This window comes from Cibotium barometz, chromosome 6 (genome assembly GCF_041138505.1).
Source record: "Cibotium barometz isolate CiBa-2024 chromosome 6, ASM4113850v1, whole genome shotgun sequence".
NCBI lineage: Eukaryota > Viridiplantae > Streptophyta > Polypodiopsida > Cyatheales > Cibotiaceae > Cibotium > Cibotium barometz.
The window spans coordinates 61,507,310-61,579,398 of record NC_141051.1 but is presented as its reverse complement, the minus strand read 5'-3'; the positions used below and the strand labels follow the sequence as shown (position 1 = coordinate 61,579,398).

The 72,089-nt window shown below is 44.0% G+C and overlaps 1 protein-coding gene and 1 pseudogene across 1 annotated transcript; both read right to left on the bottom strand.

The window, feature by feature from the left end:
• Window positions 1-34,803: 34,803 nt before the first annotated feature.
• On the bottom strand, window positions 34,804-50,591 carry LOC147637944 (uncharacterized; annotated as a pseudogene).
• A 1,095-nt stretch (window positions 50,592-51,686) lies between these two features.
• On the bottom strand, window positions 51,687-56,006 carry LOC147637943 (uncharacterized). Its single transcript, XM_086798969.1, has 2 exons — window positions 55,763-56,006; window positions 51,687-55,132 (listed from the first exon to the last, which is right to left on the bottom strand). The coding sequence occupies exon 2, from the start codon at window positions 54,734-54,736 to the stop codon at window positions 54,320-54,322; it is 417 nt and encodes a 138-aa protein (XP_086655095.1). The 5' UTR covers window positions 54,737-55,132; window positions 55,763-56,006; the 3' UTR covers window positions 51,687-54,319.
• Between the last annotated feature and the right edge of the window lie 16,083 nt (window positions 56,007-72,089).

Sequence of the window (72,089 nt, the reverse complement as noted above, 5' to 3'; positions counted from 1 at the left end):
ACTTCTATGAAGTGAATGAGTGTTCAATTCTCGAAAATGCAAACCAAAAAAAATTTGTGCCCAATTTTCTCTTGGTTTTTTCCTAATTTCTCCCCCTTAGAGATGATTTTTGAGGTTTACTTTTATGCATAGCTTAGGCTAGTCCCTGAAAAGATGCAAGGGAGAAGAGAGCTTGAGCTCTTGCAAGCACACACACACTCACACAAACCCTAGAAGAAGGCACACAAGGTGAGAGGCTGAAAATTCTTCTTCTTCTTCACACCATAAAAGAGTTCTACAAAGAAGATAAAGTGACTAACACACATAATAAAGTATATACAAGCGGTCCATAATGTGAACATGCTAAGAGGGGTAGGTAGAAGTGGACTAGTTGGTGTAGTCTAGCTGTAGAATCTCTAGTGAAGATATGTCGGTGTCAGCTACCAAACCTGCCAATGATATAAATGTCAAATGGTCATGCAGGCGCCTCGTGAGTGTCAGCTCATGTTGAGCTTGACATCTCAACACTCCCCCTCAAGATTAACTCTAGTTCATGAACTCCAAGCATATCTCAAAATTTGCAGAGCTTCTCAGCTCCCAAGGCATTCATGAAGATGTTAGCAACTTGATCATGTGTGCTAACGTAGGCCAAGTCGATGTCACTTGCTGCCAAGACTCTCTCCCTGATGAAGTGGTAATGCATCTCAATGTGTTTCATCCGTGCATAAAAAACTAGGTTCCTGGCCAACTGTATAAAATACTACTAAGATTGCTACAATATATGACAATCTTTCTCTCCACATGCAACCCCAAATCAGCACAGTAGCTTGCGTAACCAAGCTACCTCACATGCTGCCACCGCAGCTCCTCTTTACTCTACCTTTATAATCGACAAGGCTACCTAAGATGCCACCTGCCCGATCTACATCTGTGTATCCATATAACTCCAATGGTACACCTGCTGCATAAAACAATGCATAATCAACAGTGGCCCTCAAATACCAAAGTGTGCATCGCACACTATCAAGATGTGGTTTGTGTGGAACCTACATCATAAACTAGCTCTCTAAGCCAATAGTGTAGCTCAAATCTGGCCTACTGATCGTGACATAGATCAAACTGGGCTACAATCTTCATGTACATAGTTGGATCCTCGAACACATAACCTACATCTGCACTAAGCTTGCCATTTTGATCTAATGGCACTAAGATTGGCTTACAATCATCCATCCTATACTTGGACAACATGTCCACAATGCATACTGTCTCTGTGATAGCCAAATACCCTCAAGTGTGCGAATGACCTCAATTCCCAAAAAGTAGTGCAATTCTCCTAAATCCTTCATCTCAAACTTCCTTTTGAGAAGACTTTTCACATGCTCAATCTCTTCCAAGTTGTCACCCCCAACAATAAGATCATCTACATAAATGGTGATAATCACAATGCCCTTATCACTCTTGCGCACATATAAAGAGTGATCTGCATCTGCCATATGAAAACTAATAGTGACAAGATACTCAGCAATCTTTTCATGCCATGCTCATGGAGCTTACTTCAGCACATACAAGGCCTTATGAAGCTTACACACATACTATGGGTGATCTGTATCCTCAAAACCTAGTGGTTGATCCATATACACCTCTTCTTGCAAGTCACCATGCAAGAACACATTTTTGACATCCATCTGATGTAAAAACCAACCTTTAGCTGCAGCCCCCCCACTGCAATCACAACTCTCACAGTTGCCATCTTTGCAACTAGGGCAAATGTCTCCTCATAATCAATCCCATGTGTCTGCGCATATCCTTTGGCTACCAATCTAGCCTTGTACCTCCTTATGCTACCGTCACTGTTATGTGTCACCTTATACACCCACTTACAGCCAATAGCTTTTTTACCTTCAAAAAATGGCTCCAATTCCCAAGTCTCATTTCCATACAATGCATCCATCTCCTCATCCATAGCTTTCTCCCAACATACATTTCCAATAGCCTCATCAAAACATGTGGGTTCTACAACAACCTGCATAACTTTTGCCATATATGCATAGTGATGTGCCACAACCATCATAAGTCAACCTCTGCACATGATTTTTGACTCTTCCAGATCTTCGTAACTTTGCATTCATGGCTTCCATAGCCTTCTTCATACACGTGTCCTCATTGCTAGAATCCCAAGCTCCTCATCAAGGCTCATCTCCGAGCCACTAGAATCTCCATCAACAAGAGAATGCGCTGGGCAGAGCTGTCAGGCATACCAAGGGCTCAACCACTTTCTCTTTGCCTTTATGTGATGTAACAACTACATTTTTAGGACCGATATTATGATGCAGCCTACCACTCCATGGTCTATCAATAGATTCACTGGATGAGGACTCTCCTAGTCCCCTCAATGATTGTGATTACTAACCTGCATTCTGCGCAACCGATCATTTGCAAATTAAGAGGTTTAGATGAGTGTTTTTCCTATCCAAAGTTTCTAGTTTGAGTCTTTCAAACATGGACTTTTAATTTTTCTGTCTCAATGGGACTCAATTTAACATCATTGAATCAGTTTAACATCGTTTTTATGACTAATAATTTTTTTTAAAAGGCAAAAAACTTGCACTTTCATAGCGTGGACTTAGGGATCAAAACATGTAAAATATATAAAAATTCAAGGTTTTTTTTCTCAAGTTTCCCGAGTAATCATAAACCTAATGACTCACACACCTCTCACTATCTACTCTTTCTCACACAATAATCATAGACCGGAACATGAGCTAAGAATCGATCTAAGCTCTACTCTCAACTCTCTTTCTCTCTCACACATAACAAAGAGTAAAAAGCAAGTGGAAGACTAGAGAACTCGTTTAGCACAAAGTGAGATTGTTTACATTTATTATGAGATAATGCATTATATTCAATTAACATTATTCACACTTGCGTGGCACCCAAAAACTAGCTTCATATACAAGTAGTCTTATTCACACTTAGGTGCCGAAAACTCTTAACTATTTGAGTTTTGGGTGTGGCCAACTTTCTCATAGTTGCTACAATTCTCATAGTGTCTTTTCATGAGACTTATTCTTCACTTTTCACGTATGGTGGAGAGTGTTTAGTTAACCCAAAATGGGGTTAATGTTGCTCCATATTTGCTTGTTAGTATTGGTAGTGGTAACTCATAAATGGGTTAAATTTTCTTCCTTCTTATTATCGGTTGAATCATCATGATTGAGATGATGACATTTTTTTGAAGAGAATAGAGAAGTTGTTATGTAGTTGCTTCAAGTTTGAAGTGAATGTTCAATGGTCATTATTCCTTCAAAAGGATGGAAAAGGCTGGTTAATAAAAATGAGAAAGTTAGTGACATGCATGAATACCTACGTGGGTTTGGAGACCTCTACAAGTGATTGCATTTTTCTTATATTTTTGTGAGTTTACTTTTATTTTTGGCAATCACAACCAGGGTTATAATGTCTTATTTTGAGATTAATGAGAATCTAAGGCTTATTAACAATGGTGGAGAAGAGATGGAAGTCTAAAGGAACGTAGACACACTCAAACTTTTGGAGGACCATGCACTTTTTTTATCTTTTAACTACATTAAAGTGTTCCTACAAGAAGAGTTATAATGAAATGCTCTTACAAGATCAACATTCAAGTGCTCTTATAAGAAGATTTACAGTTAGGTGCATGAAAATGAGCTAATCAAACTCTTTTGTAGCTATTATTATAGTCGAAACCGTTGGAAAGTCATGAAAGTATAAGTCAAAATGTGAGGCTAATGAAAAACTTCTTCACCTTCCCCATTATTAAGGAGGTTAAGGATATCAATTAGAGTAAGGTTGAGTGGCATCATTGATGGAAACCTCCTAATTTATATCTTTCAATCCATTGTGCTATGGGTGGGACCATGCTTTCACCCACCATAATTAGCTAGTTTAAAAATAATAGTAGTAAGCTAAAATTTACCTTATAACTCCAATTCTCACATCATGAGTTCAGGGTTTTCATGTACACGATGCAATCCCTTTTTAAAAAAAATTTAAGTTTTCACTCTATTGTATAGAGTTCTCTCATTACACTCCCCTTAGGACCTTACCTTGAGAATCTCTAGATAAAGGATCCCTTTAGGGTTTTGAACTTACCCTAATCTTTGGCCTTATAAGTGGTGACCCATCTACTGACCATGCCCATTAGGCATAAATTTAAGATGTGTATTTTGTTATGGCACTCAAGATTTCCAAAAAGGCTTCACACTTCCGTTCAAACACTTGAATAGGACCAGTGGTTCCATGATATTTTCCTCCCACCACCACCATCATGTGTCTAGGTGGTTCCATGATATTTCCCTGCCACCACCACCATCATGTGTTTGGGTGGCCCCTTCAGGCCTTCTTGTCAAACTCCTCCTAAGTTTAGAGCATTGTGCAACTCCCCTTCCTAGATGGTTCAGTAGAACTAAGATTGAGCATATGGGGGCAAATGTTAGCTTCTGAACAGTGGAGTTCATCTGCAACTTAGGTTAGGATTGAATCAGTCACATTGTACAAATAAGGTTGACATATGTCACCCCAATGATTAGACTATAAGATTTGCCACGTGTCACACACTGCAAGATTTACCATTTGTTGTTAAGATATATTTGACATTGGATAAAATAAAATCCATTGTGGATCACATACCATTTCTAATATTTTTCATATAGTAATAATGGTATATGTGCACAATAGTACAGAGTTGAAAAGGATAGAACGATAGGTTTTTTATTTTCTAGGATTTGTAAGAAAACTTGAGTTTTTGTGCAAGGTTTTGGGGTTTTTAAGGATGAAGCAAGAGTGTATGCACCAAATTGTACAAACATTGAAAGTATTAACAATAAATTATATGGCTTTTTAAGTTTTTCAATAGTTAAGCTTTCCTAATCACTCCCTCAATGGAAAGAAACCAACCCATTAAGAGAAACTAACAACCATTAAGTGGTTTTGTGGTTCTCTTTTTGTTATTTTTTCTGTGATTAGGCCTCCTACAATGACTTCTAACAATCTAATTCAACAAAAACACAATTATCATACAAAAATTAAGCTAAACTACTCTATATTGAACCGTAAAAGAAAGCAAAGAAATGGCTAAAATACATTCCTCGTAGCTTTCAAATTCACATCGGTATCATTTCATCAAAATTCTGACCGCCGAAAGACGTGCCAAAAGTACCATCGTAATTTCGATGGTGATTTCGACACTCATCTCAACACAACCACCTCTAATGCCAAAAATAGAAGAGGACGATACGTATGAACCACCTTCTACTCCTACAACAAATGAGGCTCCACCCACCATTGATGAGACGAAGATGTAAATGGAGAGGTCTTTCTAGAAATAGATATATTTGGAGCCATGAATTTAGTTGAGGATTAGACACTATTATAGGCGGGTGTAATTGTGACATTTTTTTGACAAAAAATGAACGTGCAAAAAACTCTGAAAGTATTTTGATATGCATGGAGATATAAGCGTCAATATGAAACCATCAAAAATATTTATCAAAAAGTGCGAATAAATAAGCATCCAAATACACATCCCTAATGCAATCGAAATAACTTACGACAGTTGTTTCGATGCTTTTATCGACACAATTTTTGACACCAATATCGACACGTATTTTGACGCGTATACCGACAACTATTTTGATAGATGCAGGTTTTAAATGTTTTTGGTATAATGGTACATCCAAGTGCAGTCCTCCAAAGAATATTCATAACACAAAAACTCAAAAATGGCAAGTGAGGTAAAAACTATTTGATGGGTACAAAATGTCATTGGGAATTTTTTGGACCCAAAGAGGGCCTCTTTGATTAACTTTTAATTAGGAATGGAGCCTAGGCTTTGGTTTGCTAATGGGGCCTAATTACTACTCTTGTCCCCCTACCTCTTGGGCCCAAACTTAGAGGTCCCCCCACCTAGAATCGCACAAATGAAAAACCCTAAAATTTAAAAATTTTTATTTTTTTCCAAAAGTGTGTTTACAAACTTCCCCCCAACATACTCTAGGTTTGGAAAGCTCATTTTGAACCTCTTTCATCCTCTTCTAAGCTCTCCATTGCTGCAAAAACTCCATACCTCTCAAGCTCTCCCTCCTTGTCAAGCTCCCTCTCCCTCTTTCTTCCTTTTCTAAGCTCTCCATTGCTGCAGAAACTCCATCCCTCTCAAGCTCTCCCTCCTTCTCAAGCTCCCTCCCTCTCAATATCCCTCTCTCTCTCTCTCTCTCAAGCTCCCTCCCTCTCCATTGTTGCAGAAACTCTATCCCTCTTTAGTCTACTCTAGGTTCAGGAAGCCTATTCTCAAACTCTAACCCTCTTTTAAGCTTTCCATTGCTGCATTGAAAACCCTGAACTTTCTCTCCTCTCCACTCTTCTGTTGTAAAACAAGCTTTTCTTTTCCCTTCTTCTCTTTTCTTACCACCATGGCATCTTCCAATAATGTGAGAAGACCTAGGGGAGAAGGTGGAAGAGCTTGTGTTGCATAACACAAGAGATGAGAATGGAGTGTGGGCTCCAACAAGATTCAGGGTTGGGACTTGGGTCTACATGCAGCCAAGCTCTAAGGGACCACATCGAGTGCGTCAACTGGGGAATATGCTACATCCTTTTGGAAGGGGCGGCTACAAGGCTTCAAGCATACTAAGAAGGAAGGACTAGTTGCCATAGTGCAACATGTGTATACCCTTGGAGACCTGTACATTCAAGGCCAACGACCAAGGTTTCCTTCAAATTGTCAGTGTAACATAAACACAGCTTTAACAACATGCTAATATTGGATTTTTTGTTTCAAATTTTCTTATGATTCTCCATTTTCTTATGTCTCTCTGCAGATATTTTTCCCTCTAATTATGTTGAGGAACAACCACTCCAAAGCCTCACTGGAGTTTTCTATGCTATGCATGCATCTATTGGAGAGGCAATGTTTGTATCTCAAAGCCCAAGTGATCTTGTACAGAACAATATCTTTTTCTTTTCTCACTCATATTTTGTAGATAAAAAACCAGGTTTATGTGGCAAGCTAGAAGAGATCCCCAACCCCCCTCTTAACAATCCCGAATGGCCCAAACCTGATGCTTAGACCATCTTATACTTAAAGTTTAAGATGGTAAGTGATATCAAGACATCACTCAAGTTTTCAAAGGCATCTAGGTCAGTAGGGCTAAATTGGTTTTGTCCTTTACATGTTTTTGTGCACATGTTCAATTCCATGCCAATGCACCAAACAAAAATAATGTATATTTGTAAGGAGGTACGGTCTGACCTCATTCAAGGATTACTAGGAGAGGGTTGGGAGGTTACTGAGGGGTCACATCAAGGTGATGTGTACAAGTGCAATGTCGCACTACCAAAGATGGATGCAAAAGCACGGGACATGGATCCCACTTCAAGCCTCAAAAGAAGAAATTATGCCTATTGAGGTAGCTGTGATGATGCAAAATGGATGGATTGAGCGAGTGGCAGCAAGCAAGCATTGGAGCCTAACAGACGTGCATCGATACTTTAGCATCATGGACTTTCACAATGTGGAAGAGTCAAGTTTCAAGTTGATGAGAAGAAAGGTATATCTGATTCCACTGCATGTCTAGAGTTAACCCTTACACTTTCTGGTTATTGTGCCACTTTCTATATTTTTACAGATTGGGAAGCATAAGGAGGGGACAACCATGGTCTCAGAATCATGGCAAATGGGGGACCTTGAATTTTCAGCAAGGTCCACTGCATGTCTAGAGTTAACCCTTACACTTTCTGGTTATTGTGCCACTTTCTATATTTTTACAGATTGGGAAGCATAAGGAGGGGACAACCATGGTCTCAGAATCATGGCAAATGGGGGACCTTGAATTTTCAGCAAGGTCCATAGCCCTACCAACACATAGTAGACATGTGGAAGAGCTTGAAGATGAACTGAGTATATGGGAAAATAGCCTCTGTTTTGATGCACATGAGGGGCAAGAGTTTTAGGATCGAGGTGAAGGCAATGACAAGCTTTCAAGTCAATAAGGAGATGGAGATCAACATGAAGTAAATGTCACAAGAGGGGCAAAAAATGAAGACATTATAACAATTTTAGATTAGATGACATGCTTGTAATTTTATAGCAGGCTCTTTTTTAACCAATCTTTATTTAATTGAAATCTTAATATTTTTACAAACTATAATTTTCTTGTCTCTAGCGGTCTAGTGTGAAAAGGCCAAACTTTAAATTTTAACTATATATAGCCAAAGGTGCCTTCTTTCTCATTTTCACACGATAGAAACCAAGCACGAGCTCACACTATGTCTTTGCATTCACATGGCTACCCACTTTGACAACTTCTGTGAGTTCCTCTCCACCACCCCGTAAGCGGGCAAGAGCGAGCTCTTTGTCATGTTCCCTCGTGAAGTCAACTTTGAAAAGTCACTCGCCCTTGCGTCCCAACATTATGAGACACAGATTGCATACATGGAGCAATACTTGGCTCCCCACTTCATCTTCTTTCCCCATTGTCCCAATGATCGATGGGTGCCTGTTGAGCTGCTTAAGTACATTCAACAATATGCCCGCCCCTACATCCAGTGCCTTGAACGCTTTATCGACATCTGCATCCCCGCAAGAGCTTACTGTACCTTCAATAAGCAGGAGGTGAAGAGGTTGGGGAAGGGCAATTTAGGAACTAGGCTCCTCTCGTGGCTCGCCACTTTTGCGTTCCTCGTCAACCGCCGATGAGGATTTGGATGAGGAGGTAGCGATGCATGCATTGTAGTTGGCAGGGTATTTGAGGGATGACAAGGAAGTGAAGGCAGTAGGAACGAGTGCTGGTGTAGAAGAGCAGCTTGCATCAGAGCACTTTCTAGAGGGTGCACAATATATAGCTAAACAGCCCACTGTAGTAGAAGATGCGGGGCCATCTTCCCCACACGAGGAGAGCAAGGTGTTGCCAGAGCTTGAGATCAATCTCTTGAGCACCATTGTGGTGGAAGGTGAAGAATACTTATTTCTTCATGACCTTGAAAAGACAGCTTGCTTGAGAATGGATGAATGCTTGGGCATTATATGAATGCGATGTGAGGTGGACCTTGATACGTCCAACCTCCGTCCTCACCTAGTAGATAGTGCTATATTACCCTTATCGTCTCACAGAGACAGTTGCTTTGGTCAAGGAAACTGTGGTTGAGACCGCGGAGCAATCCCTAGTTCCAGAGGAGGAATTCACAACCTTACAAGACAAGCTAGAGGCTGAAAAGGATACCCTTGCTGCTGCTAGAGTAATGGAGGAGACCAAAGCACCCAAAAAGGATGAGGCTAAGTCCTCGATTTACCTCTCCACCCCCACCAGCACTTTGGCAAAAGAAGACATTCATTAGGACCTCAATGGAGTCTTCTTGGGCCCTTTTATTTTGCAGTTTAAGGAGTCAAACCTTTTCTCTTAAGAAGAAACGTTTTCTAATTAGAAGCTTCAAAATGGCTACTTTATTCGAATTTGAATTTTGGAGAGAAAATGGAATTTAAAATCTAGCGGATAAAACCATATCATGTAACATATCTATGGAAAGCTCTTGATGCGTAGATCACGGATCTATAATGTCCGCTCAAATCGGAGCTTGTATGTAGAAGTTATGGAGATCCGAAAATTGTAAAATTGCCTCCCCCCTTTTTGGGAAAAAAAGTCCACCCTTTGACCACTCTTACACCTCTCTTACAAACCCAACATTTCACTCCACATGGCAACCCCCCATTTGGCTATTCTTTAATCACCTTGATTAGGCTTGGGCAAATTAAAGGGCCCAAGAAGACCCCATTCACTTCCTAATGGAGCAAGAGGTAATAATCAACCTTTTACAACCTAGAAACATTTGTAATTATGTATAAGAAAATATTTTGATTTTTCTTTTGATTGCAGAGGGTGGTTGAAATTGACGCATTTGCTGGGAGAGGCGATGGCAGCAGCAGAGAGACCAGGCCAAGGTCCATGGACATGATGCTGCATTGGCGCACTATCTTGGTCGACTTCCTGTGGATGGCATCGCCATTATCCACAGGGACTACACCCCTCAATCTGCCTTCACTCTCTTCTTTTTACTCTCTTCTTTTTGAAAGCCCTCTCTAAGGTGCTCTGTGTAGCCCTCTATGGCACAGAGCACTAAATGTATAGTTTTGATTTAAAAATCCCTTGCCTTCGATGTTTTTGGTTCTGGATTTAGGGGTAAGCTTCTTGCTCATATAAGTATAGCCAAAAGCATAGGCATAGAGGATTCTCAATAAATAGCCCAATCACTCCTTGAGCTCACTCTGCCCAATAACAAGAGAAGGAAGCTCAATATTGTAAGAAAGCTTTTGTAAAGATGACGTATCATTTCTTATTATGAATACAATACAATTTTTGTAAACTTATTTTCATAAAGTATATCATTGTTTTTTCTAGTTTGTACCATCAATGTTTTTGTGAATGCATCAAAAATGACCCTAGGAGTCTGGGGAAGTAGTGCCAGAATAGTGCAAATTTCAAGCCTGCACCGCTGCTGTAGAGCCCAAATTCGCACTGTTTTGGCACAGCTTCCCCAGCCCTTCAAGAGCAATTATGATGCATTAGATGATAAATAATGTATTTTTACACATGATTAAAGGTATTTTTATCTTGTAAATTATTGTTTCTCATAATCAATGTACTCAAATTGATTATAAATGCATCAAAAATGATTCTGAGTGGCTGGGGGAGCAGCGCCAGCACAATGCGAATTTAGAGTCTGCACCGCTGATGTAGGTTAGCGATAAAGAAGGGGCACCTTTACTTTCCTTGATAGTTCCAAGAAAGTACATGGTTAAGAACATGGACGTCTACATAGCTCCATTAGTTGACAAGATATGCATGTTATGGGATGATATCCAAGTTTATGATGTGACTAAGCAGTTTGGAGAAAGGGTTGCAACATTGCGAGTAATACTTATGTGGACCATCCATGATTAGACGGGCTATGGAGAGTGCTCTGGTAAGTTAATTATTCTACGATTTCTTGATTAGGGATAATTTCAAGATTTTTATTATTTGCATATCTCATCACAATGATTAGAATGTTTGACAGGGCTTTCAATATCTAGTTATAATGCATGCCCTATATGTGGGCCTGGATTAGAGGCCCAGTACTCGACATCTTTGAGGAAGGTTGTCCACGAGGGCCACAAAAACCATCTCCCCAAAAACCATGAGTTGCGAGAAACATTTCTAGGGAGGCCTTCTCGTGTCCTTAAGCCAATTGATTGGAGGAGGGCATCAGAAGTGAATCCAAGTTATTCACCCCCTAGAATGAAGTGACTATCCATCTTCCATCTACTCCTATATTGGAGTGATCTTTAGTCAATCATCTTCTTGACTCTGCACATTTTCAAGAACATAGCCGATTTGGAAAACCATCACGGGTGCTAAAGAGAGCAAGGTACAAAGGGAAGATCTACAAGAGGTGGATAGCATTATGGGCATGAAGCAGACTTGATGGAAAGGTGATTCTTCCTAGAACATCTTGGGTCTTAACTAAAGAAGAGTAGCAACTTGTAAAGAATTGCATCAATGAGTTTCATACTCCCACTGGTTGTATGCATTGCTTGAAGGGAGCATTCACAAAGGATGAAGAGCTTAGTGGCTTGAAGTCTCATGACTAGCAAAAAATCTTATAGTTTATGCTGCCAATAGCCAATAAGGATTGCCTCACCAAGGACATAAGAGCGAAAATATACAAGATTAGTGCAGCGGTACAGTGAATATCAAAGAAGGAGATTAGAAGAAATATATTTGAAGCAGCTCGTCTAAACTCCATTATTGAAGCAATTACAATGTGGTGGAGAAATTCTTTCCAATAAGTTTCCTGACCATTCAATTGCACCTATTAGTTCATGTGGTTAACGAAGTTGCTATGGCAGGTGTTGTTCATAGCCGATGGATGTTTTTCCTGGAGAGATTTATGAAGACACTGAAAGGTTTTGTTCGTCAAAAGCACGCCGTGAGGGTAGTATGGCAATGGGATGGCTTGTTCAAGAATCTCTTGTAAACATAACAAAATTTCTTAGTACGTCAGACCTAGATAAGCCACGCTGTTAGGGACACAACAAGAGGATTATCGGCTCGTATGTACACACACACTTACAAACATGTAGGTACAGGGAGTGTGCATGTGTGTGTGTAGAAGTGCACACACACACACACACACACACACACAGTTGCACTCATATATACATGTGTACACACATAGAAGTGCACACACACACACACACACACACACACACACACACACACACACAGTTGCACGCATATATACATGTGTACACACATAGAGACAAAGATGCACATGTGCACACACAGACACACATGTACAGACATGTGTGCACACACTTCATGTGCATGCATAGCTGACACACACACATGTATGCACACAAAATTAACACACAATCACATACGCATGTATGCAAACACACAATGGCACACACATGCACATGCAAGGGGGTGTGTGTGTGTGTGTGTGTGTGAGGGAGAGAGAGAGAGAGAGAGAGAGAGTCTTTCTATGTGTGCGTGAGAGAGTGTGAGATGGGGTGCAAGAAGAGCAAGAGTGCATGTGCATGTGCATGTGTATGTGTGAGATCTGTGTGTGTGCATGAGAGAGAGAGGGATGAGAAAGAGAGAGTGTGTGTGTGTGTGTGTGTGTGCATGTTGTATCTATGTGTGTGACAAAGAGAGAGAGAGAGAGAGAGAGAAGAGAGAGAGAGGGTATGTGCATGAGAGATTGAGTGTGTTTTTGAGAGAGACACACACACACATATATATATATATGTATGCACGTGTGTGTGAGACACACACACACATATATATGCATGCATGTGTGTGTGAGACACACACACACACACACACACACATGTACACATGCATATATGGACATGTATACATGGACATAGGTGCAGACACTTGCACATACAAACACATGTGCAAACATGACATACACAAACACACACATAGATAGAAGTACACACATGCTCACATGGACAACCACACGCTCACGCATATATGCACACATGGACACACACATACACTTGTTACAAATGCACGCATGTAATCCCATGCTTATATGCACACATGACACACACACATAGATATATGCTCCACACGCTTGTGCACGTAAGTGCATGGACACACAGCTTGCCACGTGGCAGATTCTCATCTAGCCACATGTTTGCTCCCCTTGCTACGTTTAGCCTTTGAGCTTGCTGATCTTGATCACACTCTAGTTGGTTTGGGCCTTCACGCTCCAGTCACAAGTGTTGATCAACATGCTCTCTCGATCACGCTCCAACTAGGAAGGCGCCCCAGTCATGTCGATTAGCACATGCTCTAGTTAGGTAGACGAGAGATGAAACCCTAATTGCATTGGCAAGGCCCTATGTGCAGTTGGGAAGCCTACATCTCTCTCTCTCTCTCTCTCTCTCTCTCTCTCTCTCTCTCGCTCTCGCTAGGAAGGCAAAACAGTCACGTCAATCAAGTCCTTCCCTTTGTCTCTGATATAGGGTTTCCTCAAACGTTGCTTGCATCCTCTGTTTTTGATTTAGGGTTTCTACAAACCCTCGACTTTAGCAGAGCTTCATGTCAACATTCCATGATTTTTACATTAGAATAATAGAACTTTTGCATTATCGGGTGCTAACATGTTTGGGAATTCCAACCGTTTCTAATGTGTTTTTTTGTTTGTTGTTGTTGGGTTTGCGGAGGCTAGGACTACCAAAGTAGGAGCTTCGCAATCTGTGCATTGGCTTCTCTGCTTGTGTGCACGAGCCTTGCCTGCCTTTTCTCACCCCTAGCCCCTTCACGCCGTCTATCGTCTCTCCCATCATCCCTTCGCATCTCCTCGACTACGAATATAACTTTTATATGCATTATGATATCATACAAGAAGAAGGTTGCCGTACAAATCAAACAAACCGGAATTCCACCGTTTCACTTTCGTGGTTTTGCCATTATTGATTCCTGAGACAAAATTGTCGTATCGATGAATACTAGGAATTTGCTTGGAGAGAGAGCTCCCTGCTTGTGCAATTAAAACCCCAAAACCCTATCTGACTGTCGAGAGGAAGTTGTCATGCCTCAATCGTAGTTCTGCGTACTTCAACTCGATTGATGTCTAGTGCGCCCATCAAGCACATGCCATGAAGCTGCTACTCGGGCAGCTATCTTCTACTCTACAGCTCTAGCCACAACAAGCAGCTCACTCCATGCGCTCAGCTCCACACCAAACCACCGTTGCCTATCACATGCTCATGCTAACTCGCACTTTTAGCTCCACGCCAGGCTGAAGCAGGTACAACTATCACTCCATTTATGTTGTTTAAAAAGAAAGATATAAATTATATATAGAGAGAGATGTATTCATTTGTGTGCATTATGTATATATACATATATATGTATGTATTGTGTATTGTATCTATAAATATTGTGTATTGTATCTATAAATATATAAATACGTAATACACGAGAGAGAGAGAGAGAGAGAGAGAGAGCAAACAAATTTTACCTCTTCCCGCTTCTCCACTGTAAAATCTTACCTCTTTTTTGGTGTGCTAATAAGCATTTGAAGGAGCCCTAGATCATGGCGATTTTACTTATAATTCACACGGAGGTGGACGGACTTAAGTGAGGCTCCTGGCCTCGATTTACCAAAAATCTCAGTGCACTCTTGATCGAAAGTGTCGGAGCTTTCAATGCCGAGGAATTAACTTCATGTTTGAATCATACCTTCAAGATTGAAAAAATATATATATTATACACCTACATACATATATACACACATTTATCTATCTATCTATTTATCAATTAAGGCAATTATTTGATCAAGGCCACGTGGATCAAGCAAGCACCGCCAAGTTAGGCAGCGCTTGAAGAGATGCCAGAAAGAATGGTGTGAGCAACGAAGTCAAAGCCAAGCATAGGGCGCTGGCGCAGAGAAAGTGTGTCAAACTCTCCACCCATATGAAAATATGGATATATTATATTTATATTTATATAAGTATGCACAATAGTGATTTATATAAATATATACAGTAGTTCAAAAGTGCATATTAACGGTTTTCCTAAAGTGCATTTCAAGTTTTCAAGTGTTCTGAAACTTAAATAATTGCAAGATTTCAAAACTCAAAAGGCTTTCAACAAGAAACATTGTTATCGGAGAGAATGCCAAATCTCTAGTGATGTGAAAACTTGTCTATTTATATAATTATGGATATATATGTGTATGGATCACAAGAAGAAGCTGGAAAAAACTTACAGGTACGCGTACGAGTACTGAGGTATAAAATTGTGCTATCGACTGTTTTTTGAACATACACGGCAAGGAGGAAAAGAAAAAGAAAACATTACATAATTACTCGTTCATTATACATACGATCAAAAGTAAATATTTAAGTCTATTATTATATGTTAAAACTGGAAGACTTTTTTTTTAAATTGCTAGATATATATATATATAGTGAAGAAGCCGTGGCAAAATTGGAAGACTTGCGGAGGAAGGATCAGCTGGAAAGCGTACAATGCAAGTATACAATTTCACAAACCTTGGTTGGCAAGAAATATGTCCCGAATCATGCTTATTGACACTTGGCATCCTGCTTTTTAGCGGACGCGTTTGATCAGCAGCAGCAGGCAGTGAGGTGCTTGCTACGGCAACATAATATATATCATGGGAGGCAACGCTTTGAACTGCGGGACGAAGCGGCGGATGAGCCATGAGGAGTACAACACCGTGAAAGCCAAGGTGGTGGCGCTGCTGAGCAGGTGGTATAAGAGAGTCGCTGTGCCGTTCGAAGCCCCTGGGAAGGTGGATCATGGCGACGTGGACGTGGTTTGCTTGCTGGAGGCTCACGACGGTGAGCCCGTAGATCCTGTTAAGGATCTGGGAAGCAAGGAGGTCGTACGCAATGCTCACCTTATCTCCTTCGAGTTTGACGGCCAGCAGGTGGACCTCTTCCATGCTCGTACACCGCAGGCCTTCGACTTTGCCGTACTCTTCAACTCGTATGGCGATGTGGGCGGCATACTTTCAAAGATGTGCAAGCCTCTCGAGCTGCGGATGAACCGCGAGAGGCTCGCCATCCGCCTGGATCTCCCCTCACAGAAGTACGAGCTCGTTCTCACGGACGACGTCTGGCGGGCGCTTGACTTCCTCGGCTTGTCGGGCGACGTCTGGAGGAGCGGCTTCCGAGACGACGCCCCCTTATTCCGCTGGCTAGCGTCTTGCCGCTTCTTCCACCCCGGAGATTTCACGCTCGCTTGTATGGCGAAGCAGACCAAGAACAAGCGCCCCATCTTTGTCGAGTTCGTGCATCGCTGCCTGCAAGATCCCGTCAAGTACTTCAACTCCCCGGACGATCCCATGCAGCGCACACCGCGGGCCTCACCGGATGCTGTGCTAGCCGACGCCCTGGCTTTCTTCAACAAACAGCAAGATTACAAGGATATCCTCGCCAAGAGAGAACTAGGCCTACAGCTCAAACAGAAGTTTAACGGTAGGCTGGTCATGGAATGGAGCGGTTGCAGCAAACAGGAGCTCCGTCATCTCATTTCTCGGTTCAAAGAACGATACTCGGACAGCGAGATCTTCAACATGGATCAAGAGCACATCAAACAGGAGATCTGTTTTCTTCTGAGATACGATTGATCACTTCTTCTCGAGTCATTTTAATAATAACTTCCATGGGTCTGCAATATACCACCATACTAGTTTTGCAGTGCAACATCATGAGAGTAATTTTCTACTTAACATGTTTTCTAGGCTCTTTTTTATTGACTCTATTCACACGGTTATAATTATAAGATGAAGATATTACATTGAATATACAATAACACTATTTGTCATTGAAGCATGCATACAGTGCATATAAGATGAAGATATTACATATATACAATAACACTATTTATTTGTCATTGAAGCATGCATACAGTGCATATATGGAATCCACTCAAGTTTCTTAGTAAATGCGTCCCTCCACTAGGGTTTTTGCTTATGTTGATATATACATGTGCAATTCAAGAACGATACACGGCCACTCTAGCATATTAAGGTGCCTGCTAAAAGGACAAGCACAATGTGCATTTTACGGAGGACTATCATCTATATGCATGCATTCACTAACAAACAAGTACTCGTGCCTTAGTGTGAATAAAGCCATTTGTATAAATAACAACATTCTCATAATGCAAGACACAATCCCCCTTTGTGCCAATTGAGTTAGTCATATCTCCTTGCTCTCTTGTGTCTATGGTGTGTGAGAGAGAGAGAGATGAGAGGAGAGACAACTTCATTCTTGATACATGTTCCTCTTATGCTTTTGTCTATACGAGTGTGAGAGAAAAAAGAAGTGAGTGTCCTTGTATAAAAAAGGCAACCTCATGGTGAAAGCTTGAGGAAGCAAAGAAGTGGAGCTAGCTACTACTATCATAGCTTGGAGTCTTCAGAGATATGAGCTTAGATGCAAGCAAATTCCCCACAATGAGTTAAGGTAAGAATTGTCCATTGCTTTGGGATTTGATAAACATTATTAAATGGTTAACTAAATATATTAGCTTGCCACTCTCCAATTTCCCCTGGCTTGCTTGCTTGCCCGCCCGCCCGGTGTCTAACCCCCCCCCCTCCCCCCCCCCCTTCAATAAGAACTCCTTTGACAACTATATTTGATAAATTTAAAAGGGAGCATAACAGAATTTCAAGCACAGTTTTCTTTGAGATTAACATCAACAAGCACTCTATCCATGCGGCTGCCCCATGAGTTTTACTGACGAACTGGAATCATCCGAGTGGAAGAAGCAACATCACTGTTCCAAAACAGTTTGTAGTAGGTGAACATTGCGAAGGCATATTCCTTCCTTTCATGCAATTTATTACTTCATAGAAAAGAAAAGTTACAGTCAAAAATCTTGACAACTTTGAGCACTCAGACCTGTTGAATCAAATGTTAAGCTGAGGTACAATTTTCCTAGGCTTCATAGTCATGCCTTGATGAACTACTGTCTTTTCTGATGCCAATATATTACAAGAAGAGCTGCGCCCTTTTCTTGACACTCGGATATATCCATCAATCACTCGCAACAACAAAGCCAAGGTAGAAATCAGCAATGCAAAATCAGATACCGGCCGAGACCTTGTATGATCCAATCAATCCAAGATGATAAATCTCCTTTAGACTCAAGTCGGTACTTTTTTCTATTTGCGACTCTTAAAACCATGCGGTTCATTCGGCCTAATGCATTCATGACCCCTGCCTGCTGCTGGAAATACCTCCGGTCTACTAGCTATAGGAAAGACGCTTCCGCTCGATGGACCAGGATAATGCACTGCAGGTGGAGGTGCTTGTAGAGTCCCTCGTCCTTCTCCTTGCAGTCGTTTCATCCGCCGTGGTGGCATCCTTTGCCAGCCATTCCTCGGAATAAAGCAGTTCCTACCGGGGCCGGCCGTTCCGGCTCAGTGTTGTGTTCCTTTTAACATTGTTTATGGTCATTTCCGCTGCGTTTTCACATCTTTGTTTGGCATTTTTGTCCTTCGTTCCGAGATTCCGTTCGATTTCATTTGGGGAGCTATTTTCTTATTTGTCTCCTTTGTTGGTATTATGGCTTAATCACAGGTTATGCAGCCTCAAGGGCTTCACATTGGTATCAAAACCACACCTACTTGGATTAAGCCGGGAGAACTCCGAAAGGAGGAGAGGAGAAAATCCATCGCTTTTCAGCTTTCCAAGGTCTGGGCCAGTAGGGGATGCTGCAGATGGAAGACAAGGAATAACCAGGCTTGAGGGTGAAGATGGGATGTGGTAGCTATGTTCAACCGCTCCATATTCATGAGAAAAAGCCAAGGGAAAAGTTTGATGGTTGGGTAGGCTGTGTTCAACCGCTCCATATCCATGAGAAAAAGCAAAGGGAAAATCTTGATGCTTTTCTTGTGCTGAAAGAGTCTTGCGCAGGAGGTTCTCTGTCAAGTGCCCTATGTCCATGTCACATGCATCCCGCACTTGGATGCCAAGTAGACATATCTGTACAAAAGGTGCAGGTCCCATGTGAGCCCAGTCCGGGATGAGTCAGCCAGGGATCCATCTCAGTCGTCCAAGGTCAGGTGTGCATTGTCCTGCACATGAGTCCAAGGTCAGGTGTGCAATGTCCTGCACATGAAACATTGCCAGTCCGCGCTATGAGTCTCCCTCTGGAATGATGTCAGTGATTCTGTGTATCTGGTACGGTACCGGATGCCAGATCATTGTGTAGACAGTTAGGGTTTGCTTATAGGAAAGGGGCCAGCCCATAGGGCTACCCCAAGTCTTAGTGTGGGCATGGGGATGGTTTGAAACCACCCCCATGAGGGCCAGGAAGGCCCTGGCTGAACCCACCAGCCATGGAGAGGCTGTAGGACAGCCCCAGAGGCAGCCAACAATACATGAAGCATTTATATGGCTGTAGGGCAGGTATGGGGCAGCCCATACAGGCTGCCCAGCCCTTGTGTTTCACGCGCATGATGCCCAGCCAACTAGGGAAAGAAGCGTAGTTTTTTATGTGAATTTTTCAGCATTAAATGCTGAATATTCAGTTGGGGACAATTTATTGCTGCTGGCCGCCTGGATATGATGCTCACCGACTGCTGTTGGGAAGTAGTATAAATAGGTGAGCCATAATCCAGTTGTGTTATCTCATATTTCACCAAGTGCTCAAGCAATCCAAGGGGCCAAGACAGCCAAGGGCTTGCTAACGCAAAGGGGTGAAGGGCTGCAAGTCAAGGGCAGAGATTTCTCAGCCAAGAAAGGTCAAGATTTCTGTATTTTCTTTGCAGATTTACATCATTCTAATAAAGCAAATACACCATCTGTGGTGGGGGCCCTACAAAGGGTATTTGGGACCCAATACTCTGTCCTCTCCTCTCCCCCTCTCTCTCTCTATTTTCTGCACATATTCATTCAATTTGTGCGTTAATTCCATCGCGAAAAGTGTGCTGATTTTTGAGCATTGAGGTTACCGATCTTCTCCGAAGCTTCCGCATGTTACAGTCCATGTGTTTTTATGTGTGCTTTTGCTGTAGCCTTATGTTTGCCCTACTCTTGTATGGTTGTGTCACGTGCATCCCGCACTTGGATGCCACGTAGACATTTCTGTACAGAAGGTGCAGGCCCTGGGATGGTGAACTGGTCCCATGTGAGCCCAGTCCAGGACGAGTCAGCCAGGGATCCATCTCAGTTGTCCGAGGTCGGGCGTGCATTGTTCTGCACAGGAGTCTAAGATCAGGTGTGCACTGTCCTGCACATGAAACATTGCCAGTCCGCGCTGTGAGTCTCCCTCTAGAATGATGTCAGTGATTCTGTGTATCTGGTATGGTACCGGATGCCAGATCACTGAGTAGTTAGTGTTTAGAACAAGGGGCCAGCCCATACGGCTACCCCAGACCTTTGTGTGGGCATGGGGATGGTGTGAAACCACCCCCATGAGGGGCAGGAAAGCCCTGGCTGAACCCACCAGCCACAGAGGGGCTGTAGGACAGCCCTAGGGGGGCTGTAGGACAGCCCTAGGGGGGCAAGCAAAAGGCAGATTCCAGGAGTTTACAGCCTTTGCATGGCTGTAGGGCAAGTATGGGGCAGCCCAGACAGGCTGCCCAGCCCTGAGTATGATTGCAAAAGCCTTGCCCAGCCCTTTAGAATCAGGCACATCACTATTCAGCCTGTTAGGGAAAAAATGCAGCATTTAATGAGATTTAATTCAGCATTTAATGCTGAATTTCCAGTCGTGGGACATTTCTGGGCTGGCCGACTGCTGTAGTACTGGCCGACTACTCATGATTGGGTAGTATAAATAGAGATGCCCACAATCCCAATTATTCATCTCATTCTCCACCAAGAGCTCAAGCATAAGAGGCTAGACAAAGCCAAGAGGGTGCTAAGCAAAGGGGTGAAGGATTTCAGGTCAAGGGCAGGGAATTCCCAGCCAAGAAAAGGTCCAAGATTTTTGTATTTTCTTTCAGATTCACATCATTCTAATAAAGCAAAAACACCATCCGTGGTGGGGGCCCTACAGAGGGTAATTGGGACCCAATACTGTGTCCTCTCCATCTCTCCCTCTCTCTGTCTTTTTTCTGCACATCTCCTTTCAGTTTGTGCGTTAATTTCCGTCGCGAAAAGAGTGCTGATTTCTAAGTATTGAAGTTACCGATTCTTCTCCAAAGTTTTCGCATGTTACAGTGGTATCAGAGCCTACTTCAAGTACAAAGATTCAGCAAAGAAACCAGAATTTTTTCTCGCTCGTGTGGTTGGTTTTCAGACACCGGTGGACTACCCCTTTCGGAGTGACTCCTGTCCCTCGAAGGACGGTTGGTTTTCAGCCTCCGGAAGCCTCCGTACGTCTCCCACACAGATAGTGGATGGTCAGATTGCGTTCCAGAAAGGAAGTGCATTTTCTTGCTATGGCGAGCTTCGACGACGAGAGAGACCAAGAACCATGGGACCAGAGTGCACCAGGCAGCCCAGCTAGGGCACCAAGCTTGAGTGTCACAGACATGTTCCAGCAGATGATGCGAGCAATCGCAAAACAGACAGCCAAGTTGGATGAGCAGAAGGCGCAGACCTTGGCTCTGGAGGAGCGTACCCGATCTCCAGCGTCGCGTTTTCCATCTCCTCCTCCCTCTCCTTCTGTATCCCAGATACCAGATCCTCAACACAGGGACCCTCTCGCGCAGGGTCACAGCCGCGCAGCCAAGCTCTTTGCTTGAGTTGCAGATGCGTGCATTGGAGATCCGACAACGAGAAGACGAAGCCATGCGATGCGTGGAACACGAGCGTTACCTCAAAGCATTGGACGCCAGATTGACACAAGCGGCGCCCTCGAATCATTTTCCCAAGAAAATGAACTTTAGTAAGTATAATGGTAAACTCGATCCCACAACTCTCTATTCATGGTTACATCAATTTGAAGCTTACTTTGCCGCAGTTAGGAAAACAGATACTGACAGAGTGATCTTAGCCAGTTGGTACTTGGAAGGTGAGGCCATTCCTTGGTGGACTTAGCATGCCCACACCAGAGTAGGTATGGCAGCTTATGTATGGGACGAGTTTGTCCGCGACCTTAAGCAGCGGTTTCTACCGGCCCACTACCTTGAGCGACTCGAAGACGAGTTCAAGGGAGCGCGTCAGAACGCGCAACCAGTCCTTCAATTTGCCAATAGAATTTCGACTTTTATGTCTACAATTAGGCTTATCTGATACAGACAAGAAAGGGCAGTTTTTGTATCGCCTGGACATGCAAATCCAATGGGAGGTGCGTATGTTTAGGCCAGCCACCTTTGAAGACGCACTCTCGCTTGCGCAGAGTGCAGAAATGAATCATAATGGTGGCAAGCCCAAGACTTCCTAGCCGGCTTATCCCAGGGCTACCGCCTTGGGGGGTAAAGGCCAGAACCAGACAGGGTCTTCCCCAGGACAGAGCTTGGGAGCCTCTGGCTCCAAGAACTCGAACAATGCGTCTAAGCTTACACTAGACCAGAAAGCGGAGGCAGGCAAGACAGGTGGCAAGTTGAGTGCTGAGGAGCTTTCTCAGTACAAGAAGGAGGGTAGATGTTTCTTTTGTCATACAAAAGGACATACTTCTCGGGATTGTCCGAAGAAGCCTCAAAAGCCCGCCGCCGCCACCTCCACAGCTTCCATGGTGAGCTCAGCTCCCACACAGACCCCAGTGGCTACCCCTAGTTCTTCAAACCCTGGTGCTTCAATTGGAGCAATTATTAGCCGGGAGCTCGAAGATAAGCGGAAGGGCGCCCATGACCAGGAGTATGAGCGCAACGAATTGCTCAAGTCTACATAGGTGGCCAGAGAGTCGTCGTCTTGTTTGACAGCGGCAGCTGGTCACGGAACAGGCCGCTAGGCGTGCCCGTTCCGAGCTGACTTCGGTGGACAAACAAGTTGAGGGTTTCAGCACAGTCATGACAACAAGCGTCAAGTATGAAGCTATAGATGCTAAGTTAGTTATTCAGGGCATAGAGTTTGTGCGTGATTTTATGGTTACCCCTCTTGTAGGAGCAAACATAATTTTGGGTATTCAGTGGTTTCACAAGTTTCTTCCTGATGTCAAGTGGGACAAGCAAACGTTCCAGATCAATCAGAATGTGTCAAACGCCCCAGTGACCATTAAGTGTGAGCCAAGAATTCCGAACTTTTCGCTCATAAGCCACTTGCAGGCTAAGCGAGCAGTCAGGAAAGGCGCACAGTGTGCAATGATTTACATCCAAACAGCCCAGACGGTGGCCAGTGCTTTCGAGAAGTACTCGGTTCTCCATGAAAAGTTCCAGAAGATTTTTCTTCGGGACAGCCTCCCTCCCCAGCTTCCCCCGTCCAGACCGGAGGACCACAAGATTGACCTCCTCCCAGGCTTGGAACCCCCAAGCAAGTTTTCGTATCGCCTTTCCAAGGCAATGGAATCGGAGTTGGACCGCCAAATCCAAGAATTGTTGCAAGCTGGCTTCATCCGCCCCAGCGTGTCGCCATTTGCAGCATCGATCTTATTTGTCAAGAAGAGAGATGGGTCTTCCCGTTTGTGTGTCAATTATCGTGCACTCAACAAGTTGACTATCAAGAGCAGATTCCCGATGCCTCGAATTGACTATATTCTCGTGAGGCTGAATGGAGCAAAGGTGTTCTCGAAACTGGATTTAAAGAGTGGGTACCACCAAGTGCGGATTATGGAGGGGGACATCCCCATGACAGCCTTCCGTACGGAACGGGCCCACTATGAATTTGTGGTCATGCCATTTGGCTTGACGAACGCCCCAGCTACATTTAACCGCATGATGATGTGTGTTTTCCGGGATTTGATTGGAAAGTGTGTTCATATTTCTGGACGACATACTCGTATTTTCAGCTACGGTTGAGCAGCATGACATTGATGTGGAGAAAGTCCTTAAGTTGCTGGAAAGCAACGAGCTCTATGTCAATGAAAAGAAGTCAGAAGTTTATCTGTTCCAAGTGCATTACTTGGGATATATAATTAGTGCTGAAGGCATTCGACTTGATCTGGCTAAAGTGGCCGAGATTGTCAACTGGGAAGTACCTCAGACAGCCTATGACATTAGATCCTTTGTGGGTATATGCCAGGCATACTCCACCCACATCGACAAAGTTTTCTGACCTCTCGGCAGATCTCACCGATCTGCTAAAGGGAGTGAAGACAAGAAGGCAAAAGATTCCAATGACTCCACGAGCGTTGGAGGCATTCCAGAACCTCAAGGTGGCTTTGTCAGAAGCGCCTTGTTTAGCACTTGCCTCGTGGGACGAACCATTTCAGGTGATCACCGATGCAAGTAACATCACAATTGGAGGTGTATTGCAACAGAATGGTCATCCAGTAGCTTACATGTCTCGCAAGTTACTGCCCGCAGAGAGAAACTACTCGGTCTATGATCGTGAACTCCTAGCAGTTATACAGACCTTGAAACATTGAAAACATTTTCTCTATGGCCGTGACTTTGAGGTTCGCACTGACCATCAGGCATTACGCTGGATTCAGACAATGCCAAGTGCACAGTGAAGTGATCGACAACACCACTGGAGTCAAATATTCCAGCAATTCGGTGGTATGATTGAGTACCTTCCAGGAAAGGCCAATCCAATGGCCGATACTTTGAGCAAGAAGGGACAGGTGACTACGATTCAGACCACTAGACTTGATCTTGTTGGTATAGGACTAGATGACATGAAGCACACGTACGCGAATTCCGAGGAATTCGGTACACAGTGGGAACAGGCATTGGATGCCACAAGACCATGCCACTTTGTGATACGCGATAGTTGGTTTTTCTACAAAGGCCGACTGTGTGTCATGAAGTCGTTCAAGGCAGCTCTTCTCCATGATGCCCATGACGCCATTACAGGTGGTCATAGGGACATGAATTCGACTCTGGAGAAATTGGAACGGCAATACTATTGGCCAAAGATGAGGCGTGATGTGTTTACATATGTACAACGCTGTGATATTTGTCAAAAGGTGAAAGCTCCTCGTGGAAAGAAGATAGGGTTGTTACAGCCCTTGCCAATTCCTGAGGGTCCTTTCCAAGACATTTCCATGGACTTTGTCACGAATCTGCCTCCCAGTCCGAGTAAGCGTAATAGGTAGTGCTTAACTATTGTTGATAGATTTAGCAAATTTGTTATGCTTATTCCTTGCAGGGCCAATGTGACCGCCAAGGATGTTGCCCAGTTGTTCATTCGGCATTGGTACCCGATTGGCGGGATTCCTAGGACCATAGTGTCAGACCGAGATGCCAAGTTTACCAGTCATTTTTGGAGGGCATTGTTTGATAATTTTGGTAATAAGTTGAATTTTTCCAGTGCATTCCACCCACAGACAGATGGCCAGACAGAGATATACAACCAATTGGCCTTTGATGTGCTGAAGTGTTATGTCCATGATCAGCAAGGTAAGTGGGAATCATATTTGCCTTTAGTTCAAGCTGTTTTGAATGATTCTTTTTCTTCAGCTATTGGCAAGACTCCATATGAGGCAGCATTTGGAAGCATTTCCAGTCATTGTTGACCAGGACCTCGTCTTCAGTACCTGAAGCAAACAAACTGACGGAGTCTTACCAAGAGATTTTAGAGTAAGTAAAAGACAGATTGGCTAAAGCGCAAGAGGCCTACACTCGACAGGCCAATAAAGACCGAAGGGATATGAAGTTTTCGGAAGGGGATTGGGTTTATCTTCGGATTATGAAGCAAAGATTGAAACAGGTAGGCAAGCGATGCCCAAAGTTGTCTTTCAGGAGCTTCGGACCTTTTCCCAGCAAGAAAAAGATTAATGAGGTGTCTATGTAGTTAAAGCTACCTCTGAGCTGGACTATGCACGATGTATTTCATGTTAGTTGGTTAAAGCCATATGTAGGTCCAATCCCTTCAGAGGTCAAAGACGAAGCGGAACCAAATATTGTGGATGAAGCAGAAGTTAAGGTTCCAGAACAGATCCTTCTACACCGTTTCAAGCATGGCTCAGGCCGAAGACTAAGACAGTTCCTCACGAAGTTTCAGGACCGAGGAACCCATGAAGGAGTATGGCTATAAAGAGTTTTTCGAAGACTATCCGGCGTTATTGACGGATTATTTGGAGGCTATGCAGCTTCCGTCAAGTTAAGCAGAAGGGGATGTCACGTGCATCCCGCACTTGGATGCCACGTAGACATTTCTATAGTACAGAAGGTGCAGGACCTAGGATGGTGAACTGGTCCCATGTGAGCCTAGTCCGGGACGAGTCAGCCAGGGATCCATCTCAGCTGTCCGCCGAGGTCAGGTGTGCATTGTCCTCCACAAGAGTCTAAGGTCAGGTGTGCACTGTCCTACACATGAAACAGTGCCAGTCCGCGCTGTGAGTCTCCCTCTGGAATGATGTCAATGATTCTGTGTATTTGGTATGGTACCGAATGCCAGATCACTAAGTAGTTAGTGTTTAGAACAAGGGGCCAGCCCATAGGGCTACCCCAAACCTTTGTGTGGGCATGGGGATGGTGTGAAACCACCCCCATGAGGGCAGGAAAGCCCTGGCTGAACCCACCAGCCACGGAGGGGCTGTAGGACAGCCCTAGGGCAAGCAAAAGGCAGATTCCAGGAGTTTACAGCCTTTGCATGGCTGTAGGGCAAGTATGGGGCAGCCCATACAGGCTGCCCAGCCCTGAGTATGATTGCAAAAGCCTTGCCCAGCCCTTTAGAATCAGGCGCATCACTGTTCAGCCTGTTAGGGAAAAAACGCAGCATTTAATGAGATTTAATTCAGCATTTAATGCTGAATTTCCAGTCATGGGACATTTCTGGGCTGGCCGACTGCTGTAGTACTGGCCGACTGCTCATGATTGGGTAGTATAAATAGAGATGCCCACAATCCCAATTATTCATCTCATTCTACACCAAGAGCTCAAGCATAAGAGGCTAGACAAAGCCAAGAGGGTGCTAAGCAAAGGGGTGAAGGATTTCAGGTCAAGGGCAGGGAATTCCCAGCCAAGAAAAGGTCCAAGATTTCTGTATTTTCTTTGAGATTCACATCATTCTAATAAAGCAAATACACCATCCGTGGTGGGGGCCCTACAGAAGGTAATTGGGACCCAATACTGTGTCCTCTCCATCTCTCCCTCTCTCTCTCTTTTTTCTGCACATCTCCTTTCAGTTTGTGTGTTAATTTCCGTCGCGAAAAGAGTGCTGAATTCTGAGTATTGAAGTTACCGATTCTTTTCCAAAGTTTCCGCATGTAACAGGTTGGTACTCTTTGTTGGGATGGATTCTTGTCCTCCGCTTGTCACACTGCCATGTGGCAGTTTGTTATCCCACATAGTGGGTTGGGGTCAAATTAACCCCTCTATATAGGGCTAAATGCCCATTAGTCTCCCCTCATCCCCCACCTTTATTGGTGGTCTCATGGGATGTTCGGGTGTGGGGGGTGCGGGCCGGTTGTTGGTCGCCTTCCACGTGTTGTGCCTCTAATCTGCTTATGTGCTCTGTTGTTCCGCGTTCTTTCATGGTATCAAAGCCTCATCGGCTCCTGGTCGGCTTTGGGCTTCACATCCAGGGGGGGCATTGGAGAATAGATTCTTGCCCTCCTCTTCTCGCACTTCCACCTGGCAATAGTCTGTTATCCCGCATAGTGGGTTGGGGTCAAATTAACCCCTCTATATGGGGCTAAATCTCCATTGGTCTCCCCTCATCCCCCACCTTTATTGGTGGTCTCATGGGATGTTCCGGTGGTTGGGGGGGGCTTGGCCGGTTGTTGGCCGCCTTCCACGTCCTGCGCCTCTGCTCCACTCGTGCTCTGCTGTTCCCCATTCTTTCACTGTTAGGGTTTGTGCACAGAGAGAAATCGCCAACTCTATGCATGCTTTTTATTTTGGTATGCATGAAAATGGGGCTGATTTGAGTCTTCAGCAGAATGCCCTTAAAGTCGCCTTATGGAGGAGGAAAAGGCTTATGGGTTGAAGGAGGCATAGACTTTGGACATGAAGAGGGGGCTGTAATAACTCTATACAGAGCATGTTAGAGAGAGAGATGTCAGAATACGCAGCGGAGAAGATGACCAGATCTGGGAACACGAGAGCAAAAAACGCATGCAGAAAAACAGCACAAGAGAGAGAGAGATGTAGGCGTGTAACTCTCTCTGATATACACAAGAAAATTCTGGTATGATACAATGAGTGGTATGGGGTTGGGGGCCTATTTATATGCCCCCATAGCAGCAGTCGGCCTGCTGTAGGCAGCCGACTGGCCCTGAGAACTCCACGACCAACATCACATCCAGTCGGCCAGATCATCAGCAGTCGGCCAGCTCTGGCATGGAGCCGTGGACCAGTTCAGCAGTCGGCCAGCAAATGGGCTGCCTCCCAAGCCACAAAAAAATGGGAAAAATGCAGGGAGTGAGGAAAAATGATAAAACACCTAATAAGGGCAGGCACACCCACACAACAAAGGCCCTGGTGTATAAAACTGGTCAGGAGATGACTTCTAACACCCCCTCTCAGCTCCTAGCTGTGAAACCAACCACTGGGAGCTGGGGTGCCGCCTGAGCAAATCCTGAGAGAGCGACTTCGTGAAGAGGTCCACCGTACTGTCCTCCGTCGAACAGAACTCTAGCAAGATGCCATCAGCAACGATCTGTTCACGAACAAAGTGCCTCTGGATGACCATGGGTTCCTCCAGTGGAAGCCCAAACCTGCAATGCAACCTCTACATCCGCACCACCTCCAAGCAGCATCACAAACAGCCCGGTACTCTGCCTCTGTCTGCGACAAGGCAAAAGATGACTGCCTCTTACTGCTCCAAAAAACTGCTCCTAGGCCTGAAGTAGATCTCCTCGTGTCCGGATCTCCGAGTCACTCCAACCGTGGAGTCGGACTCCATCCAACAATCCCCCTCCTGTGTACAAGAGTCCATGATCCGTCACATGCCGCAGAAACCACAGGAAACGCAATCCTGCCTCCCAAAGAGTCATCAGCAACCATGAGCTCAAATGTCATGTGCATCACAGATGCCATGGACATTCTCAGGGCTAGATCCAGAAGAGGCAAACAGATAAAGACCATGAACCAGTAGAAGCAGGACTTGAAAAGATGCAGGGGGGAATAGAGCTTGAGCTCTTGCAAGCACACACACACACTCACAAAACCCTAATAGAGAACACACAAGGTGAGAGGCTGAAATCTTCTTCTTCTCTACTCAACACTCAACACACCATATACAAGATAAGAGTACACACAATATGAAAGGTACTCAACCAAATACATACACGGGTTCTCTATAGTGTGAACCCGACTAAATGAGCTGGCGCTATAACTATGCCAGTCTCTAGAATGGCTGTCACACAGTCTGTCATCCCACTGGCCGCATATCTCCCATGATCTCACCAACCATGCTAGTGGTGTAAGTGTGGGGCCTATCCCCCAGGCGGGTCATCAGTGTCCACCGCCTCACTAGACGAGCTCGATATCTCAACACTCCCCCTCGAGCTCAACTCCATCTCATGTACACCAAGCGAAGCCCTGAATCTGCGGAGCTTCTCTGTACCCAATGCTTTGGTGAAGATGTCAGCTACCTGATCCTCTGTGCTGACATAAACAAGGTCAAGATCTCCTGCCAAGACCTTCTCTCTGACGAAGTGGTAGTGGACCTCTATGTGCTTCGTACGAGCATGAAAGACTGGGTTCCTGGCCAACTGTATACTGCTAATGTTGTCAAAAAAAATGACAACTTGTCTATCCACTGATAGACCCAAATCTGCAAGTAGCTTCCTCAACCAAGCTACCTCACATGCTGCCATAGCAGCTCCTCTGTACTCGGCCTCTGTACTCGATAGAGCAACCGTAGGCTGCTTCTTGCTGCTCCAAGTCACAGCAGCACTCCCCAAAGAAAACATGAAGCCACTGGTAGATCTTCTGTCTGAGATACTACCAGCCCAATCAGCATCTGTGTACCCATGTACACATATCTCTGTCCCAGTCTCATAGAATAGTCCACAATGCAAGGTAGACCTCACATACCTCAGTATGCGTCTCACTGCATCCAAATGCGGTTTTCGTGGAACCTGCATAAACTGACTCACCAACCCAACAGCATAGCTCAAATCTGGTCTGGTGATCGTCATGTAGATCAAACTTCCTACTATGCGTCTATACATAGTAGGATCCTCCAAGATCTCTCCTGAATCTGCACTCAACTTGCCATTCTGATCCAATGGCACAGAAATAGGCTTACAGCCTGTCATACCATACTTGGACAACATGTCCAAGCCATACTGTCTCTGCAGTAATCCAATACCATGTGGTGACCTAATCACCTCAATGCCCAAGAAATATCTGAGCTCCCCCAGATCCTTCATCTCAAACTTCTGTCTTAGCAAGATCTTTACATCAAAGATCTCTGCATCATGGTCCCCCGTAATGATCAAGTCATCTACATAGATGACAACAAGCACAACTTCTCTATCACCATGTCTCACATACAGCGAGAAATCTGCATTGGCTACATGAAAGCCAATAGTGACAAGATATTCAAAAATCTTGTCAGACCATGCTCTTGGTGCTTGCTTTAAGCCATACAAGGCTTTCTTCAACCTGCAAACATGCTCGGGGTGACCCACATCCTCATAACCAGGTGGCTGCAACATATACACCTCTTCTTGCAAATCCCCATGCAAGAATGCATTCTTTACATCCATCTGATGTAAAGACCATTGCCTTGACGCAGCCACTGCTATCACAACTCTCATTGTTGCCATCTTGGCAACTGGGCTGAAAGTTTCCTCATAATCAATCCCATATGTCTGCGCATATCCTTTGGCTACCAATCTAGCCTTGTACCTGTTTATGCTTCCATCACTGTTATGTTTAACTTTGTACACCCACTTGCATCCAATGGCTTTCTTGCCTTCAGGCAATTGCACTAAATCCCAAGTTTCATTTCCATATAGTGTATCTATCTCCTCATCCATAGCTTTCTCCCAACACACATTTCCAACGGCCTCATCAATGCATGTGGGCTCTACAACCTGCACAACCTTTGCCATATATGCTTAGTGATGTGCCACATAACCATCATATGTAAATCTCTGCACAGGGTTCTTCACTCTCCCTGATCTTCGCAGCTTTTCATTCATGGCTTCCATAGCCTTCTTTACACCAGGTGTTCTCATAGCTGGGATCCCAAGCTCCTCATCAAGGCTCATATCTGAGCCACTAGACTCTCCATCAACATGAGAATGCCCTGCAGAAATGTCAGGCATACCAAGGGGCTCAACCACTTTCTCTTTTCCTTTACGTGATGTACTAATCACATTTGCAGGACTGGTATTATGACGCAGCCTGCCACTCCATGGTCTATCAATAGACCCACTAGATGAGGACTCTCCTGGTCCACTCAAAGACTGTGATTGCTGACCTGCATTCTGTGCAACCACACTTCCACTCACATCAGCCCCAATAGCTTCTTTTTCAGCAGCATACCAACTGCTCATCTCATCAAAGACAACATCCCTGCTTACCCTCAACTCACGTGTAGCAGGGTTATAACACCTGTATCCCTTTTACTCAAGGGAGTATCCAATAAACACACATTTTTCAGCTTTTGGATCCAGCTTAGTTCTCAGCTCATCTGGCACATGCACATATGCAATGCATCCAAAGACTTTCAGATGAGACAAATCTGGTTTTCTGCCAGTAAACCTCTCCTCTGGAGTTACATCATGTATGGCTGCAGTTGGAGTCCTGTTCATGATGTATACTGCTGTAGAAACGCAGCACTGGGGCCGGAACGGGCCGACCCCCCCCTCAATATATGATATATTTATTGGGAGTATTTAATAAATACAATGCTCCATGGGTTCCAAGAACCAGATAATGTCCATGTACATATGAAAACAGTACCAAACAAATAGGCTCGAAGTCGAAACTTGATGTAGAAGCTCGAAGCAGAACGACCACTAGCGTGGTCCAATCTCTACGGTCCTGTGCTTTCACTGGACTCCGCGGAGAGCGCCTCACTGGTGTTCCGAGACCACGCACAAACAGGCGCTCTCGTACTAACGCCTGGCTCTCCCGATCTCAGCACCTTTGGACTGAGGTTCGCCAATATAGCTTGGACAACCCGGCACCGAACGGGTGTTGGCCGAGCAGGATGAATCCCTTATCAGATTTAAACATAAAATACCTTACTTAAATCTGAAATTCACTTACTTGTAGATGGTTGATAGAAAACCAATACTCGTGGAATGATGAAGCCACCCAGGAGATGCAAAATCCCCTTGTAGAAGACTCAGTCGCCTCGTGGTGAACCACCAAGGCAAGTACCACCGCAAGAAAAACCACAGCCGCCTGCTGTGAGAGAAGAAGTATCCACTTGCAAGGGAGGAGAGAGACCTGGCTGCTGTGTGGGGAGAAAGAGCAGCTTGCTGGAGTTAGAGTACAAAGCCTCTTGCCTTATTGGAGATGGAGTGCACAGCCTCTTGCCTTATTGGAGATGGAGTGCACAGCCACCTGCAGGTGGTGATGCTGTGCACAGTCGCCTATAGGTGGTGGGGATGCAGTTGCCTAGGAGAAGTGCAGCCGTCTGCTAAGAACCGCCTGCTGTCTGCCAGCCAGCCGCCTGTAGAAGCTCATGCGCAGCCAGCAGTTACATAGACAGTAGAAAAGCATGAACAGTAGCCAGTCGCCTGTAGAGAAGCATGGGGAGGTGCTTTGGCTGCAGCCTGTAGTGCAGAGGATAGGGCAGCCAGCAGCCTTAGAAGCAGTCGCTTATGGTAAAGGTAAAAGCATGCGCCTGTGGGAGAGGTAACATGCTTAGTGGGAAAAACAGCATGCGCAGCAGTCTTGCTGCAGATTCTTGCTGCAGATGGTACGCACAGCCCACCAGAGGAGCATGCGCAGCAAACTTCAGCCGCCTGGGAGCAAAGAGAGTACACAGCCGCCGGTTGGAGAACGAGCGCAAGGTTGAAATGATCCGCCGGGTGGTGTCCACGTTTGAAGGATGGAAGCGATTTAATAAAATTAAAGTGGAGTTTACTTTGGTGATTCCCATGTTTGCATGTGGGTGGGGTGACCATGCCCACCCCCACACTCACTTAAAGTGGGGCTCCCCACCTTGGCCCCTAAGTGGGTGCCCAAAGGGGGTGCCCACATTTAAGTGAATGTGAACACCTAACCTTATAAAATAAAAGGTTAAAATATGAAACATTAAAACAATATGTGCGACATACTTACCACCTGTTCACATGCACCAAAACTCGTCAGAATACAGAGCAGACTTCACGACTCACTGGCAGGTGTCCCCGCTCAGTAAGTAACACGTCAAGCAGGCAAACACACAAATACATGTCATGCAAAAACAATTTCAAACATGCAAATCATGTGTGCATGTGCAAATAGTAACATGGACATATCTCCCGTTCATGGAACAAGTACAAAATATCTGTCGGCACAAAACTGGCATGACATAAAACATAAAAACCTGGTCTTCCTATGGAGTGACAATCCCATAGGTAAGACACAGTTCCAGGCACGAGTTTCCCTATGGTGTGACAGTCCCATAGGCAAAACACGGCACGAATACTGGCTCTTCCATGGCGTGACAATCCCATGGGTCGAACACAGTCCAGGTCATACACGAGTGGCACTGGTCTGGCTCCCGTCCATACGACACCATCCTGCTAACACACGGGTGGCACCAGTCTGGCTCCCGTCCATGTCAGCAAAATAGTGGCCTCTTCACATGAGACACCGGCCTGGCCTCAAGTGAACGAGACACAAAATCTGGAGATGGACCAAATGGTCGGCCAATTGGTGACACCACGACCAACATCACATCCAGTCGGCCAGATCATCAGCAGTCGGCCAGCTCTGGCATGGAGTCGTGGACCGGTTCAGCAATCGGCCAGCAAATGGGCTGCCTCCCAAGCCACAAAAAAATGGGAAAAATAGGGGAAAAATGCGGGGAGTGAGGAAAAATAATAAAACACCTGATAAGGGCGGGCACACCCACAACAAAGGCCCTGGTGTATAAAACTGGACAGGAGATGACTTCTAACAAGAGAAAAAAAGAAAGAAAGATATATTAACGTTTGCAAAAGGCCAAAATTGGCCTATGAGACAAACAAGTAGTACAATGATGTTCCTCCAGTCATCAAGAGGAAAATGTGGAGTGAGAATAAAATGTACAAGTATGACAACACGACCATAGGGGACTCAATGGTGGTGTACAAACGAGAGGGTGTGGATGGAGTACTAGGGCTACTAATGCATCTCTATATGCTGAAGGGGTGATACAAGTATGATATGTTATCTACTCCTCTAACTCCATCCAGTCCCATAGTCTGGGTAGAATATGTCATACATCCGATCTGAGGATGCCGTAAATGTCTGGAACATGCGTCCTGGATCAGAGCGAAAATGTGCCAGCTGCTCTTGGACCTCCTGCTGGTGTCGAGACCAGATGGCCGCGATCTCTCTGTGGTGTAGCCGTGGTGTCTGGTAGCCAGCTAGTTTGGCTCGTCGCCTAGCTCGAATCTCCTCCGCTCGCTGAGATGTCACTCCCAATGTGTGTGGCTGGGCTACTGGTGCCAATCTCTGGAAGAAGTCAGTCAACTGGGACTGTCTTCCTCCACTATGATGTGCGGGTGTCTGAAGTAAGATCTCCCTGTGTCTGTGTAGTGCTAGTAGTAGTCTGCCTAGCTGTCTCTGGTCCGATCTCTCCCAGATCTGTCTAAGTGATGTGGTCCCTCTAAAAACCTTAGGATAGCATGCCCTGATCTCCTGCAAAGCACCACACTAGCAAACAAAATGCTCCTGTCTCTACCCCTGTCTGGCATAATCTGCAAATGCGCTCTGCTCGAGGGATGCGTGCTGCTCTCCCAGTCTCGATCTCTAGTTGGTGTGATGAGACCCTTAGTCGCCCAATGGCTACTCTGGCTCCATGTGATAAGTAGACCTCCAAGTATCGTGGTCGCTGGATGAAGCCGTCTGTGGAGGTGCTCAAGAAGTGGTCTCTGTAGTACAGCATCTTCGTCGGGAGTGGCTAACTGGGAGATAGCCTAGTCTCCTGTATGTGGCCCTGCCAAATGTCATGTCTCATGACTCTGTTCCTCTCTGTCTGAGAGAGGCGTCTGTGTGGTGCAGCTAGGTCATACTGTAAGGGTGGTAATCTGTCAATATCAATCCTGTATGATGATATCCACTGTACCACTTGGGAGTGCCATGACCAGGTATGTCCCTCCTCAGCAAGCTGTCTGGATGCCTCAAAAGCAGCCCGAGATACCCGATTTAGTGGGAGCTCCCGCATCCTGTGTATAAAAGATATAGTCTAGAACATGGCCTCTACTAACATAGGTGGTACAGCAAACTCCGCTCGAAGGATATCATGTGGTACTGAAGGTTTGCTGCGGATCATCCGTGAGAGCATCAAAATCTGAGGGCGCTCTATCTGTGTCCATGAGGATGTAGCCAAACCTGGTGCCCATATTGCTGCTGCATACATCAATGCTGGAGTAACTAGTGTATCAAATAGCCACCCCTTAGTACGGGGCTCCTGGAAGTGTGCCTGGTGACACTGGCGTTCCAAAATTGCTAGTGCTGCGTACCCTCGTGTCACTCTGTCTCTGGCTGCCTGTGCCATAGAGAATCTCCCTGATGAGGTGGTAAATGTGACCCCAAGGTATACATATGAGCCCACCACCTCTACCTGTCCCCGGGCTAGTGTAAGGATAGTCTGGCATCTGACTGTTGCTGATGTTTGAAAGACCATAACCTTGGTTTTCCCAAGGTTCATTGTGAGTCCTCGCTCTGCATAGAAAGTATCCAGGGCCTGTAGATGCCTTTGTAGCCCTGTCCGAGTATCCGACACAAGAATGATATCATCAGCATATAATAGAATGTGTACAGTCGTACCGGAGATGTCAATCCCAGAGCCTCCTCCGTGTATGATGTAGTCTACTACCTCGTCGATGTATAAGCCAAAGAGTGTCGAGAGAGGACAGCCCTGCTTCACACCAATGGTGCTGGCAATCATATCTGATAGTCCCCCTGGGCATCTATCTCGTCCAAACACTTGCTCATATAATCTGCAAATCCCCCACATCATGTCAGGGGGTATGCCCAGTGTCTGTAAGCGGTGGAAGAGGCGCTCTCTCGGGACTGTGTCGAAGGCTTTGCGGAAGTCCACAAAACAGCAATAGAGTCTCTGTCTCCGTGCCCAAGTTTGGTCAATCAGGCATCTCAGGGTGAAAATGTGATCAATAGTAGAGAAGGCTCGCCGAAAACCTGCCTGACCAAGGGCACGAATCCCCTCCCTCCCAGCGTGTGTGCTCAATTCTGCCTCCAGGATAGCCCCATCGAGTTTGGCCGAGGTATGATGTAATATGCGGAAGCTTCGGAGAAGGATCGGTACTTCAAAACTCAGAAATCAGCACTCTTTTCGCGACGGAATTAATGCACAAACTGAAAGACGATGTGCAGAAAATAGAGAGAGAAGGGGGAGATGGAGAGGACACAGTATTGGGTCCCAATTACCCTCTGTAGGGCCCCCACCACGGATGGTGTATTTGCTTTATTAGAATGATGTAAATCTGAAAACAAATACAGAGTACTTGACCTTTTCTTGGCTGGAAAACCTGCCCTTGACCTTCAGTCCTTCACCCCTTTGCGTTAGCAAGTTCTTGGTTGTCCTGGCCCTTGTATGCTTGATGCACTTGGTGAATTATGAGATGGATTCATGGATTATGGGCTGGAGTATTTATACTCCACTTAGCATCCAGTCGGCCAGTTAATAAAAGCTCCACGACTGGGTATTTTCCAATAAAGTGTTTTCACACTATATACCATGCTGTCCAGCTTGCGCATGCTTTCTGGGACAGCTCCTGGCTGCTGGGCATGCTGCGCAGAGGTGTGGGACTGCCCCTACACCTGGCCCGACCTGCTGGGTAGGGTTTCAAACCCTGTCGGCTGCCTGTCCAGCAGCCCTAGGGCTGGCCGACAGCCCTTCCAGCCCATGCCTTGGCTGGTGGGCAAAGCTTGGGCCCTCCTGGCCCCTTGGGGGTGGTTCTACACCTCCCCCATGCCCATACTAAGAGTGCAAGTGCAATTCTTCGCACTGGGGTAGCCCTATGGGCTAGCCCCATCTCTACATGCAAACCTACATGCCTACAGAGGCCTGGCATCCAGTTGCAAACCAGATACACAGAACATCTGACATCATTCCAGAGGGAGACTCACAGCGAAGAAGAAAGCAATCTTTAAATGGACACAAGAAGAGAGAGATGCCTTTCAAAAGTTGAAGAGTGCAATCATCTCGGGACCGGTACTCATTATTCCGGATTTGCACAAACCTTTTGTTGTGGAATGTGATGCAAGTGGGGACTGCATAGGGGCTGTTTTGAACCAAGAGGGACATGCCATTGCCTATGAGAGCAGACGCTTGCAACATGCAGAGCTTCACTTACAGGTTTATGAGAAGGAGTTGTTGGCTGTAATTCATGCCCTTACTATTTGGAAACACTATCTTTTAGGGGCTGATTTTATGGTCAAAACTGATCACCAAAGTTTGAGATACTTTTTGACTCAAAGTAAGCTCTTAGAGAAGCATATGAGATGGGCAAATTTCCTCTCAATGTTTCATTTTCAGATTTTACACACTCCAGGGAAAAAGAATATGGTGGCGGATGCCTTATCTAGACGACCACAGGTTCATGCTATTACAGTTGCATACCATGAGGACTTATCGGATATGCGTAATACTTATCATCTGGATGAGGATTTTGCACATGTATGGGCTGATTTGCAAGAGGGTATTGCTGTCCCATCTTATGTCATAAGAGATGGATATCTCATGATGCAAAATCGTATGTGTGTGGTAAAGAACCTTCGCCATAAGGTTATGGATGAGTGTCATGCTCCTCCATATGCAGGTCATAGAGGCATTTTGGCCACAGCACAAGCTTTGGAGAGGTATTTCTTTTGGCCACATATTCGCAAGGATATTGAAGCATATGTACGTGAATGTATGGTGTGTCAAAAGGTCAAGTTTGACAGACATAAAGCACCTGGATTGCTTCAGCCTTTGCCTATACCAAATGAACCATGGGAAAGCATTGCTATGGATTTCATTATGGATTTACCAAGGACGCCACAGGGAAATGATGCTATTTGGACCATCATTGACAGGTTTAGCAAGCAGGCACATTTCATTCCCGTGCGCAAGACAATAAAGCCAGATCATATGGCTAGGATGTTTTTGGCACACATATTCAAACACCATGGCATGCCTAAATCTATTGTGGGGGATAGAGATCCTAGAACCACAAGCTTATTTTGGCGCGCATTGTTTGACAATATGGGTACAAAGCTGAACTTCTCATCAGCTTACCATCCACAGACAGATGGGCAAAGTGAAATAGCAAATTCAGCCGTTCTCGACTTGCTGAAATCTTATGTATCCGACCGCAAATCGGATTGGGAGAAGTATTTACCACTTGTGGAATTTGCCTACAACAATACGGTACATACTTCTACGGGCAAGGCGCCCTTTGAGATTATCTATGGCAAGGTGGTACTACCACCCATCCTTCGTACAAAGGATGAGATTTTTGCAGCAGATGAGTACGTCAGAGACTTGGATACTGCATTTGCACAGGTACGGACAGCCATAGAGAGGTCTCAAACCAAGAATAAAAAGGCAGCTGATAAGCATAGAAGGGATGTACAGTTCAAACAAGGTGATTGGGTCTTGCTGAAATTTGAAAAGGCACGCCTTCGGAAGAGGCCAAGGAAAGAGGGAAAGTACCCTAAACTTTCCAACAGGTACTATGGACCTTTTGAGATCTTGGAGAAGATCAATGATGTTGCATTTCGGCTTGTACTCCCAGATCATTGGAACATGCATAATGCTTTTCATGTGAGCCTATTGAGGCCTTATGTGGGACCGACACCGTTTGAGCCGGTTTTGGAAGACCCACCCGAGGTGGATGAGCTGGAAGAGATTCTTCAACCTGAACAGATTGTTTTTCACAAGGAACGAAAGCTTGCGGGAGGCAAACTTGTTCGTAGGTACCTTGTGAAGTTCAAGAATTATTCAGCTTTGGATGCGAAATGGATGGATGAGGCCTACTTCGAGGATTACCCAGATCTTTTGAAGGCCTATCTGGAGGCTTTTCAGTTGCAGTCAACTGATTAGAAGCCAGGGGGATGTCACAAATCCCTATATTCTAGGGACATGCGGATGCGTGTCAGGCCTAGAAACATGCGGATGCATGTATGTATTATACCTGGGCATGTGTATGGATCATATGAGTGGATGCATATGAGTCCAAGGACATGGCAGGACATTTGTGGACTTTCGGGCGGTGCCCGTGTGGATTCCGGCCATGCACACATGGTGTGTTATGATAGCAGGCGGAATATTTTCAAGTACAAGAATGATGATAGGTGGTTCTCCAAGTTTACATGTGCACAATGCATAAATGATGCATGCCATAACTTTATTTTACTTTGTGTGACATTGTCTTACTGCCTGGACAATGCTTGTTATTTTGGCTTGTGAAGTCCGAGGGACCGGGGACGCCCGGGCACCTTGTGGACGCGTGTGTGCACTCCTGTTTGGGCCTAAAACTGTGGGCTTATGGGTTTTGCAGGTGGTAAGTGCGTCCACACTCAATTTACAGCTTATTTCATTTACTACTAAAGTTTATTGGTTTGCAGGTACACACTCATTAATAAGTGGCCGGACAACTTATAATGCGTTCGCATTTGGTTGGACCAAAATTAATGAAGTCCGGACAACTTATGGCCATTTCCCATTTGGTTGGACCTAAACTTATACAAACAGGACAAATGGAGCACTATGGGCTGGACACCTACCTGGACACCTTATGGGGACACTTGTCAGCCATTATGTGTACCCACAAAGCCCCTTAGGTGGCACTGGAGAAAGGCGCCTCCTTCAAGAGGCCTTTTGGGCTGTTTTATTCATTATTCAACACATTGGAGAGCTGGTTGAAGCTTTGGGAGTTGCTACAGGGCTGGTTGCTTGCTTCCCGGACTCACACAAGCTTGGATATCGATCCCCACACTCTTCTAAAGGGCTGGTTGGTAAATTTCAGACCTGTAATTTCTGGTTATTGCGAGTTTTGGGCTGGTTACAGGTGTCCAAAGTCAACTTGGACAGTACAGGACAGCTCTAGGGACCTCCACAGGGCTGTAGGACCCTTTACAGGTGGAATTCTCGCGATAGAAAGTTGCTGTTTTGGACTGGTTATTGCACAAAACAGGCCGGACAGCAATGGAATATGTGAGCATGGATGTGTCTCAAGGATTCCTGGTATAACAGGTGCTTAGGGCAAGCATTGGAGACACTTGCTCGCGGAGAACACAGGTTTCTGGATCAGTTTCTCGCGTGGAAACAGGGCCTAAAGATCCATTTACATCCTGTGCAGGGCGGAGTACCTGTGAGGATTGTGATACTCTTGTGCAGGGCGGATGTACCTGTGAAGAGGCTTAAGCAGGGCGGGGATGTACCTGTGTGTAGGGCGGATGTACCTACAGATTCTCTTGTTTGAGATGTATTCATACATGATGTATTTGGAAGAATCAGGTGCAGGCTGGTGGTGAATCCCCAGGCACCCATAATCTTGTACTTTGCAGACTCTTTTGGTAATATAATCTAAAGGGAGGGGGGTCAGCCTATCATCGGCCCCTTTATGTGGTGTACTATCATTTTCAGCTTTGTGGTTGTAATGCTCAATTGTTAAGTGCTCAGAATCTTGTTCACATTTATACGATTCCAATACACGCGTCCGCCTCCCGTCACATTGGTATCAGAGCTCAGTTTTTCCCCTCATTGGAAAACGGTCTGAGGCTTGGAATCATAAGTGGTGACCTGATTTGAGTGTCATGGACAGCCACATTTCTGACAGTGTGGAGAACACACAGGACCGTGAATTTCATGGTACAAAGGATGCAAGAGATGCTGCAGGCAATGATGTCTATGGAGATGCAGGTACTCATGACACTATGCATTCTGATTTGGAATCTTTGAGGCGTCAAGTGCGACGCTATAGGGCTGAAACCGAAGAGCTTAGGTCATTGAAAAATGACCCGGATGTACAAAGGGTGTTGGCTGCGAAGGCAAAGGCTTCGGTCCATGAAGTCACTTTTGAAGCAATTGCAAAGGAAATGGATGTTGAGAAACCCCGAGAGCTTGCACTTGCATACCTAATGGTTAAGGGTGATGTATACACTGAAGCAGATGGTAGTTTGGCTTTCAAGAAGCCACCCCTCATGGCTGCCCATGGTGATGCACATGATGCACAACAAGCAGAAAGAGCACAGCAAGTGCCAAATGCTGAAAGGACAAGAGTCCCTGGTGCTAGGCTTGATGCAGGTCAAGAGAAGAGTAAGGATGAGGGATCCTCTACTCATTCCCGCTTTACTCCAAGAAGACATATCCGTTCTCGTGTTGAGCTTTCCACTCATTTGGAGAGTGTGGCTCAAGAGAGAACGAAGAGGGATCGTGAATCTTCATCGCGGCATCATCATCATGCAGATGAACAGGATGTACATAGGGATGCATATAGAAGGAAGAAGCCTCGAGAGTTCAAGTCCGGTGACAAGGATGTAAAGTTTGAAAACTTTCAGGGACGGATGGACTCTACCAAAGCACTTGCTTTCATTAGACAGTTTGAGATAGCTTTTTGCAATGAAGACTTTTCAGAAAAGTCTATGCTCAGGCATGTGGGAATGCATCTCAAGGATACGGCAAGTGATTGGTGGCTTGCAAAAATACTTGATGGAAGTGCTGCCTCAACTTGGTCTTCTTTCAAAATTCAGTTTTATGATCAATTCTTACCACCAAACTTTGCAAAGGATGTACGCAAGGAGTGGGATTGGCTGTCCCAAGATGAGGGAGAGTCCGTTGATTCTTACATAGCAAAGTTTTGGAAAGTCCTTCTCAAGGTTACTCCCTTCATGAAGATTGGAGAGGACGAGAAGAAGAGGAAGTTTGAATCGGGGCTCCATCACATCATCCAACAAAGCTTGGGAGTGTACCCAAATAAGACCATACAAGAGCTTATACACTCAGCCATGATTGCGGAGAACTTGCACATAAAAGCACCCACAAATAAGCCATTTGCAGGTCAAAACAAGAGCAAATTCAGGGCTGGTTATGACCAGAAAAAGGGTGGACAGCCACCTAAGAATGCTCCCAAAGATGGCCGAGATGCAAAGGATGACTCCGAAAAGAAGCCGGGGGGTAAACGCCACAATTTTGGGCTCTCAAAACAGCAATTGGAAGAGTACAGGAAGGCTGGAAAATGCTTTAAGTGTGGCAGTAAAGATCATATATATCCTAAATGCCCACAGAATCCTAAGAATGCTGAGCCTAATGTGCAAAAGCCTCTTGTGAATGTTGTACCCGATGTGCAGGGTAATACAGGGCATGAGCCCAAGAGTAGAGTCATATGCAAGGCTTGGGGCAAATTGAAGGATCAGCCCGCTTTGTTTCTTTTTGATGATGCTTCCACAGATAACTTTATATCCGTACAAATGGCTGCCGCCATAGGTCTCAATGTGGATGACATGGGAATGCAAATGAATGCAGATGCCGCCTTTGAGGGCAAACAGGTTGATGTAGCTCCGGTCATTGGTAAGCTCCGTGTACAAATACAGGACTACCTCGACTATGAGAGCTTTTTAGTGGCTCCTCTTACAGGTTGTGATGTTTTGTTGGGGATGCCCTGGCATCACCGTTTAGAGCCTATTAAGGCTTACAAAGAGAAGAAAATCAGCTTTGTACATAGAGGTCGTGAGCACTCTATAGATGCTGGTACTACTGGAAGTACCATACCTCTTGTAAGCCATGTACAAATTAATAAGGCAATAAAGAAATCAGCTTGTTCTTACTTGGTTTTTGTACGTGATACCATTGAACATTCTAGTGTTGATGTTAGTACATTAGATCAAGACAAGCTTAACTTTTTGAATGAGTTCAAAGATTGTTTTGCAAATGCTTTGCCAGCAAGGTTGCCACCAGAGAGGCCGGAAGATCATTGCATAGATCTAATTCCCGGTAGCTCTCCACCTAATAGGCCACCATACAGGGTGAGTGCTAGTCAACAAGAAGAGATTATGGCATAGGTGAATGAACTTTTGGAAAAGGGTTTGATTCGACCTAGTTCCTCGCCATATTGCTCGCCGGTACTTCTTGTTCAAAAGAAGGATGGTACTTACAGGATGTGTGTGGATTACCGTGTCCTCAATAAGATAACCATCAAGAATCGGTTTCCGATTCCACGCATTGATGACATCTTGGACAAGCTTGAAGGTTCGGCATGTTTCAGCCGAATAGACCTCAAGAGTGGGTATCATCAAGTGAGAGTGGCACCTCAAGATGTACACAAGACTGCATTTAGGACAGCCTTTGGTCTTTATGAGTTTTTGGTGGTGCCTTTTGGTCTTACAAATGCACCCGCTACCTTCAACAGGATGATGGACAGGGTGTTCAGAAAGCATAGAAAGTTCACAGATATATTCTTTGATGACATTATTGTATTCTCAAAGAATGAAGCCCAACATCGTGAGCACCTGGCTATTGTGTTTAAAGAGCTTAAGGAAAATCAGCTCTACATAAATGCAAAAAAGAGTGAATTCTTCCTCCCAGAGATTCACTATCTTGGTCACATTGTATCAAAGGATGGTGTGCGCATGGATCCCGCAAAGATACAAGCCATGCAAGAATGGCCAGAGCTGAAATCAGTCCATGAAGTGAGGAGCTTCCTTGGTTTATGTGCTTACTACAGGAGGTTCGTCAAGCATTTTGCTTTCATTGCCGCTCCGTTACATGACTTAACGAAGAAGAAAGCAATCTTTAAATGGACACAAGAAGAGAGAGATGCCTTTCAAAAGTTGAAGAGTGCAATCATCTCGGGACCGGTACTCATTATTCCGGATTTGCACAAACCTTTTGTTGTGGAATGTGATGCAAGTGGGGACTGCATAGGGGCTGTTTTGAACCAAGAGGGACATGCCATTGCCTATGAGAGCAGACGCTTGCAACATGCAGAGCTTCACTTACAGGTTTATGAGAAGGAGTTGTTGGCTGTAATTCATGTCCTTACTATTTGGAAACACTATCTTTTAGGGGCTGATTTTATGGTCAAAACTGATCACCAAAGTTTGAGATACTTTTTGACTCAAAGTAAGCTCTTAGAGAAGCATATGAGATGGGCAAATTTCCTCTCAATGTTTCATTTTCAGATTTTACACACTCCAGGGAAAAAGAATATGGTGGCGGATGCCTTATCTAGACGACCACAGGTTCATGCTATTACAGTTGCATACCATGAGGACTTATCGGATATGCGTAATACTTATCATCTGGATGAGGATTTTGCACATGTATGGGCTGATTTGCAAGAGGGTATTGCTGTCCCATCTTATGTCATAAGAGATGGATATCTCATGATGCAAAATCGTATGTGTGTGGTAAAGAACCTTCGCCATAAGGTTATGGATGAGTGTCATGCTCCTCCATATGCAGGTCATAGAGGCATTTTGGCCACAGCACAAGCTTTGGAGAGGTATTTCTTTTGGCCACATATTCGCAAGGATATTGAAGCATATGTACGTGAATGTATGGTGTGTCAAAAGGTCAAGTTTGACAGACATAAAGCACCTGGATTGCTTCAGCCTTTGCCTATACCAAATGAACCATGGGAAAGCATTGCTATGGATTTCATTATGGATTTGCCAAGGACGCCACAGGGAAATGATGCTATTTGGACCATCATTGACAGGTTTAGCAAGCAGGCACATTTCATTCCCGTGCGCAAGACAATAAAGCCAGATCATATGGCTAGGATGTTTTTGGCACACATATTCAAACACCATGGCATGCCTAAATCTATTGTGGGGGATAGAGATCCTAGAACCACAAGCTTATTTTGGCGCGCATTGTTTGACAATATGGGTACAAAGCTGAACTTCTCATCAGCTTACCATCCACAGACAGATGGGCAAAGTGAAATAGCAAATTCAGCCGTTCTCGACTTGCTGAAATCTTATGTATCCGACCGCAAATCGGATTGGGAGAAGTATTTACCACTTGTGGAATTTGCCTACAACAATACGGTACATACTTCTACGGGCAAGGCGCCCTTTGAGATTATCTATGGCAAGGTGGTACTACCACCCATCCTTCGTACAAAGGATGAGATTTTTGCAGCAGATGAGTACGTCAGAGACTTGGATACTGCATTTGCACAGGTACGGACAGCCATAGAGAGGTCTCAAACCAAGAATAAAAAGGCAGCTGATAAGCATAGAAGGGATGTACAGTTCAAACAAGGTGATTGGGTCTTGCTGAAATTTGAAAAGGCACGCCTTCGGAAGAGGCCAAGGAAAGAGGGAAAGTACCCTAAACTTTCCAACAGGTACTATGGACCTTTTGAGATCTTGGAGAAGATCAATGATGTTGCATTTCGGCTTGTACTCCCAGATCATTGGAACATGCATAATGCTTTTCATGTGAGCCTATTGAGGCCTTATGTGGGACCGACACCGTTTGAGCCGGTTTTGGAAGACCCACCCGAGGTGGATGAGCTGGAAGAGATTCTTCAACCTGAACAGATTGTTTTTCACAAGGAACGAAAGCTTGCGGAAGGCAAACTTGTTCGTAGGTACCTTGTGAAGTTCAAGAATTATTCAGCTTTGGTTGCGAAATGGATGGATGAGGCCTACTTCGAGGATTACCCAGATCTTTTAAAGGCCTATCTGGAGGCTTTTCAGTTGCAGTCAACTGATTAGAAGCCAGGGGATGTCACAAATCCCTATATTCTAGGGACATGCGGATGCGTGTCAGGCCTAGAAACATGCGGATGCATGTATGTATTATACCTGGGCATGTGTATGGATCATATGAGTGGATGCATATGAGTCCAAGGACATGGCAGGACATTTGTGGACTTTCGGGCGGTGCCCGTGTGGATTCCGGCCATGCACACATGGTGTGTTATGATAGCAGGCGGAATATTTTCAAGTACAAGAATGATGATAGGTGGTTCTCCAAGTTTACATGTGCACAATGCATAAATGATGCATGCCATAACTTTATTTTACTTTGTGTGACATTGTCTTACTGCCTGGACAATGCTTGTTATTTTGGCTTGTGAAGTCCGAGGGACCGGGGACGCCCGGGCACCTTGTGGACGCGTGTGTGCACTCCTGTTTGGGCCTAAAACTGTGGGCTTATGGGTTTTGCAGGTGCGCCTTTCCTGACTGCTCGCTTAGCCTGCAAGTGGCTTATGAGCGGAAAGTTTGGAATACCTGGCTCACACTTAATGGTCACCGGGGTGTTTGACACATTCCGATCAATCTGGAACGTGTGCTTGTCCCACTTGACATCAGGAAGAAACTTGTGAAACCACTGGATACCCAAAATTATGTCTGCTCCTACAAGAGGGGCAACCATAAAGTCACGCACAAACTCTATGCCCTGAATCACTAACTTAGTACCTAGAGCTTCATACTTGACGCTCGTTGTCATACCTGTGCTAAAACCCTCAACTTGTTTGTCCACCGGAGTTAGCTCGAAACGGGCACGCCTAGCGGCCTCTTCCGTGATCACATCCTCCGTGCTGCCGCTGTCAAACAAGACAACGACTCTCTGGCCACCTATGTAGCCAAAGGACTTGAGCAATTCGTTGCGCTCATACTCCTGGTCATGGGCGCCCTTCTGCTTATCTTCGAGCTACCAGCTAATAATTGCTCCAACTGAAGCACCGGGGGTTGAAGAACTAGGGGTAGCCGCTGGGGTCTGTGTGGGAGCTGTGCTCACCACGGAAGCTGTGGAGGCGGCGGCGGCCTTTGGAGGCTTCTTCGGACAATCCCGAGAAGTATGTCCTTTTGTGTGACAAAAGTAACATCTACCCTCCTTCCTGTACTGAGAAAGCTCCTCAGCACTCAACTTGCCACCTGTCTTGCCTGCCTCCGCTTTCTGGTCTGGAGTAAGCTTAGACGCATTGTTCGAGTTCTTGGAGCGCGAGGCTCCCGGGCTCTGTCCTGGGGAAGACCCCGTCTGGTTCTGGCTTTTGCCCCCCGAGGCGTTAGCCTTGGGAGAAGCCGGCTGGGAAGTCTTGGGCTTGCCACCATTGTGTTTCATTTCTGCACTCTGCGCAAGCGAGAGTGCGTCCTCAAAGGTGGCTGGCCTAAACATACGCACCTCCCATTGGATTTGCGTGTCCAGGCCATACAAAAACTGCCCTTTCTTGTCCGTATCAGATAAGCCTAATTGCAGACACAAGGTCGAAATTCTATTGGCAAACTGAAGGACTGGTTGCGCGTTCTGACGCGCTCCCCTGAACTCGTCTTCGAGTCGCTCAAGGTAGTGGGGCGGTAGAAACCGCTGCTTAAGGTCGCGGACGAACTCGTCCCACACATAAGCTGCCATACCGGCTCTGGTGTGGGCATGAGCCCACTGAGTCCACCAAGGAATGGCCTCACCTTCCAAGTACCAACTAGCTAAGATCACTTTGTCAATATCTGTTTTCCTAACTGCGGCAAAGTAAGCTTCAAATTGATGTAACCATGAATACAGAGTAGTGGGATCGAGTTTACCATTATACTTACTGAAATTCATTTTCTCGGGAAAATGATTCGAGGGCGCCGCCGGTGTCAATCTGGCGTCCAAAGCTCTGAGGTAACGCTCGTGTTCCACTCGTCGCATGGCGTCGTCTTCTCGTTGTCGAATCTCCAATGCACGCATCTGCATCTCAAGCAAGGAGCTTGGCTGCGGCTGTGACCCCGCGAGAGGGTCCCTGTGATGACGAGGATCTGGTATCTGGGATACGGAAGGAGAGGGAGGAGGAGATGGAAAACGCGACGTTGGAGAGCGAGAACGCTCCTCCAGAGCCAAAATCCGCGCCTTCTGCTCATCCAACTTGGTCGTCTGGTCTGCGATTGCTCGCATCATCTGCTGGAACATGTCTGTGACACTCAAGCTGGGTGCCCTAGCTGGGTTGCCTGGTGCACTCTGGTCCCATGGTTCTGGTTCTCTCTCGTCGCGACTCGCCATAGCGGGAAAATGCAATTCCTTTCCGGAACGCAATCTGACCATCCACTATCTGTGTGGGAGACTTCCGGAGGCTTCCGGAGGCTAAAAACCAACCGTCCTTCGAGGGACAGGAGTCACTCCGAAAGGGGTAGTCCACCGGCGTCTAAAAACCAACCACACGAGCGAAAAAATTTTCTGGTTTTCTTTGCTGAATCTTTGTCCTTGAAGTGAGCTCTGATACCACTGTAATATGCGGAAGCTTCGGAGAAGGATCGGTACTTCAAAACTCAGAAATTAGCACTCTTTTCGCGACGGAATTAACGCACAAACTGAAAGACGATGTGCAGAAAATAGAGAGAAAAGGGGGAGATGGAGAGGACACAGTATTGGGTCCCAATTACCCTCTGTAGGGCCCCCACCACGGATGGTGTATTTGCTTTATTAGAATGATGTAAATCTGAAAACAAATACAAAGTACTTGACCTTTTCTTGGCTGGAAAACCTGCCCTTGACCTTCAATCCTTCACCCCTTTGCGTTAGCAAGTTCTTGGCTGTCCTGGCCCTTGTATGCTTGATGCACTTGGTGAATTATGAGATGGATTCATGGATTATGGGCTGGAGTATTTATACTCCACTTAGCATCCAGTCAGCCAGTTAATAAAAGCTCCACGACTGGGTATTTTCCAATAAAGTGTTTTCACACTATATACCATGCTGTCCAGCCTGCGCATGCTTTCTGGGACAGCTCCTGGCTGCTGGGCATGCTGCGCAGAGGTGTGGGACTGCCCCTACACCTGGCCTGACCTGCTGGGTAGGGTTTCAAACCCTGCCGGCTGCCTGTCCAGCAGCCCTAGGGCTGGCCGACAGCCCTTCCAGCCCTTCCAGCCCATGCCTTGGCTGGTGGGCAAAGCTTGGGCCCTCCTGGCCCCTTGGGGGTGGTTCTACACCTCCCCCATGCCCATACTAAGAGTGCAAGTGCAATTCTTCGCACTGGGGTAGCCCTATGGGCTGGCCCCATCTCTACATGCAAACCTACATGCCTACAAAGGCCTGGCATCCAGTTGCAAACCAGATACACAGAACATCTGACATCATTCCAGAGGGAGACTCACAGCGCGGACTGGCACTGCGTCATGTGCAGGACAGTGCACACCTGACCTTGGACTCATGTGCAGGACAATGCACACCTGACCTCGGACGACTGAGATGGATCCCTGGCTGACTCGTCCCGGACTGGGCTCACATGGGACCAGTTCACCATCCCAGGTCCTGCACCTTCTGTACAGAAATGTCTACGTGGCATCCAAGTGCGGGATGCTCGTGACATATGACCAATCATGATAGTCTTGTAATTACCGGGGTCCAACATGTCCCCAGCTTTGTGGATCGGTACAATAGTGTGCATCGTCCACTCAGCCAGGAAACCTTCTACCAGAGCCCTGTTAAAGAGGTAAGCAATAAAACGAGAGAGTGTGTCAGCTGCATAAATGAAATGCTCACCCTGTAAGCCGGTGTGATCCTCAGCTCTCCCATGTTGGAATCTATGTATAGCTCGAGATACCATATCGGTAGTAAAGAAAACCGATGAGGTCGGTGGAGTCTCGGTGGGGCAAGGGATGAGTGGCTGGTGCGGAACATCATAAAGCCCTTCTGCATAACTCTGCCAGCGTTGAGGATCAGTAATCGGGGTGGGGGGGCGTGGCTCTCTGAGTCGTCGCCAACCAGTGGCTGCATCTTTGCTCATGAGCATGTGGTAGATGTCCCAGTATTGAGCCTCCTCATATGTGCATCGCTTACGGCGTGTAAGAGACCGCATCTGTCTACTGGCCTGCTGCTGTGTTATTTCCCCTTTTGCTATCTAGGCTCGGAGATGTCGATGAAGCTCTCTGCACTCATTATCATACCATCTATTCTGGGGCATGTCCCCAGATCTAGGTGGCTTCCCTGTCTGGAGATGGTGTGGAAAGCTGTGGCTAGCTGCTGTGTGCAGTATGTGTGAAAGCTGGGCCGTCAGTACAGTGATGGGTGCTGTAGGGTCCATACCAATGGGGCCATCATGTACTTTTGAATCATAAACGTCTGCAAGCTCCCGGGTAAAGTGGAAGATGGTACGAGATGCCTGCGTGGTCGGGGGTGGCAGATCGAGAGAGCTCCTAAGAGAGAAAGCCAAATAAGTATGGTCCGCACCAATGGGGCATGTAGGGATAGTGAAAGAGTCTATCAGGTCTGTGCTCTCCCGCGAGCCCAATATGTAGTCCACAGTGCTGCTGCCTCCTGATGATGGGAAACATGTGAGTCTTCCCGATTTTGGCCATTGTGACATCCCGTTATAAATAACGAGATGGTGTCTAGCTCACAGGTCCAGAAGGTGTTGCCCATAACCTGTATTGTCTGGCCCACTGTCCTCTGACATCCTCGTAGTCCCTGCATCTACATCGTCTAGTGCCTGTAGGATGAGGGGATCTGTGAAGTCGAATGATTCACACTGTCGATTTTGTGTGCGTATATTGAAGTCCCCCATTAGGAGAACCTCCCCCATGGTCGAATAGTGTGGAGACTCACTAGGAAGGGCCCCTCTCCTCTCCTCCTCCAATCTGGTCCTCCATGTGACCTGTGTTGAATCTCGACCCCTTCGGCGGGAAGTAGCATATTGCCAAGTAAACTGTTCTCACCTGTGAGAGCTGTAGGCTAATCCACATGTAGCGTGCCTCTGGGTCTCTCGACACCACCCTGATACGCTGGTGTAGTGCTCGTCTGAATAGTATAGCGATCCCACCTGAGCCTCTGGAAGTGCCCTGTCGCATCCCTTGTCTATACACTGATTCCACCCTGCTACCCGTGGTAAGCCTCTCTCTGGGCTTTCATGTGTCTCTGTCAGAAACACATGAAAGAGAGAGAGAGAGAGAGAGCCACTGTTGCATGGTAGACTGGCCACCCAGACCTGGGAATCCATGTGCGCGTGGATGCCATGTATGAGGGACGCTAGGTGTGGGGTTGAACAGCCTAATGCTGGCACACAACAAAAGGAGGGCTGCCTTTCTCCCAAAACGATAGGAGGTCAATGTATGAAGGTTTGTGGTACCTTTGGTGGCAAAACAGGCTGATTATAGAGTGTATATGACATGCTAATTTCAGGTCTTAGTATGTTTGTGACATGCTAATTTTGACTTAAAAAGGCTTTTTTTGGAGTGACCACCCTTAGTGCACATGCTGTCCACACTCTAGTTGACCAGTTGGAAGCTTCTAGGCGCCTCTAAAGGCATGCTTTTGGTCATTTTTCTGTAGCACATCTATTCCTTGTTGGCCCATACTTGTTTGCCACCTTCTACACCACCATTATTGCTTTTTGGAACCTCTCTACAGGAGCTTTTTCTGTACTGAATCCTAGCTGAGCATGTAGACTCCATGGCTATGTCTACATAGATGCTCGAAACCTCACCAGTTAACCCTGCAGAGACTCTATCCAGGGCTGCCATTGTTTCCACCACTTTGGTACATAGTGGTGATACTGTACAACAGCCTGGAATTGCATATGTGTTTCCTCAGAATGTGGGACAGCCTAAACCCACATTGCAGACAGGTATGGATCTGAATTTTTTCTAATACTTTTTCTCAATTTTGTGTGTACTATTGGAATGGATTCTTGCCCTCTGCTTCTCACACTGCCATGTCGCAGTCTTGGGATCAAATTAACCCATCTATATAGCACAAAATGCCTTCGGTCTCCCCTCATCCTCAAATGAATGACCTTATCTGTTGACCTTCAAGGATTAGCCCTACGAATGAGCATGCACATGTCTTGCACATGATGGTGTCAGCCCACCCATACACTCCGGCAAGGACTTTTGATGACGATCAAGGTAAGACTGTGAAACAAACGATAGCATGCACTAACAAGGACGCACAACACAATGAAGATAGATCTAAACTCCACCAAGCGTCTCAGTTTTGCACCCTGTTGCTGGAATCAACACCGACACTGAAGACTTGTACTAGGAAGGCTCAGTACTCAGTGCCATGCTACTTCAAAGGTTAGTAAGCGTATTCCATTGGTCTAGATAGGAACCTGGGTTGCAGCCATTTGTATAGTCCACTGTGGGGAGGTTCTGGACCCCACAATGACAGGGCACTTGGTCCAGGGCTAGGAGTACCGCCTTGGGGTGTGGATGAGTGGGTGTGGAATTTAGAGAGTTTACCCTCTAGGATTTAATTCCTAAGGCCTCAGTGAACAGACCTGAGCCCCTGGATAGGACCTTGTAAGATGTTTGATTTTGCATTTCATTTTGTATTTGTACCTTGGAAACCTGGTGACCCTGCAGGGCACACTCATGCTTGTGCTTTGTAGAGTACTCCTATTTGTAATAAAGTTTACAAGAAAAGAATAAGTTTTTTTTCCCTGTTTGGGAGGGGGGGAGGGGGGGGGTGTTCCCTAATGTGGTATCAATGATCTCATGCCATCTACTTTTTGTCCATATGTGAATGTTTAATTAATGTTAATGTTATTATTTATTCATTTTAATAGTTTAGGTAGGTTCACTTTATACTCGAGGCGGGGTTTTACCCATGATATGTGCTTCTCTGTTGACACGAGTGCGGGCTCAATTCCAGGCTAAATAGGAGGTGGACTGGCACACCAGAGCAGAATTTTGCACGAGCAACCTGCCTTCCCAGCTGTGGAGATCCAGCAGCCTAATGTAAAACTGAACTGCAGTGAACTGGCAGGCTGGCTGCAAATGCAAGCTCCTGGATGGTGGAGGATTCATATTTGGCTGCTCTTCTGATGATTACTTGATGCCAAACTGTTTGAAGATCTCATGATTCATTGTAGGTTCTAGGTTATTGGATGCTTGAAGTGGGGAGAGCTCAAAGGAGGGACCTATTTATAGGGTTATCTGGCCCCTTGCATGCTGATAGGCCTGCCCAAGCTGCTGCTGCCTGACCAGACTGACCAGCTGCCCGGCCTGCCCAAGCACTACCCGGTCTGCCTGCAGCCTATCTACACGTGTGGCGCCCAGCACTTGGCCTAGACAGCTAAACACACTTCCAATCTAGATGGATTACAATACTCTGCCGAACGAACTTCACAGACTACTCTGCCCTTGCCTACCCTAATGGCAACGCACAACTGATCCCCGAATAAGGGCTCACAGAAACGCTCAATGCACATCTCTAACCCAGAAGATAATACCTAAAGTACAAATACATCCATGTGCCACCCAAGTGCAGGGGCTACACATGACAGCTTATGTCTTGTATTTGTTTACAGAAAGCAAAAGAAGACAGGGTAAATCTGCTCATAAACTAAAGATCCTCCAATTGTTGCAAGATAATCATATTTGCTCATTACCTATCCAGCTTCAGGAGGCATGCCTACTCCTCATCCAAATTAGACAGCCATTAGATCTTGCTAACCAGTTCCAGGATTTACAAGCCGAGAAAAAAATTCAACACAATCTTTTACATAGTGATTGCTTGTTGGCATTGTCAGTTTCAATAGGATTCTTCCAAAAAATGATTCTTACTTTCCTGGATGCTCTTCCTTGGTGCTAAATGATATTCACATAAAACTGTTGGCCATGTCTCATGTGCAATTGGGTTTCTTTTACTGTATAGTCAATATTCTTCAAATCTATGCTGTTGCATAGTACCAAAATCCATCGAGTGAATTGATTATTGGCACGAGTTTAGGATTCACGAATATGTAGAGCTTCATTGAACAACTAGAACATGAAAATTGATTTGTCATAAGAGTGCTTAATAGGTGTTACTTAGGTCATCAATTACTTTGTCGGACATCTTAACCCTATGAGTAATTTACTTCTTGCAAGGTGTTAAAGCTTTGACAGTTTCCAAAATTTCCATTTGCAACCATGCCATGGTGTTGACAAGGGTACTTTGGTCGCTTATGACCGGCCACCTGACAGATACAAAAGGTGCAAATAATTTCCTAAGTATAGATTGATGCAACCTGCATGCAACTCATGGATCGCCAGGCAAAGGGTGGACCCAACAATAACAAAGGTGCACTCAACTCACTCAGCTAATAAAGCAGAATTTCATCATTCACCCTCCTTCACAGGAAAAAAAAAATTGAATACTGTGTATCATCCATCTGGCTGCAGCTTGAACAAGACAAATATGCTCTTAAACAGCCAAAGGACCAAAAAAGTTGGTTGCTTCTAAAACACAGGCTCAAAAAATTGAGGCGGCATGCCTTTCTAGATATCTTAGAGCACGGGATTGTAAAAATTAACCTTTTGAAAATAGCAAGCACTGGTGAAATTTGGCAACCCGACAGTTGAAAACTGCCTTCCCTTTCAAATTGAAAAGCAAAGAGCGAGCCTTCTCCTTGTACTTCCTATTAACTCCACCAAAGTGCCTATACAGCTCTAATTCTATGTCAACTGCCACCCTCTCGGCTAGACCAGATGCTTGGTTCTGATCGTTGGTATCATCCCATTCAATCCTCTCTGCCTCTACCTTCATCCTCTTATAAGGTGCCTCTTCCATTTCTGCTGAGTCTACATTTCCTTCTCTTAAAAACCTATTTTCATCTTGCATCAAATCAAGCTTGTCCAACTTCTCTTTCCAATCCGGTGCTATGTTGCATTCAGAGACTACATGCTCCAAACCCAACGCCAGTACCTCTTTCTCCTCTGTTTCCATGGCCCCGGGAACTGCATCTGATTAATCGCCCACCTTTTTTACATCTTGTCCCTGATCCTGATCCCAATCTGCAATGTCAACTGTACTCAACACTGCAGCCAAAGAATCTTTTAATTTGCTTCTAACAGAATCTTCACTTTCCGTGTTCCTAGGAGATGGCATGTCGGAAGCTTCAACTTTTCTCCCTTGTGACCGCTTCCGAACCTTCACATTGGGAAACAAGTCTTTCAAAGGTATGTTGTCCATTGCAGACGAGTAAGGATCGCATGGATCAAATACAATAGCTGACTGCATCTGAGGAGGCCCTAGAAGGTGCCTAGTGCTTCGTCTCCAAACTGGTGTGACCAATGACAAGCCAAAACTTTTGGAACCTCACGGCTTGCTTTCCAGCTGAGCCTGTTGCCACATGAAAACACATGGCTTAGGAAAATTTCTTCCAATTTAGTGATTCTAGACCACACTGAAAGGGGGTAATTTGCATCATCTATTTTGGACTGAATTAAGTTTTTAATGCCGTACTAGTAAAGAGAGAGATTTGCAGACTGCTAAGATAAACATAATGGACAATCTCCATTCCTCAGAGCACGTTTTATTGCTTAGGTTGGTCAATGTTGCAGACTGTAGTTCGCCTGCAACAGAGACTCTACAATAAACAAAAATCAAAGCGTTTCATGGGAGGGACCCAAACCTTGCCAGGCATGCAACAAATATAATCCCCGAGTGTTGCCAAGACATCAGCAAAAACCTTACTCCTTGAAGAAACCCTAACCAGTATGATGTGCATGAAATGAAACACAAACAGAACTAATCTTTCACTGCTGAAGCAGCTTCTACACCATAATTTTATGCCAAACAGAAACAGAAGCCCTAATCTATGGCAAGAACCTATGCAGAAAGGGTCTCCAAAAAGTAACACAAACCTTAAGCGGTAAGAATCTTACGCCTTCTTGCCAAAAAAACCCTAATTCTTTGTGCAGAAAGTCAAAAAAATTCAAAGGAAAAAGGGCGAATCGATGGGCCACATACCCGTAGGCTTTGGATGGTCACGCCGAGGAAGAGGAGAAAAATTGTTAAGTCGCTTCAGGAACGCCCGCGATAGCCAGGAACCTCCACACAGAGCACGAAGCGTAAACATAACCACAGTGATCGACCTAACTCCGACCTTGAGTTAACTTTAACCCTGTCATTATTAAAAAAGCGTGCACTCGTTGGCCTACACATTTAGTTTAGTGGAGTGCCCTCTTCTCTTCTCTATATTATCTTCTTACATAATATAACGGGAGAAGAGAGTTGACTTTTTATCATATGTCCAATGGTGAGTTTTTTTGCCCCCTCTTTGCCATCCAGGTGTCGCACCGTCCGTCATCAAGAGCGACTCGCATGCAGCTGCGTCCCAATCGCGTCATCGAGGAACGAAGCCCGCGCCATCCAGGAATGAAATCTGCAGTCGCCAAAACCTGCAGTTGCGTCCCTCAGCAGTCGCGCCTTCATGCAACTCTGAGGGGCTATGTCCATAGCAATGAAGGAGATGTGGCAAGTTTGTGAGACCGCCTTCTCGCAAGAGGGTGACAGCGTCGTCTTCTCCGACTTCATCTGGCTTCGCATCGTCTTCTCCTTCTCGCCTTCAACTTCGTCTGCTGGTCGACCAGGTGGTGAGGCCTCCTTTCTCACTTCTTCTCTACTGTGTGCCGGGTGATCTCTCTCTCTCTCTCTCTCTCTCTCTCTCTCTCTCTGTGTTTGCTAGATCTGCATAGCCTCTCTGCTGCATAACCCTATTCACCATCATAGGTTATTTGGCCCATTCAGGATCTACTACTACATCCCTTAAAAAAAAGCAGTAGTAAGGCTCCTCTACGCACAGGGGGGCGACAGAGAGAGGGCCGCTTGGAACTCTTCCCATCCTTATGCGAAGTAGATCATGGGGGCTATGGGGAGGTGCCTGTCTAGGGGAGCCAGCAAGTGCAAGGCGCTGATAGGTTTCGAAGAGTACATGGGAGGAGAGAGTGCAGAACGCATAGGGGAAGGGATGACATGTGTCCGCCATATGTGAACATTTAGGACCTTCTCTATTGTGTGTTAGGTGATCTCCCTCTCTATGCATGTTGCAATGAGCGAGGGGATGACCAGCAGCGTCAAGCATGGTCTGCCCATCTCCCATGGCCACCTGGATGCGCTCCTTGCATGGGCAACTGGCGCTTGGGCTCTTCAAAGTAACCTCCCCTCCATCATCACGACGCCCACCCACCACGAGCTGCCTTGCTTTTTGCTCCTTTAATGAGGATGGGCCTTTTTTGTGCAGGTTTCAAGTGATATCTCTCTCTCTCACGCAATTCGACGGCGGGTCGTGTTATGTGCACATTATATGTACATATACTAGGAGGCTAACCCACCCTGGGCATGCGAACATGGGAGCATGGGAACATGCTCTAGTGGGGCAAGGGTTAGGTCTAATCTTGGGTTGAGGTTAGGGTCAGGAAACCAAGGGTCACACATGGAAATGGAGTGTCAAGAGTCACTTAAGGGTCCTCTTATATAATAGGGGCATAGGGCACTCTCAAGGGAGGTTCTCTTGTGTAGAGCATTGTGTCTACTCTCTTACCATTTCATGCTAGAGCTATGTGCTATTGGAGTGAAGTCATATCTCTTGGTGGTATGGGACACTAAGGTAAGATATGTGATACTTCATTGTATTTATGTGTGCACCCTTGGCCTCCGGGGTGGTGGGATGGATGAGTATATGCCTAGTTCATGCATGTTTATGCATGGTTATTAGCTAGAGAGATCTTTAGGGTTTTAACAGTGGTATCAGAGCGGTCTCTAGTTAATTTTTGATGTTTTTCTCCTCTTATTTTTCTTTCATTATCCCAAATTTTTAGCATTTTTTTAAGTAAATTTTAACATTTACTAAATGAAAAAATATTATTTTTTAGTTTGTTTTGGTGGTCTATGCGTTGGGAACATCAATATGGCGGTCAAAACGTGGTGCTTCTCGACTTGGATGGACATATCGACGTTGCGGGGAAATGCTACTTTTCTCAATTTTTACAGTTAAAATAAACATTTTATGGATTTTTTACCAAAATACCGCACATGCTATTGTGGGTATTTTTTGGTAGAAAGGATTCCCCAAATTTCTACAATTTTTAGAAATTTTTTTCTATTAATTTAGGAAATTTTAAGAGCCTTTTATGGTAAAAAAATGCTTTTTTTTAAGGGTTTTCCGCCGCAAGCATGCTATCAATTTTCTACCAATTTTCTGTTGAAATTCAGTATATGGGGCAGCATATTGATGCATCGGGTTCTCTCCCATGTGCGTGGCATAATTCCTATCTCTCAAATTGAAATTTTCTCTCATATTTTCTCTTCCGCATGGGAACACCCCTTACGTGAGTAGGTTTAATTAAGTAATTAATCATAATTAGTGTGAAAATATAATTAGAGATTAATCAACTTGATTAGTGCATAATCTCCATGATAATCAATATGGAAGAGAAGACGAGGTGAGGGAAAAGCTCTTGAGAGTGTGGTGATGGAGAAGGGAAGGAGAAAGGGATGCCATGGCTTCCCTCCTCTCCCTTGAGATTTCGCGCACAAAGAGGGGAGTGTTGAAATATACAAGTGAATAGGGTGTGTGCGGGAACAAGCCCTTAGCAAGAGGCTGTAAAAGAGAATCTGTAAATGTGAGAGAAGCTGTGAAAAGGTGAGAAGTATCTACTGGGAGAGAATAAAGGGTAGCATGAGAAGTATCTACTGGGAGAGAATAAAGGATAGCATGAGAAGATTTAGGAGGTGTGGAGATATTCAGGGGGAGAGAATCAAGCAAAAGAGATGGAGTGAATCAAGGAGAAATCCGTGAGATTAGATGCTTGGATGAAAACTCTATAAATTGAGACATTGGCCTAATGAGAATTTGTTGGTTTTTTATTATCCATGCCTACATTAAGCTATCAGTTAATTGCTCACTAATCACGTCTTAATTATCGTCTAATCTCTTTTCTAATGATGTTAATTCTAGCATTTGATCTACCATAGCTCATCACATTGCTGCAAATTTAACATGGCATCAGAGCCTAGCCTAGAATCCATCAAATTTATGAGCCCATTATCTTGCTAATCACCTAGCTAATCAAGATTAGTAGATAATCAAGTTTTACCTCTTCTTTTCAAAGAGCTTATGTACCCCCAGCTGGTGAAGGGGCTTGATCTCCCTCCAGGCTTAACAATAGCCTCCAAGCTTTTAGCCACACATAGCCACAAGCCCCATGCTCCAGCCCATCAAAGAGATTCGCCAAACCGCCTTCTACAAGAGCTGCAAATCGCGAAATCACTGGCGCCTTTTTTCTGAAGAGAATTGGAGATCCTCTCTGCACCAGATGAAATGGCTCTACTTCCTCTTGGCCCTAGGGGTTTTCAAGGGTGCTCTACAAGCTGGTAAAGACAGTTTTTTATTTGATCAAGTCTACAGTGAGATCCAAGCTCTTCATCAAATCTGCAGCAGCAGCAGGTGACTTTGGTAAAACAGAGATTAAGCATTCAATGTTTGGTCAAATCTCGTGTTTCTTGGCTTAATCCTCTACTAGACTAATTGCTATTGATGGCCTTGAAAGGATTTGAACTCATTTGAACTCTAAGACCGTAGATCTGGACTCCCCGCATACTCTGTTTTTTGCACACAAAACAGAGGATTAATTTGCTAATCAATGATTAATCAATACTAATCACTGTATTTTGGTACAATTGAGGGTTCAAATTAACCATTGGGTATCTCATACAGATCCCTATGACTTCAGATTGCAATTCGGAGATGGTTTGATACTCCAACCATTCCGTACAGATTTGTTACCCTTGTTTAATGTAATTTCTGGTGAATTTGTTACCCTTGTTTAATGTAATTTCTGGTGAATTTATGCTGATAAATCTATTGTAATCATCACCTAAACACTAGATTGAGTTGTAAAAGGGTAGACACTACCCTTGAATCTTGAAATTGGATCAAGAGGTAAGACCCCATCATCATGAGTACGGCACAAGAGATAGCCAAATTTAATGGGGAGCAGTTTTACACATGGCAAACAAAAACCATGTATCTGCTCATGAGGAAAAATCTGTGGGGGCTAATTGAGGGAAGAGATGAATGCCCAGAGGTGAGAGGGAAAAATGAGTGGAAGAGCAGGAATGAGAAAGCATTAAGACTTACCGCACTCAATTTAAATGATGAAATCATTCATCACATCACAGGGATACAATGGGCAAAAGATGCATGGGATGAACTCAATAAATTATTTGGCACTCAAGCAAAAAATTCAAAGATAAATCTGTTAATGCAATTCTACAAACTGGATATGAAGGAAAGTGAACCTTTAATCACACACTTGAACAATATAAAAGCATTAAGCAACAACCGGCAGCTATTGGCAAAAAGATAGAAGATGATGAGGCACTAGCAGTGCTTCTGAAGAGTGTGGACAAACATTGTAGCAACATTAAAGAATGTACCTGAATTGAAGCTGCATGAGATAGAAGGAGCTCTACTAGAGCAAGAGATCAGAGTTAAAGAGAAGAAATGGCTGGACTCAAAAGCTGGAGAAGAAAAAGCATTCTTCACCCGAGGAGGATTCTCTCGAGGACGAGGACGAGGAAGAGGCAGAGTAGGAGGAAGGACCTTCACTTGCCACAACTGTGGGAAACCAGGACACATGGCAAGAGACTGCTATAGCAAACCCAGTGGAGAAGGAACGACATCGGCAAACTTCATGGAGGCTAAGGAAGTGGAGTCAGATCATCTTTTCTGAGAGAAAGAGAGAGAAACCCCACAACCCAATGTAACCTACCCCAATAGAGTAAAACCACCTTTGAGCCACCGATGATTTAGGCCATGTGGTAGATGTATGTGTGAGCACTTTAGTCAAGATCACGGGCACTTGTAGTAGCCTTGGACACATAGAGAGAGAGAGTGTCAAGGACTATGAATTTAGGGACTTGAGGCACTAGTGGCGGACTACCAACAAGTAAGAGGGAAACTTGGTATAGGGTCCAAGTGTGCTAGGAGTATTCACTTGAGGGGAGGTGTTGAAATATACAAGTGAATAGGGTGTGTGCGGGAACAAGCCCTTAGCAAGAGGCTGTAAAAGAGAATCTGTAAATGTGAGAGAAGCTGTGAAAAGGTGAGAAGTATCTACTGGGAGAGAATAAAGGGTAGCATGAGAAGATTTAGGAGGTGTGGAGATATTCTGGGAAGAGGTGGAGAGAATCAAGCAAAAGAGGTGGAGTGAATCAAGGAGAAATCAGTGGGATTAGATGCTTGGATGAAAACTGTATAAATTGAGGCATTGGCCTAATGAGAATTTGCTGGTTTTTTATTATCCATGCCTACATTAAGCTATCAATTAATTGCTCACTAATCACGTCTTAATTATCATCTAATCTCTTTTCTAATGATGTTGATTCTAGCATTTGATCCACCATAGCTCATCACATTACTGCAAATTTAACAAGGGGGGGTGCAGGCTAGCGGCGCATAGCGCCTCCCCCCCACGATTTCATTAAAAAAATTTAGAAAAAAGCTTATAAAAGCTTCATGGCTTCCTCCCTCTCCCTTGAGATTTCGCGCACAAAGGGGGGGGTTACAAGCCGGCGGCACACAGTGCCTCCCCCCACAATTTCATTAAAAAAAATTTAAAAAAGCTTATAAAAGCTTTTGCTTAAAGTTTTTTTTTAAAGAGAATTAAAAATTTTCTTTTTCAAGATTTTTTTAAGAAAAATTCTCTTGAGACTTTTCATTTTCCGAATTCTAAAATTCTTTTGACCTTCTGAATTTCAGGTTTTCTTTGTCTCTTCATTTTCCAGCGACCCTTGACTTTCCGTATTTCGGGATGACCTTTCGGGTTTTGATTTTTTTGTTACTGTTCGTATTCTAATGCGTTCGGGGTTCATTAAAATTTAAAAAAAATTAAAATTTTATGAAAAATTAGACAAAGATTATTTTAAATTTATGGAATATCCAAGTTTTGTGACCGGCATGTGGTGTGTCCAGTCGGGCACCTGTGACTATTCAGCGTACCTTGGCTTTAGTTAGAAGAACTTTTTATTGGCCAAAAATAAAGAATGTTGTGGTCAAATGTCATCAGTGTCAGATTTGTAAGATAGAGCCCCTTAAATCTATTGGGTTATTACATCCTTTGGATATTCCGTCTCGAAAGTGGGAAAGTATTTCCATGGATTTCATTACGGGACTTCCACATACGAGCAGGGGTCACGATGCCATTTGGGTAGTCGTGGATAGATTGACAAAGATAGCTAGGTTTTTACCCACAAAGACAATAGTTAAAGCATCGAAATTGGCTTACCAATTTGCCAAGCAAGTGTTTAGATTGTATGGTCTACCTTCTGATATTGTGAGCGATTGGGACTCTAAGTTCGTGGCTCATTTTTTGCACGAAGTTTTCAAAGAAATTGGAAACTACTTTGAGTATGAGTTCCTCTGATCACCCGTAGTCTGATGGACAAACAAAGTGTGTGAATCAGATTATAGAGGATATGCTTCGTGCATATGTCTCTGGAAAGCCATCGAGTTGGGAAAAATATCTTCCAATGATGGAATTTACCTATAACAGTTCTAAGCATTCGACTACTAGTTATAGTCCGTTCATACTTCTGTATGGGTATCAACCCAGAGCACCGGTTTTGATGTTGTTCTGAAAGGACATTAAGCTTGATGCATCGAGGGATTTCTTACGAGATATGTAGGAAATGCTTACCTAAGCTCAGGATTCTATCAGGAGTGCTCAAGATAGAGCGTGGTTTTATGCTGATAGGGGACGCTCACCTCGGTCTTTCGAGCCAAGAGCATTGGTTTATTTGAAAGTTCTTAAAGATTCTCAGACTTTGTCCAACAGGAAAGAGCTCAAAATTATCTCCTAGATATTGTGGTCCATTCCAAGTTATACGTCGGATTGGCACAGTTGCTTATGAATTAAAACTACCTCCACATGTCAAAGTTCACCCAGTCTTTCATGTCAGTAGACTGAAAGAGAAGCTGGGAGCTGAGGATAACACAGTTACTCCTAAAGAACTCATTGAAGTCGAAGATTTGTCTTATGTTCCACATGAACCTGAAAAGATACTTTGAATTCAGGGAAAGGAAACTTTGTAGTCGCTTAATTCTTAAGGTTAAAATTAATTGGGAAGACAGGGAAATTGAGGATTCAACTCAGTTAAAAATATTCAGCACAGCTTTCCTTCTTTTCATTGCAAGTGTGCAATGTTTTGAGAGAGGGGAAGTATGTTATATGCATATACTAGGAGGCTAACCCACCCTAGGCATGTGAACATGGGAGCATGGGAACTGCTCTAGTGGGGCAAGGATTAGGTCTAACCTTGGGTTGAGGTTAGGGTCAGGCAACCAAGGGTCACACATGGAAATGGAGAGCCAAGAGTCACTTGAGGACCCTCCTATATAATAGGGGCATGGGGCACTCTCAAGGGATATTCTCTTATGTAGAGCATTGTGTCTACTCTCTTGCCATTTCATGCTAGAGCTATGTGCTGCTAGAGTGAAGTCATATCTCTTGGTGGTATGGGACACTAAGGTAAGATATGTGATACTTCATTGTATTAAAATGGGCACCCTTGGGCTCGAGGGTGGTTGGGTGGATGAGTATATTCATGGTTCATGCATGTTTATGCATGGTCATTAGCTAGAGAGATCTTTAGAGTTTTAACAAACCTCGAGCCCAAGGGTGCACACATAAATACAATGAAGTATCACATATCTTACCTTAGTGTCCCATACCACTAAGAGATATGACTTTACTCGAGCAGCACATAGCTCTAGCATGAAATGGCAAGAGAGTAGACACAATTCTACAACACAAGAGAACCTCCCTTGAGAGTGCCTCATGCCCCTATTATATAGGAGGGCCCTCAAGTGACTCTTGACTCTCTATTTCCATGTGTGACCCTTGGTGAAGTCATATCTCTTGGTGGGATGGGACACTAAGGTAGGATATGTGATACTTCATTGTATTTAAGTGTGCACCCTTGGGCTCAGGGGTGGTTGGGTGGATGAGTATATGCCTAGTTCATGCATGTTTATGCATGGTTTTAGGGTTTTAACAAGTCCATCTCGCGGGTGATCACTCTCTCTCTCTCTCTCTCTCTCTCTCTCTCTCTCTCTCTCTCTCTCTCTCTCGTGTTGCATGTTGCCGCCCTTTTTTTCACCTTTTGGTGTTTATGTAGGTATTAGCAATCGTCGTCTGTTGCTCAGCAGGTGTCAGGTGATCTCTCGCTCTGTTTGGTTGGCACATCTCTCCGTTGTAAGTGGTGGCCCTTCCTCTCTCTCTCCTAATGAGTTGTGGCCATCCTTGGTGATGAACTATCAGTTGGTGCCCGTGTGCAGGTGTCGGGTGATCTCCCTCTCTCTTTGTGGTCAGCACAGCTCTCTGTTGTAAGTGGTGGCCATTCCTCTCTCTCCCAATGAGTTGTGGCCATCCTTGGTGATGAACTATGTCCATCCTTGGTGATAAACACACACACACACACACACACACACACACACACAGATAACCTTTATATACATATGTTGCCCATGTTAAGTTCTATTTTATGAAAGAGCATGTTACATATACACATATGGTGACACACACACACCCACAAGCACACACATACACACACCCACAAACACATACACACACACATACACCCACAAACAGTCCCACACACACATGTATAGCATACATGGATGCACATACATATTACAAATTTTGTATAGTATAATGAATTTTTTTTTTAATAGAGAGCAAGTTCAAGATTCAAGATGAGCAACACACCCACACACACACACCCACACACCCACACACAAGTAGAGCACACATGGATGCATGCACATGTTACGAAAGTTGTATAGTGTAATGTATTTTAAATAGCAAGCAAGTTGAAGATGTATCTTCCCCATGTTATGTTTTTTGAATATAGCTATGGGAACTTCTATTTTATGTATTGTGGGAACTTCTATTTTATGTATTGTGACACACACACACCCACATACACACACACACACACACACACACACACACCCACAAACAGTCCCACACACACATGTAGAGCATACATGGATGCACATACATATTACAAAATTTGTATAGTATAATGTGGTTTTTTTTAAGAGAGCAAATTCAAGATTCAAGATGAGCAACACACACCCACAAACACTCTCACACACTTACATGTAGAGCACACATGGATGCACTTATAATGTATTTTATATTTTAAATAGAGAGCAAGTTCAAGATGAGACTATTTTCAAGATGAGCAACACACCCACACACACGCACATGTAGAGCACACATGGATGATCGTACATATTACAAAAAATTGTATAGTGTAATGTATTTTAAATAGAGAGCAAGTTCAAGATGTATGATGCCCATGTTATGTTTTTTGAATATAGCTATGGGAACTTCTATTTTATGTACTATGAATCGTAGAGAGAGAGAGAGAGTGTGTGTGTGTGTGTGCCACATATGGTGACACACACACACACACACATACATGTAGAGCACACATGGATGCACGTATAATGTATTTTATATTTTAAATAGAGCGCAAGTTCAAGATAAGACTATTTTCAAAATGAGCAACACACCCACACACACACACACACACATGTAGAGCACACATGGATGCACGTACATATTACAAAAAATTGCATAGTGTAGTGTATTTTAAATAGAGAGAAAGTTCAAGATGTATGATGCCCATGTTATGTTTTTGGAATATAGCTATGGAAACTTCTATTTTCTGTACTGTGAATTATAGAGAGAGAGAGAGAGAGAGAGAGAGAGAGAGAGTGCCACATATGGTCACACACACACACACACACACACACACACCCACAAACACGTCCACACACATACATGTAGAGCACACACATACATGTAGAGCACACATAGATGCACGTATTATGTATTTTATATTTTAAATAGAGAGCAAGTTCAAGATGAGACTATTTTCAAGATGAGCAACACACCCATACACACACACGTAGAGCACACATGGATTAAATATTACAATAAAGTTGTATAGTGTAATGTATTGTTCAAGATGTATGATGCCCATGTTATGTCTTTTAAATATATTGTTCAAGATGTATGATGCCCATGTTATGTCTTTTAAATATAGCTATGGGAACTTCTATTTTATGTACCGTGAATCATAAAGTAGTTATGAGGAGCATGTGAATCATAAAAAGAGAGAGAGTGTGTGCCTACATACATATACACATATGGTGACACTCACACACACATGTAGAGCACACATGGATGCATGTACATATTACAAAAGTTGCATAGTATAATGTATTTTTTATAGAGAGCAAGTTTTGTAAATGCAGTTTTAAATTATAGAAATATAAAAAAGAATGCCACATATTTTGTACAAACATGAGAGAGAGAGAGAGAGAGAGAGAGAGAGAGTGCAACAAAAGTTAATAAGTTGTATTTATTTCCATGTATCTATAAGATTAATGTATGTATGTACGTATGTACGTACGTCCATGTATACATACATATATAGACAAATCAAAAAATATTCCTTTCTTTGTTACACTCTTCATTGTAGAAGGACCCTTCTTTAAAATATTCATGCTTTTTGTGCAATATGCTTTTTAATTTTCATGGTGATCTTTGTAATTAGATGTGTTTATTTACATGTCACGTCTTTGTATATGTTACACATCTTTGTATATCTTTACACATAGTAACTACAATTTTGATTTATATACAGATGCACACAATAATCATACATGTACTTACCTATATGTATGTATGTATAATTGACAAAGACGGAAGAGGTGACGCATTTTTTTTAAGCACATGAGGAGTACTCTTTCCTTTGAGGAAAGGTGAATTTGGCTATAGAATTCAAGCGTCGCTTTTTTCATAGTCCAAGTTGGTTTGGGCCATGGGTGGTTCGGATGGAACAATGTTTTTAAAATTATTATACGTTTAGATTTAGAACAATTATATGAAAATATTATACTAATGAATATTAAAGAAAGTCTAGGCCTACTTGATCGTTATGAAATAGACTATAATGTCGATGGCTCAAGAGATCAAGTACGTCAAGTATTTGACGAAGTTATTAAACGTATCCCAAAGCATAAGTTCATTCAAAAATAAATATGGTTGTGTTCTTCTGTGACCATTGGTATTTAAATAGTCTTTATATTTTTTATACAAATACTCTCTTTGTCTCTGTCTTTCTTTTCTTATGCTCTCTCTCTCTCTATTGCTAACTATAAAGAAGATCATGATTGTTATTGATGTGAAGTTTGATTCTGTTTTATGTAGAAACATGACATTAGACATTTTAAGGTTGACCTATGACAATAATAGACTGTCAGATATGATCTTCTTTGAGGAGATGCCACATTTTGGTTTTTTGGGTGCCAACCTAGCCCAAAATGGGAATTTCTTAGGTTTGATGGATGGGATGATGTTAACCCACGATATATTTATGTAGCCTTAGACCCTTACAAGCTAGATGATAATCTCAAACTTCTCTTAATCAAAGAGGCATTGGGATTACTAGATGGCTTTTACATTGTGGGTAGCAAATGTAGGAGCCTTGAGGAAAATCACTTCATTATAAGGGAAATATTGAAGTGCATTCCAAGAAGGAAATTGATGAAGTTATTGATGTGATTATGTTTGAGGTTATTGATCGTTCTCTCTCTCTCTCTCTCTCTCTCTCTCTCTCTCTCTCTCTCTCTCTCTCTCTCTCTCTCTCTCTCTCTCTCTCTCTCTCTCTCTCTCTCTTGCACACACACACACACACACACACACTTAGATACATGTAACACACAAACTTGCCTTTGAGAAATCGAGAGGGGGAGAGAAAGAGAGAGATCATAAGTTTTTTCGTTGTTTTGGTTTGTGTGTGATTTTGTAGAGGCAAGGCACAAGGTTGCTAGCCCCAGCAAAGCTGGTGGTTCGAATATCATTCTCTCTTCAACTTAAGGTAGGTCTTATTGTTGCTCTTTGTTCTCTATCTATTTGCATAGATAGAGAGAGAGAGAGAGAGAGAGAGAGAGAGAGAGAGAGAACGCACATCAAAATACTTTGTATATCTCTTACTGTCTCATTGAATGCTTTATTAAAATTGATAATTAGAATGGCAAATATGAATGTTGTGAAGTTTTTTTGTGTGTGCACATAAATAGTGGCATAGGACATTGAGTTTGATTGTAGAGTAAGCTCTAGAGAGAGAATATATAACCTAAGAGAATATTCAAAAGTTTAAAGATCTTCAATTTGGATTTCACCAAATGGAGATCTCTAATGGTAATAATGGATCAAAAGCCGTAGTGAGGCATGTGGACCTTCCAATTCTGATGTGGCTTTGTCTACCCTGCGAGAGCTTATGGACGTTCGTGTTGCAAAAAACCTTACTCGTTCAAGGTCTCCATTAGAAGAGCCAAGCGCTAAACGTCTACAAACTATTGTGGACATATGAGAGCGCACTGAGAAAAATCAAGTTTCTTGCAAAACAGGGAGTTCTTAGATGCCATTTGGGAGATGAGGTCCATGGAAGTGACACTCAAAGGGGAGATATGATGAGATATGAGTTTACACATCATCTTCATCCAATTCTCGATAGTAGTGCTCACATGGAGGCCAACCAATTAGACATGATTTCCTTTGTGGAAAGTTTGCATGTTGAAATTGGGGAGTGTCTAGGTGGATGTACTAGGGAATGTAAAGAACAAGCCGATTCATTAAAAGAGCAAGTACAACATTAGGTTCGGAGGTAATGAGTCTAAAGATACTCATTAATCGACTCAATGCTACTATGAAGAAGGTAAGCCATATGTTGGAAAGCAGGACAGTTAATTAGAGATTTTGTGAGAGCATGATGTCTAGGATAAAATTGTAAACTTTCTTGCTTTGACTCCTCGAGTGATATTAATGAATTTTCTATTTTCTCGAAGTCTTTATATCTCCCTTTCTATTTTATTCTTTGCTCTTTTTTTCTTTGGAGTTTTATGTTTCTCTCTCTCTCTCTCTCTCTCTCTCTCTCTCTCTCTCTCTCTCTCTCTCTCTTGGAGTAATGCCTTTGTTGGCAAATAAAGGTGAGAGACTGAGAGAGGTTATCACTTATTAGTGCAAACTGATTGTATTTGTCTCTCTAACAATTACACAATGTTTGCTAATGTGCGGAGTTTATCCTTGAGAGTAGGGTCATATGTGTGATATACGTGCCAAGATCATACGTAAGGATAGTAGTACTTAAAGTATAATAAATTTAATAAGACAATAAATGTAAAAATAGAATTCACATGTTGCTTTTTTCTTTTTCAAAGAAGTTTGAAGATGGCTAGGAGCTATACATACCTAAGCTCGAACCAAGTCCGTCGGCTTAAAATTTTAGATGTAACACGTGCATCTCACCGTAATTGTTCATAAACAAGGGCTAGCATTCAAAAACAGATTTGTGCTAATTTAATGGTGATAGAAACATTTGAAAGGGTTGAAGATGAGGAGCATATAGAATTCTATGTTGGAATTCACTTGGATTCGGGAAACAAAGCAACTCCTACTGCTACGGTTCTTCAAGAACTTAACAATGAAAATCTGAATGTTCGAGCACATAGAGATATGGTAGGAGGCCCTATTGATATTGTTCGTGTTAAATATTTTCAACCTATTTTCTATTTGGTTAGTGATGTAAAAGGTATTAAATCCGGATGTCATTCTATAGGGCGTGTTTTTTCATTGCCTTAGAATGTTAAGCACCCAACAACCTTGGTGTTATGTTTCGGAGATTGTACTCTTCACTCTTTAGGGACCCTTTCTTACAAGTGTCATTTTTGAGAGGCACTTATTTGGAAATGTGATGCATCAAGAAAGCTTCAACAATATTTGAAAAAACATTGTTGTGCAAGTGGGAAAGAATATCTCTTTATTTCCTTTGGAAAATCCTCCTCCTACATTAGTTAATCAGTTACTTGGGTAATAATAATGTAGGTAAGGAATACAGGAAGAATATACGCTCTTATAACAATGCGTTAGCATTTGTTTCAGTGGGTGCTCACTTGGATAATCAGTTTACTAGAGAAGGAGGTGTATTTAATTTTTGAATCTGTGGTACTATCTATCGTCGTGTTGGCTCTATAATACCTGATGAAACACCTCATGTAGCTCCTCAATTTGCGCAATTGTATGTGTATAATACAAAGCATGAGTTGGAGAATAGACTTAATGGAATGCCTTCTTTAAATCATAATGTGCTTAAAAGGTTAGAAACAATGATGTATGAACACAATCCGTATGCTGGTGCATTTCGTACAATGAGAGAAATGTTACAATCCAGTCCACATGTAGATTTAAGAATGGTCACACTGAAGCTCGATCAACCTCAAGGCAATACTTGGCTCCTCTACGGGTAGTGAGCTAGCTGCTATCAATGCCATGTCAAGGGAATGATTTTCATGTATATTCAAATAATGTCTCGCACATGTGTTATAAAAAGAATATCTAATTTGCATGGTTTATATATGCCTCTATTATATGTTCTTATGTTTCCTCGAGGACAGGATGCTGGGATTCCACTCCATGGTAGACAGGGTTCAAATGAGGAGACAAAGATTGTAACTCAACGGCAATATTATGCATATAGATTACAAATAAGGGAAGATACAAATGCTTGCCTTCTACGCGGTGGTCGACTTTTGCAACAGTACATTGTTGATGCATATAGCAGTATGGAAGAATCAAGATTAGTATGGATACACAATAACCAGAAAGCATTGCGTGCTAAAGTATACCAAGGGCTTGCAGATATGGTTAATGTCAGTGATGGGGTCGATAGAGTCTTTGCGAGAATTGTTGATGAGAATGCCAGATAGTTCTACCATCTACATATACTGGGGAGCCTCAATATATGCATCAATTGTATCAAGATTCAATGGCAATTGTTAGGAAGATGGATAAATCTGACTTGTTTATTACCTTTACTTGTAATCCAAAGTGGGATGAAATATGCAATGCTTTATTGTTGGGTCAGGCTGCCCAAGATCGACCTGACTTGACAGCACAATGCTTTATTGTTGGGTTAGGCTGCCCAAGATCGACCTGACTTGACAGCACAGGTCTTCTATGAGAAGCATAAGGATATGTTGCACTTATTGGTGAAAAAAGCATTAGTGGGATTTGTTTCTATTTTTGAATTCCAAAAAAGAGACTTACCACATGCACATATATTATTGATATTGGAGGGTACATGTACACCTACTGAGATTGCTTACTATGATAAGTTGGTATGTGCTGAACTTCCAAGAAATGTTTCCCGAGTTGCATAAGATAATCAGTCAGTGTAATGTTCATGGACCATGTGGGGAGCTAAATACGTACTCTCCTTGCATGGTTAACGGGAGTTACAGATATCGTTATCCTCACAAGTTTTCTGACACTACTATTGTTGATAACAATGGGTATTCAACTTACATACGGCGAGATGATGGTGGTTTCATCCAAGTAAAGGATCATAGGGTGGATAGTCAATGGGTTGTTCCATATAACCATTTTCTCTCTATGAGATACAAAGCCCATATTAACATAGAAGTATGCTCCACCATTACATTAGTGAAATATTTGTATAAGTATGTATATAAGGGACATGATAGAGCTACTATAGAGTTGCAAGATATACATGGGGTAATTGATGAGGTTGGTCAATATCTAGATGCACGGTATGCGTCTGCATTAGAGGCAAGTTGGCTCTAATGCGTCTGTATTAGAGGCAAGTTGGCTCTAATGCGTCTGCATTAGAGGCAAGTTGGCGCATATATTAGTATGATTTGTATGATGAAAAGCTAGATATACAAAGGTTGCATGTTCATCTTTCCTTGCAATATCATGTTATATTTAATAACCATGATGATTTGTGTGATGTAATTGGTTGTGATAGGAACCGAAGAACTACTCTCACTGAATGGTTCAGAGCTAATCAATTGCATGCAAAAGCAAATAGCTTGCTCTATGTTGATTTCTCGCAAGCGAGTGTGGAATTCAACTCTTCAGTCATGGACTAAAAGAAAAATGGAAAATGTGATTGGACGTATGTATAATATTAGCCCGAGTGCAAGTGAGAAATACTATCTACACATGCTACTCACAGTGTGTAAAGGCTGCAAATCTTTTGAGGAAGTACGAATAGTGAATGGGCAGTTGTATCCTTGTTTTAAGTTTGCATGTGAAGCAAGAGAAATGCTAGAAAGTACTGATGAGTGGTATATATGTCTTCAAGAAGCTACATTTTAGAAAACAAGATTCCAGCTGCGTCAACTTTTTGTCGT

Bases quoted from the DNA above. Each gene is read 5' to 3' on its own strand.
- LOC147637943 (XM_086798969.1), bottom strand. From the start codon at position 54,736: ATGGAAACAGAGGAGAAAGAGGTACTGGCGTTGGGTTTGGAGCATGTA.